The following is a 72,089-nucleotide window of genomic DNA, read 5'->3' on the forward strand; positions in this document are numbered from 1 at the left end:
AGAGTTCCTCTGTGGAAATAGGAGAACTTTACAAAAGGACAACCATCTCTGCAGCACCGCACCAATCAGGCCTTTATGGTAGAGTGGCCAGGTGGAAGCCACTCCTCAGTAAAAGACATGACAGCCCGCTTGGAGTTTACCAAAAGGCACCAAAAGGACTCTCAGATCATGAGAAATAAGATTGTCTGGTCTGATGAAACCAAGATTGAACTCTTTGGCCTGAATGCCAAGCGTCACGTCTGGAGGAAACCTGGCACCATCCCTATGGTGAAGCATGGTGGTGGCAGCATTATGCTGTGGGGATGTTTTTCAACGGCATGGGCTGGGAGACTAGTTGAAGGAAATATGAACAGAGCAAAGTACAGAGAGATCCTTGATGAAAACCTGCTCCAGAGCTGGGGAAGAGGTTCACCTTCCAACAGGACAACAACACTAAGCACACAGCAAATACAATGCAGCAGTGGTTTCGGGACAAGTCTCTGAATGTCCTGAGCGGCCCAGCCAGAGCCCGGACTTGAACCCGATCAAACATCTCTGGAGAGACCTGAAAATAGCTGTGCAGCAACGCTCCCCATCCAACCTGACAGAGCTTGAGAGGATCTGCATAGAAGAATGGGAGAAACTCCCAAAATACAGGTGTGCCAAGCTTGTAGCGTCATACCCAAGAAGATTCAAGGCTGTAATCGCTGCCAAAAGGTGCTTCAACAAGGTGCTGATTAAAGGGTCTGAATACTTAGGTAAATGTAATATTATTTATTTATTTTTTAAATTGTGCTAAAATGTCCAACTGTTTTTGCTCTGTCATTATGGGTTATTGTAAGTAGATTGATGAGAAAGAAAATTATTGAATTCATTTTAGAATAAGGCTGTAACAGTTGTATACAGTTGAATACTTTCTGAATGTACTGTATATACATATGAATATATATTTGTGTTTGTGTAGATATTTAGATGATTATATACTTTCTTATTGAAAACTTTGATGTTGACCATTTTCCTCAGTGTTTCAGAGCACTTCGACACATTTCAACAACTAGCCTGCTATCCGTCTAGGATTTGTTAGATTGAGAGATGATCCAAATTGAACTCCTTCCAAAGGGAACCCTCATCAGAACAGAATGCAATACTTTCTTCCCAATCTTCATTTCAGAAAATAGCGAGAAATAAACTTGAGGCAAATTGACCTCTTCCTAGGTTTTGGCCTTTCTAGGGAGTTTTTCCGAGCCAACGTGCTTCAACACCTGCATTGCTTGCTGTTTGGGGTTTTAGGCTGAGTTTCTGTACAGCACTTTGAGATATCAGCTGATGTATGAAGGGCTATATAAATACATTTGATTTGATTTGAAATTTGATTTGATTGACCAAAAACTAAATTTGATGTTGGCTTGAAATTTAATTTGGAGTACCTCGTCAGGTTGATTTTCTAAATGTCATATGTCCAGCTACATGGCCCACACAAATACACAATATATACAAAAGTATGTGGACAATCCTTCAATTTAGTAGATTCGGCTATTTCAGCCGCACCCGTTGCTGACAGGTGTATCAAATCAAGCACACAGCCATGCGATCTCCATAGACAAACATTGGCAGTAGAAGGGCCTTACTGAAGAGCTCAGTTACTTTCAATGTGGCACCATCATAGGATGCCATCTTTCCAACCAGTCAGTTCGTCATATTCCTGCCCTGCTAGAGCTGCCCTGGTCAACTGTAAGTGCTGTTATTGTGAAGTGGAAACGTCTAGGACCAACAACGGCTCAGCCGCTAAGTGGTAGGCCACACAAGCTCACAGAACGTGACAGCCGAGTGCTGAAGTGCGTAGTGCGCAAAAATTGTCTGTCCTCGTTTGCTACACTCACTCCCAAGTTCTAAACCTTCTCTGGAAGCAACGTCAGCACAATAATAGCTGACTATTTGTCGGGAGCTTCATGAAATGGGTTTCCATGGCCGAGCAGCTGCACACAAGCCTAAGATACGCAATGCTAAGCGACGACGGACAAATCTGGGTTTGGCGGATACCAGGAGAACGCTACCTGCCCCAATGCATAGTACCAACTGTAAAGTTTGGTGGCGGAGGAATATTGGTCTGTGGCTGTTTTTCATGGTTCTAGCTAGAACCATTAGTTCCAGTGAAGGGAAAGCTTAACGCTACAGCATACAATGATATTATTGCCGATTTTGTGCTTCCAACCTTGTGGCAACAGTTTGGGGAAGGCCCTTTCCTGTTTCAGCATGACAATGCCCCACTGTTGAGATCAGTGTGGAGGAACTTTACTGGCTTGTACAGAGCCCTGACCTCAACCCCATCGAATACCTTTGGGATGATTTGGAACGCCGTATGCGAGCCCGGCCTAATCGCCAAACATCAGTACCCAACCTCACTAATGCTCTTGTGGCTGAATGGAAGCAAGTTCCAACATCTAGTGGAAAGCATTCCCAGAATAGTGGAGGCTGTAATAGCAGCAAATGGGGGACCAACTCCATATTAATACCCATGATTTTGGAATGAGATGTTCAATGAGTAGGTGTCCACATACTTTTGGTGATGTAGTGTACATATTTAAGTTTTGACATTTCATTTAATTGGAAAATATTGTATCTTTAAAATCCCCACCACGTTAATAAAACGCCCTATGGACAGAAAGTGCTTGCCATACTGGTCCTATATAGGCCATTGAATCACCACGGATCACTGTATTCTGGATGTAAATGATTGTGTCTGCACTACTACTAGTCGTGTGTATCAATGTTTTTTTGTATCTTAGGCAGACAGATGGGAACGTGATGTAAATGGTTACTTCGGGTGCTGCAAACTGTCACAATCTAGCTAGCTGTGTGTGGGTCTTTGGTGGAAGAAAAACAGACAGAAAAGGGCACACATGGTTTGTTTTGTGTTTTTATTTTTTATTTCTAGTTATTTTTGTTCTATTTACATCTAATGACTATAAAAATCATTTTTTAACTTAGTTTTTGGTATATGGTAAATACTAGTAAGATTTTATATTTTTACATATGTTTGTTGTACTTTGCGTTTATTCTTTTCTATTTATATGCCACTTAGTTTGGATGTCTTTTTCGGTTTTGTGTGAATTCCTATGTGTTGAGAATGTAGAGACAAAATGCATTTCAGTATTTTTGAATTGTTAAAATCTAGTTTCATAGATACATTTATCTATAGGGGAAATTATCTGATGTTATAAATTATATTTTAATTCATGTAAATAGACTATGGCTTCCTTTTAAACTGAATACATTTCTCTTCAGAGATTGTTTACATTATTAAACTGTAGAAATGTTCCTCATATACTGTAAAAAGTACATATTCATTGATTTGCCTCCCAAAAATAAAATCCTAATGAACAACGTCAAGTTTTGGACATGACATTACATGAGATGTGCATTCATTGATGTGTCAATGGTTGAGACGGTGTTCATGTAGTACATGGAGCGAAGGAGGTCTTAACAGGTCAACTTTCGCTGTGGCACTATGATGTGGTGTTACAGTACACCACAAGAATGAGACAACACACAACATCAGTAGTTCAACTAGTTTAATATCTTCATCTTTCTTTCTGTGGTGCATATTCAGAACGTATACATGCAGTGCCTGACTTTGTAGCAGGGCTCCATACTAGGCTGCACATTCTGACCTACAGTAGTCAGTAATGACAACACATGAAAGCAAGAAAAGGGTATTTCTCTATTGAAAGGCTTACACAGCAAAGCAATATCAACCTTTTCCCACTGCTTTTTACAAAGAGAAACATCACATCTGACGCAAGCATATTTGGTATGATTCTATAATTTGTTGTTTTGATGCAGTGGTTTGGGAGAGGGGGGGGGGGTCGCTTAGTATACAGTGTCTGTGTCCTCAGTTATCCTTGCTAAGGGGCCGTATCTAGCTAGCCTAGCGGACGGACACACTGACTGATTAGGACTGCCCCATTAATGGTGTCTCTTAAGGAGGCACTGGCCAATTTTCCACTCAGCCTGCCTGTGATTCATGTCAGTGTGACGCTCTCTAACTGGCTGTCTCTCATCCCCCTGCAGTCTCAGCCTCTATGCGGCTACGAGACAGTAGGAGCCTCACTGAGCACCACAGCCCTATAGGGCCAACCCTGACTGCAGCACTCTCCTATTGGTTAAACAGAGAGGCAGCCCGGTCAGTGCGGTGCTCAGCACATGCTCAGCACAGTGATCACCTATGTCACCTACTGTGTTGGGTAGTGGTGACGCACGGCTCTTCGCAACAGTAAAGGAAAGCCCGCCCCCTCTGATTCCATCTGCCAATCAGTTCTCATTCTCCGTGCTCAATTAGGTCGGGCATCTTTCTGTGTTTTGTAAGACTGTTATGTATGACCCCAGTGGGATAGTTATCACACACACCTTGTACACACACCGTAACACTCCCTACTCATGAGGGTGATGCTGATGCTGTGGACTTAATTCTGCAGTGAGGGAGCAATGCAGAGTACCAGTTTATTTACATAATTAATAACAATAGGATAGGGTAGCATAGGATACACATCTATATCAATTTAAATATAGGGATACACTGCTGAATTCAAGGATAGTCTACTACTGTACATATACGGTGCATTCAGAAAGTATTCAGACCCCTTGACTTTTCCCACATTTTGTCACGTTACAGCCTTATTCTTAAATGGATAAAATGTTTTTTTCCCCTCATCAATCTACATACAATAACCCATAATGACAAAGCAAAAACTGTTGAAACATTTTTGCAAATGTATTAAATTTAAAAACTGAAATATAACATTTACATAAGTTTTCAGACCCTTTACTCGGTACTTTATTGAAGCACCTTTGGCAGTGATTACAGCCTCGTGTCTTCTTTGGTATGACCCTACAGGCTTGGCACACCTGTATTTTGGGAGTTTCTCCCATTCTTCTCTACAGATCCTCTCAAGCTCTGTCAGGTTGGATGGGAAGTGTCGCTATTTTCAGCTCTCTCCAGATATGTTTGATTGGGTTCAATCCGGGCTCTGGCTGGGCCACTCAAGGACATTCAGAGACTTGTCCCAAATAGAGTGGTCTGACAGTCTTAATGTGCCTTTTGGCAAACTCCAAGCGTGTTGTCTTGTGCCTTTTACTGGGGAGTGGCTTCCGTCTGGCCACTCTACCATAAAGTCCTGTTTTGTGGAGTGCTGCAGAGATGGTTGTCCTTCTGGAAGGTTCTCCCATCTCCACAGAGGAACTCTGCAACTCTGTCAGAGTGACCATCGGGTTCTTGGTCACCTCCCTGACCAAGGCCCTTCTCCCCCAATTGCTCAGTTTGGCCGGGCAGCCACCTCTAGGAAGAGTCTTGGTGGTTCCAAACTTCTTCGATTTAAGAATTTTGGAGGCCACTGTGTTCTTGGGGACCTTCAATGCTGTAGACATTTTTGTGTAGATTAATGAGGAAAAACATGTAATTTTAAACATTTTAGAATAAGTCTGTAACATATCAACATGTGGCAAAAGTCAAGGGGTCTGAATACTTTCAGAATACAGTGTATGTTTAGCCTATGGAAATGATACCCAACCTTTTTTTGCTAACTGAATTCCGTATTTCTAAGGAAGTCAATTTCACATTGCCAAATTAATGAGTGTGTAAGTACATGGTAAATTCCAATAAAATACCTAAATATTTACATTTGTTGCACAGGAATGGGCTGTGTTTGAATTTGTCCATGAACTGCTTCATCCTGTGGATCCTCTGGCTTGGTACCATATATAGGTCAATGTACAGCACAGTGCAGTATACTGTAAGGCTATGCTAAGCTAATGCTATCCGGCTCTAGTTATGTATACTGTAATGCTAAGCTAATGCTAATTGGTACGAGTTATGTATACTGTAAGTCTATGCTAAACTAATGCTAACTGGCTCTTGTTCAGTATACTGTAAGGGTATACTAAGTTAATGCTAACCGGCTCAAGTTCAGCATACTGTAAGGCTACGCTAGGCTAATGCTAACCAGCTCTAGTACACCGATATCTGGTACAGGAACGTAATACTCCTGTCTTGGTACAGTCACTTTGGTCCAGGACTGTTATGTCTCAAGTCTAGTTGACAACACAGGTCTTTGACTGGGGCGCTGCTTCAGCTGCACTCGCTGTGTGAGAGAGGGAACAACACAGGGTTAGAGTAGAGGGCCCACAAATCGTCACATAATAGATGTGCTGATGTAGGATCAGGTCCTCACTGTCTATATAATCGTATTAATTATGATCTAAAAGGGAAAACTGATCCTAGATCAGCACTTTATAAATATAGATTCTGATCTCACATTTATGAAGTTGAATGAGCCCCAGAGCTTAAACTATACATTGTTTCAAGTAGAGACAGTCCAAGTTTATGTCAGTCTGCAGTGTTTTCCTCTAGGGTTTTGCCTGTCCCCATAGAGACATGCTCTTAGTACACTGAAGAAAAATAAAAGCAACATGTAAAGATCCCAGAAATGTTCCACAGGCACAAAAAGCTTATTTCTCTAAAATGTTGTGCTCAAATTTGTTTGCATCCCTGTTTGTGAGCATTTATCCTTTTCCAAGATAATCCATCCACCTGACAGGTGTGGCATATCAAGTAGCTGATTAAACAGCATGATCAGTACACAATAAAAGGCCACTCTAAAATGTGCAGTTTTGTCACACAACACAATGTGCCACAGATGTCTCGTATTTTGAGTGAGCTTACAATTGGCATGCTGACTGCAGGAATGTCCACCAGAGCTGTTGCCAGATAATTGAATGTTAATTTCTCTACCATAAGCCGTCTCCAACCGGCTTCACAACCGCAGACCACTTGTAACCAACCAGGCCAGCCCAGGACCTCCACATCCGACTGCTTCACCTGCAGGATCGTCTGAGACCAGCTACCCGGCCAACTGATGAAAGTGTGGGTTTGCACAACTGAGGAATTTCTGCACAAACTGTCAGAAACTGTCTCAGGTAAGCTCATTTGCGTGCTCGTCATCCTCACCAGCGTCTTGACCTGACTGCAGTTCAGCATCATAACCAACTTCACTTGACGAATGCTCACCTTCGGTTGGCCACTGGCACATAGAGAAGGTTTGCTGATGTCAATTTTGTGAACAGAGTGCCTACGGTGGCGGTGGGGTTATGGTATGGGCAGGCATAAGCTCCGGACAAAGAACACAATTGCAATTTATTGATGGCAATTTGAATGCACAGAGACACCGTGACGAGATCCTGAGGACCATTGTTGTGCCATTCATCCGTCGCCATCACCTCACGTTTCAGCATGATAATCCTGGTAGCTGAAAACGTCCCAGTTGGCCTGCATACTCATCAGACATGTCACCCATTGAGCATGTTTGGATGATCCGGATCAATGTGTATGACAGTATGTTCAAGTTCCCTTCCAATATCAATAAACTTCACACAGCCATTGAAGAGGAGTAGGACAACATTCCACAGGCCACAATCAACAACCTGATCAACGCTTTTTTAAGGTATCTGTGACTAACATATGCATATCTGTATTCCTAGTCATGTGAAATCCATAGATGAGGGTATGCTGGATTTATTTCAATTGACTGATTTCCTTATATGAACTGTAATTCAGTAAAATCTTTGAAATTGTTGCATGTTACATTTATATTTAAGTTCAGTGTAGTTTCCACCATGTATCCCGAGTGGCGCATCGGTCTAAGGGACTGCAGCTCAGTGCTAGAGGTGTCACTACAGACCCTGGTTTGATTCCAGGCTGTATCACAACTGGCCGTGATTGGGAGTCCCATAGGGCTGCGCGCAATTGGCCCAGCATCGTCCGGGTTTGGCCAGGGTAGGCCGTCATTGTAAATAACAATTTGTTCTTCACTGACTTGCCTAGTTAAATAAATGTTAAATAAAAAATCAAATGTCTAAAGAGGAAGTGTGGAGTATCTCTTAATGTGCGTTACCCTGCTTGGCTGCAGTGGCTGTAACAGCTGCCTCCTCCTTGACTGTCTTGGCCTCCTCCAGAGCAGCCAGCTTAGCTTCGTGTATCTCCTTCAGAGCATTCCACTCCTTCCTGTTGTTCAGCAGCCGGTCCAGCATGGGAGTGATCTCCACATGGAAACGGGAGAACTCCTAGAGGAGTTGGGGAGGAGGTGGAAAGTGTAAGTTCAAAATCCTAGCTAGATCTAAGTTACTTGGTATCCAGTGCCAACTACTAGTTATTTATTTATGATGGAGACACAAGGACTCACCTTGTACACAAAAGCACAGACAAAATCGATGAAACCACACTGCATCTTGGGAAGATCAGCTGACTTAGTCCTGTCCATCATGGGCTGGGGAGGGGGATTAGTAGAACAAATGTACTACAACTTGGCACTGCTTGACTCCAACTAAAGCAATCAAATGAACCTGAACTACATTTTCCCATTCTGACACAAATGATGTTATACTCCTAGGGGTCTTGCTGGGTAAAATGGTGTGTCAGTTGACTCGGCTGTAGTGACCACATCTGAATCACCACGCTACATAATAGGCATCACCACATGCCCTATGGGAACTCTCCCTTACTCTCTCTCTCTCCCTTTCTCTGTCTTCCTTTCTCCCTCTCCATCTCTCTCCGTCTCTCTCTGTCTCTCTCCGTCTCTCTCCCTTTCACTCTCTCTCCCCCTCTCGCTCTTGCTCTCTCCCCCATCTCTCTTGCGCTCTCTTTTTCTCTCTCACCCTCTCCCTCTTACCCCCTCTCCTCTCTCTGTTTCTCTTTCTCCTCCTCCTCAAGTCTCCCATTCAGTTCTTACAATAGGCTGCTGTTCCAGTACAGTCCTCTCCAGGTCACCCTGCTCCCAGAACTCTGCAGCCACAGACAGCGCCACCTGCAGGCCCACACAGGAATGGTCACACACACAACACTCACAGAACAACATTATTAAACTTACAAAATGATGACGTCCATAGCAACAAGAGTACATTTGCACTGATGTGAGTTTGTGCTCACTTGCCTCAACGGAAATATTCTGTTACGATTTAATAGATACTGTAGTATGAAAGGTCTGCTTCTGATGCAATCCAGAGTTTACAAGAAAAATAGCATTACAGAAATGGTACTCCATACTAATTGCTATTCCTCTCACATCCTCTTCTGTTTTCAATGTGGACTGCTGAAAGCCACATGTTCTAAGATGCTGTGTCTTTATGAGAAAAGCAGCACAACTTAATCCTTCAAACATCTGTGTTACCTTGCTCTGGATGTCCCATGGTTTGGCAATAGCAGACAGATCGCAGGCCGTCATCATCATAGCCCTGTGTATGTAGAGGACAGATTGATTTGATTTATACTCATACTCTATCACATTTATTTATAAAACCCTTTTTACATCAGCAGATGTCACAAAGTGACAAAAAGCCCAAAGAGCAAGCAACGGACATGTAGAAACTCCTTAGAAAGGCATGAACTTAGGAAGAATCCTTGATAGGAACCAGGCTCTGAGGGGTGGCCAGTCCTCTTCTGGCTGTGCCTGGTGGAGATTATAAGAGTACATGGCCATTAAGGCCGTTTGAAGGTCAGCGAGAAAATCAGTTGTGACAGGAGTATAATTATTTTCTCCACACCTTAGTGAACCCATATCTTTTTACGGATTGTGTTGAAGTCTAATATAGTCTTGGACCTGTAAAGACCTCCATAGATTATATTTGTCTTAGTGTCTGTCCTGTCTTGTCTTAGTTTTGTCTTCGTTTCTGCCCTGTTACGTTTGAAAAGTGAAATCTTACAAAGACCTCCATAGTTTCCTCCACAGGGCAATTACTACCCTCATATGCCTAGACCTACAACTCTCCTATGGAATTCACCTACATGACTATCTCCTTGCGAGTGGTCTGCTGCGTCATGTACTTGGTCCACTCATCCCAGGTCTCGTAGGTCTTCGATTGGTCCACGATCTTCTGGAACATGGTTCTTTTCCTACAGACAGGTGGAAATCATCCTCAGTTACCGTGACACAGTATGCTTCCCATATGGCACACTATTCCCTATATAGGGCACTACTTTTGACCAGGCTGATCACAAGTAGTGCACAATGTAGGAAATAGGGTGCCATTGGTATTTGGGATTGGCATTTTATTAGGATCCCCATCAGCTGTTGCGAAAGCAGCAGCTACTTTTCCTGGGGTCTACACAAAACATGAAACATTACATACAGTTGAAGTCAGAAGTTTACATACAATTAGGTTGGAGTTCTTAAAACCTTGTTTTTCAACCACACGACAAATGTCTTGTTAACAAACTATAGTTTTGGCAAGTCAGTTAGGACATCTACTTTGTGCATGACACAAGTAATGTTCCCAACAATTGTTTACAGACAGATTACTTCACTTCTAATTCACTGTATCACAATTCCAGTGGGTCAGAAATTTACATACACTAAGTTGACTGTGCCTTTAAACAGCTTGGAAAATTCCAGAAAATTGTGTCATGGCTTTAGAAGCTTCTGATAGTCTAATTGACATCATTTGAGTCAGTTGGAATTGTACCTGTGGATGTATTTCAAGGCCTACCTTCAAACTCAGTGCCTCTTTGCTTGACATCATTGGAAAAGGAAAATAAATCAGCCAAGACCTCAGAAAAAAATGTGTAGACCTCCACAAGTCTGGTTCATCCTTGGGAGCAATTTCCAAACGCCTGAAGGTACCACGTTCATCTGTACAAACAATAGTACGCAAGTATAAACACCATGGGACCATGTAGCCGTCATACCGCTCAGAAAGGAGATGCGTTCTGTCTCTTAGAGATGAATGTACTTTAGTGCGAAAAGTGCAAATTAATCCCAGAACAGCAGCAAAGGACCTTGTGAAGATGCTGGAGGAAACGGGTACCAAAGTATCTACATCCACAGTAAAACGAGTCCTATATCGACATAATCTGAAAGGCCGCTCAGCAAGGAAGAAGCCACTGCTCCAAAACCGCCATAAAAAAGCCAGACTACGGTTTGCAGCTGCACATGGGGACAAAGATCGTTCTTTTTGGAGAAATGTCCTCTGGTCTGATGAAACAAAAATAGAACTGTTTGGTCATAATAACCATCATTATGTTTGGAGGAAAAAGGGGGAGGCTTGCAAGCCGAAGAACACCATCCCAACTGTGCAGCACGGGGGTGGCAGCATCATGTTGTGGGGGTGCTTTGCTGCAGGAGGGACTGGTGTACTTCACAAAATAGAAAATGATGTGGATATATTGAAGCAATATCTCAAGACATCAGTTAAGTTAAAGCTTGGTCACAAATGGGTCTTCCAAATGGACAATGACACCAAGCATACTTCCAAAGTTGTGGCAAAATGGCTTAAGGACAACAAAGTCAAGGTATTGGAGTGGCCATCACAAAGCCCTGACCTCAATTCTACTAAAAATGTGTCTACAGAACTGAAAAAGCGTGTGTGAGCAAGGAGGCCTACAAACCAGACTCAGTTCCACCAGCTCTGTCAGGAGGAATGAGCCAAAATTCACCCAACTTATTGTGGGACGCTTGAAAGGCTACCCAGAACGTAAAACAATTTAAAGGCAATGCTACCAACAACTAATTGAGTGTATGTAAACTTCTGACCCACTGGGAATGTGATGAAAGTAATAAAAGTAAATAATTATCTTTACTATTATTCTGACATTTCACATTCTTAAAATAATGTGGTGATCCTAACTGACCTAAGACAGATAATGTCAGGAATTGTGAAAAACTGAGCTTCAACGTATTTGGCTGAGGTGAATGTAAACTTCCGACTTCAACTGTAATAGTTAAGAACAGCTCAAACCCAGAACTACATACATTTAAAACAATCACTTCACAATCTCTATGCTCTCATGTACTCATGTGCCTTTTCATAAGTATTAACACCCCTGGATTTCTTCACTTTTTATTGTGTTACAAAGTGGGATTAACATTTAAAATACTCTGTCAAAGTAGAAGATACATATATTTGTCTTCATGTATGAAAAATAAAACACTACTGTATCTTAATTAGATAAGTATTAATCCCGCTGAGTCAAAACATGTTAGGAACACCTTTGGCAGTGATTCATTTCTGGGTAAGTCTCTAAGACCTTTACACAACTGGATTGTGCAATATTTCCTCATTATTCTTTTTAAAAATGTTCTAGCTCTGTCAAGCTGATTGTTGATCATTGCTAGACAGCCATTTTCAAGCCTTGCCATAGGTACAGAGGCTTGCGAAAGTACACCCCATTGGCACTTTTCCTATTGTGTTGCCTTACAACCTGAAATTAAAATAGATTTTTGGGGGGTTTATATAATTTGATTTACACAACATGCCTACCACTTTGTTTCACAATCAAAAATATTTTGCATCTTCAAACAAGAAATAAGACAAAAAAACAGAAAACTTCAGCGTGCATAACTATTCACCCCCCCCCCCCCCTCCCCAAAGTCAATACGTTGTAGCGACACCTTTTGCAGCAATTACAGCTTCAAGTCTCTTGGGGTATGTCTCTATAAGCTTGACACATCTTGCCACTGGGATTGCCCTGCTGGAAGGTGAACCTCTGTCCCAGTCTCAAATCTCTGGAAGACTGAAACAGGTTTTCCTCAAGAATTTCCCTGTGTTTAGCGCCATCCATCATTCCTTCAACTCTGACCAGTTTCCCAGTCCCTGCTGATGAAAAACATCCCCACAGCATGGGGATGGTGTTCTCGGGGTGATGAGAGGTGTTGGGTTTGCGCCAGTATTTTCCTTGGTGGCCAAAAAGCTCAATTTTAGTCTCATCTGACCAGAATACCTTCTTCCTTATGTTTGGGGAGTCTCCCTCATGCCTTTTGGTGAACATCAAACGTGTTTGCTTTATTTTTTCTTTAAGCAATGGCTTTTTTTCTGACCACTCTTCTGTAAAGCCCAGCTCTGTGGAGTGTACGGCTTAAAGTGGTCCTATGGACAAATATTCTAATCTCCACTGTGGAGCTTTACAGCTTCTTCAGGGTTATCTTTGGTCTCTTTGTTGCCTCTCTGATTAATGCCCTCCTTGCCTGGTCCGTGAGTTTTGGTGGGCAGCCCTCTCTTGGCAGGTTTGTTGTGGTGCCATATTTTTTCTATTTTTTAATAATAGATAAAATGGTGCTCCGTAGGATGTTCAAAGTTTCTGATATTTTTTTTAACATGAAATCCAAATAAAAATCCATTTAAATTACAGGTTGTAATGCAACAAAGTAGGAAAAATGCCAAGGGGGATGGATACTTTTGCAAGGCACTGTATTTTTCCTCAAGGATTTTGCCAGTGTTCAGCTCCATTATATGTATATTTTTTTACCCTGAAAAACTTCCCAGTACCTGCCAATAACAAGCATACCCATAACATGATGCAGCCACCACCATGCTTGGAAATATGGAGAGTGGTACTCAGTGATGTGTTGTGTTAGATTGAACCCAAACATTAAGTTAATTTTGCCACATTTTCTGCAGTATTGATTTTGTGCCTTTTTTGCAAACAGGATGCATATTTTGGAATATATTTTATTCTGTACAGGCTTCCTCCATTTTAAATTCAGGCTGTAACAACGAAATGTGTAAAATGTCAAGGGGTGTGAATACTTTCTGAAGGCACTGTACAACAGTTGGAGAGTAGCTACTCACTTAAAGTAGAGAGCGAGGTCAGTGGCGATGATGGCGATGTCCATCAGATGAATGACATGCTCGTGCTGAGCACGACTGAGATTCTGATAAATATTTAAGGCCTGAAACAGATAAACAGATATCAACATAGATATATTTGAATGTGATAACATATTCATATTTAACATGTACTGTTGAATCAGCAAATACCAACAAAGATGTCTAGTAAATCAAATGTATGATTAACAAATAACAAACATGTGAAGCTGCTGCCTGCCACAGTTCATGGTTAGTGATAATGTGAACATTGAAAGGTTGCCTAATTATGGGATTGCTGGTGGGCAGATTCTCCCAGGCACTTTCTGTGCCATCAGAACTGCATCATTCACAGTATGACTTCTCCAAGAGAGAAACCAACCCCTCTCAGGTCAGAACTTCTAGAACAGGGATCATCAACTACATTTGGCCGAGGGCATGGTCCGGGGCCGGAACATAATTACAAATAATTGTAGACTGAAAATTGACTGCAAGAAGCCCAAACCGATGTCATATTTGACTAAAATATAACAATGTCAAACCTTGCTTTACATTTATATACGATCACATACACTGAGTACATCAAACATTAGGAACATCTTCCTAATATTGAATTGCACCCCTTTTTGCCCACAGAACAGTCTCAAATTATTGGCGCATGGACTCTACAAGGTGTCAAACGCATTCAACAGGGATGGTGGCCCATGTTGACTTCAATGCTTCCCACAGTTGTGTCAAGTTGGCTGGATGTCCTTTGGGTGGTGGACCATTATTGATACACACAGGAAACTGTTGAGTGTGAAAAACCCTGCAGCATTGCAGTTCTTGACACAAACCGGTGCACCTACTACCATACCCCGTTCAAAGACACTTACATTTTCTGTCCCAATCTTTCCCAATCACCCTCTGAATGGCACACTTACACAATTCATGTTTCAATTGACTCAAGGCTTAAAAATCCGTCTTTAACCTGTCTCCTCCCCTTCATCTACACGGATTGAAGTTACATCAATAAAGGATCATAGCTTTCACCTGGATTCACCTGGTCAGTCTATGTCATGGAAAGAGCGGCTGTTCTTATTGCTTTGTATACTCAGTGTAGATCTCTACATTATGCGTTGTAATACTTGGGAACAGATTTCCAAAATTAAAATCACTTGGAGCTGATGTCCGGGTGTTTTTCCATGTCAGAAAATTGTTATTATTTTAATTGTATTTATTGCTCAGAAACCTTTTTTGGGGGGGGACTAAATAAAACCACCCACTGGCCAATTTCAGCCCATGGTGACTATGTATTGAATAGGGTGCCATTTGGGAAGAAACCTCACTCACAGGGTCTCTCAGCAGGGTCTTCCCAGTCTCCAGATGGTGTCTCTCCAGGATGGAGGAACCGTGGAGCTTTGCGAGAGGGTTTCCAGACCTGACAAACACAGAAGATTGTGTTAAAAAAATTGATTAGCCATTGGTAGGTAATGAGTCATTGCTTTCTCTGTTGATGTTTCTACAACTTTCCAGGTATCACTGTTGGCAGCATATCTGGGTTATAATAGTCTTTGTTTACCTTCAAACACATAAGCTATTATTGATTGAGCTTACCTGGCATATACCCCACCCTTTTGGTACTTTAGACAGGCTCAAATCAAACAGTCAAACTATTTGAAAGAAAAGCTCAAAAATGTAAACCCAGTCATTCCCTTACTTCATCTGGTAGAGGTTGTTGGTGCCTCTGTGGTCGACATCGTGGCATAAGCCGGCTGTTACCATGGCCATGGTCTCTAGCTCTGTGTAGTAACGCTTCAGGTCACCTGTCTAATGCAAAGATACAGGAAGTTACGTTTGGCCACATGTCTAATGATACAGGAAGTTAGGTTTGGCCACATGTCTAATGATACAGGAAGTAAGGTTTGGCCACATGTCTAATGATACAGGAAGTTAGGTTTGGTCACATGTCTAATGATACAGGAAGTTAGGTTTGGCCACATGTCTAATGATACAGGAAGTTAGGTTTGGTCACATGTCTAATGATACAGGAAGTTAGGTTTGGCCACATGTCTAATGATACAGGAAGTTAGGTTAGGGTCCAGGATTCATGGGGCTACCACCAGGGGCTATATGGAGCCACACATGGGCCTCTTACTAAGTCCCCTCTCCCCTCCTGCTCCTATGGAGATGGCTGGCTCTGGAGGCCTCATTAGAAGCAATAAAGCCTGGACCGAGCTGAGCCACACAGCCACGCAGAAGAGGACTGCTGATAATGAGCCTGACCCCCCTCCCTTATCCTCCTTCCGCTGTGAGTGAAGTTACTGTATGTCTGAAGAGTTCACTGTGGTTATAGGAAAGAAGCGGTGGAAAAAGTACCCAATTGTCATACTTTTGTAAAAGTAAAGATACCTTAATAGAAAATGACTCAAGTAAAAGGGAAAGTCACCCAGTAAAATACAACTTGAGAAAAAGTCTTCAAAGTATTTGGTTTTAAAAACACTTATGTATCAAAAGTAAATGTAATTGCTAACATATACTTAAGTATCAAAAGTAAAAGTATTAATGATTTCAAATTACTTATTAAGCAAACCATTTTCTTGTTTATTTATTTCCGTATAGCCAGGGGCACACTCCAACACTCAGACATCATTTACAAACAAAGCATGTATGTTTGGTGAGTCTGCCAGATCAGAGCTATTCAGGATGACCAGGGATAAGTGCATGAATTGGACCATTTTCCTGTCCTGCTAAGCATTCAAAATGTACTTTTGGGTGTCAGGGAAAATGTATGGAGTAAAAAGTACATTATTTTCTTTAGGAATGTAGTTGAGTAAAAATAAAACTAGTCAAAAATACAGATACCCCAAAAAATGACTTAAGTAGTATTTGAATGTATTTTTACTTCAGTACTTTACACCACTGTAGGAAGGAACAATGCAGAAAGGAAGGGTCACATTTGGAGGACTCATTACATGACAGGGGAGGAGGGTATCAGTGTAAGGGGTTCAGTAAAGATAGATCACCTGGCCACCACAGCTTGAAGATATATTACATGTATCAGCTGTCATGGTATCATCCATGGTGTCAGTGCAAGGTATTGTAGGTGAAGTGTTTATTCCTGAGGGTTTGTGTAATAGAAGTATGTATGCATCCCAAAGGGCGCCCTATTCCCTATATAGTGTACTAATTTTGATCGGGGCTCATAGGGCTCTGGTCAAAAGTAATGCACTATATAGGGAATAGGGTGACATTTGAGGTACTCACCATCAGCAGAGTGAACATGGTCTGGCCCACGTTGAAGCCATGACTCCAGTTGTGGTAGGTGATCTGCCTGTAGCCCTTACTGAGGGAGTAACAGAACCTGGTGAGGGTCTGAGAGACACATATAGGACAGGCATTGTTACAGGCCAAATAGCTCTCAACAGCTAGATGGTTTTTGCACACTATGTTAAATACATGTTGTACATTAGGAGAGAATATAATCATTATCTATATTAACATAAACTGTCATGATGTAGTTATTAAATGTTACTCATGCAATTGTTAAGCCTTGCTTTATAACCCACTGCTGTATGTGTTCTCTAAATGGAACACATGACGTGGCAATAGTGTGGGCCATATGTCTCTTGCCAAGATGCTTCTTCATCAGTGATGTCTCACCTCACGGGGGACGTGGAACTTGTCCACCACTCCCAACTCATAGTACATCTTAATGCCTAACTTGACCAGGTCGAGATGACTGTGCTCAAAGTCACAGAAGTGAAACTCAAAGAGCTCCGACTTGGAAGAGGGTGGTAGAACTTCCGACTGTATGGAGACAGGGAAACAAAATGCATTATGGGTTCTACCAAGGCAGCTAGCCAGCCAATCAGTCAGCCAGTCAGTCAGTCACTCCACCAGCCAGCCAGACAGTCAGCCAGTCACTCAACCAGCCAGCCAGTCAGCCAGTCACTCCACCAGCCAGCCTGCCAGTCAACCAGTCACTCCACCAGCCAGCCAGCCAGTCAGCCAGTCACTCCAGCAGCCAGCCAGACAGTCAGCCAGTCACTCAACCAGCCAGCAAGTCAGCCAGTCACTCCACCAGCCAGCCTGCCAGTCAACCAGTCACTCCACCAGCCAGCCAGTCAACCAGTCACTCCACCAGCAAGCCAGCCAGTCAGCCAGTCACTCCACCAGCCAGCCTGCCAGTCAACCAGTCACTCCACCAGCCAGCCTGCCAGTCAACCAGTCACTCCACCAGCAAGCCAGCCAGTCAGCTGACACAAGAAGCAAGTAGAAAATAAATGTTAGTTAGAATAGTTGTTTACCAGGATTGCTTCCAGTTCCACCTCCTCACACTCATGTGGTTCCTTTCCATACCTATCCCTGGTATTCTAAAAGCAAAGCACACCATCAGTGTTCACCTTAGATGAAACAGCATTATATCAATCAATTTCTGAATTTCATGGAAAACCTTGGTTATTTCTCAGTAAATAGTTCTCAGTCTAAATCTCACAGATGGTAACTAGCGTTCCACTATTGACTGACTACCTAATATCCAGTATGACAGGCTTTTTTCCATGTTATAAATGCACTTTTCATCTGGTGTCTATGAATAATGTTACTTTACCCACCAATACATTCTGGGTCTCATCCGTCCTGCACTTGATGTGGTACAGCACCATGTCCTGGAAGATGTCCTTCCTGTTCTCCAGCTTGTTCCACTTGTCATAGGTGTCTGTGTTGAGCACAGACCAGCCAAGGAACTGGGTGAGAGACTGCCATGACCAGAGAAAGAGTTAGACTATTGAATTTCAGTCCTTGGTCAACATAATAAGTATACACTCAGTATACACTCAGTACACACAGACACAATCAAATGGAATTGAGAGGGGGATGTGGTACAAGCTATCATTTAGAATGGATTACTATAACTGACAATGTTATTGATAAGTATCTGAAATGGCCCTATGAAGTAGTATTATGTGTTAACTGGCACTATCTCAAATGCAAGAGTGGATGAGAGTACAGATGTAGGATCTTAATTTGATCACTATTTTGTTGCTGAGATTTTCTATTTTGTTGCTGAGAAATGAAAACTTGGAGTATATTTGAGTTTTCAATAGCTTCTAATGTTTGTAATTTCCAAAAAGTTGACAAACCCTTCCAAAATGTCCATTAATTATAATCCACATAACAATTCACACTTCCTGTTGCTGCAGCAAGAAGGGGCCTTAACTCTCAGTCTGCATCCAGAAGACGCTTTAACTCTCAGCCTTCATCCAAAAGTAGCTTTCTCCCAGCCCTCATCTAGAAGGAGCCTTAACTCTCAGTCTGCATCCAGAATAAGCTTTAACTCTCATCCCTCATCTAGAAGGAGCCTTAACTCTCAGCCCTCATCCAGAAGGAGCTTTAACACTCAGCCCTCATCTAGAAGGAGCCTTAACTCTCAGCCCTCATCCAGAAGGAGCTTTAACACTCAGCCCTCATCCAGAAGGAGCCTTAACTCTCAGCCTTCATCCAGAAGGAGCTTTGACACTCAGCCCTCATCCAGAAGGAGCTTTAACTCTCATCCCTCATCCAAAGGGAACTTTAACTCTCAGCCCTCATCCAAAGGAGCTTTAACTTTCAGCCATTATCTAGAAGGAGCTTTATCTCTCAGCCCTCATCCAAAGCAGCTTTAACTTTCATGCCATCTTCCAAAAGGAGCTTTAACTCGAACCAATAAACAATGCAGATACTGCCAATGGCCTGTGTTTATTTATACAGCAGTTACACAGTGCTGTTGCTCTCTACCTCCCCCTCAGCAGCAGCATCTCTGAACTTAGTGGTGTCCTCTCTCTACCTCCCCCTCAGCAGCAGCATCTCTGAACTCAGTGCTGTCCTCTCTCTACCTCCCCCTCAGTAGCAGCATCTCTGAACTCAGTGATGTCCACTCTCTACCTCCCCCTCAGCAGCAGCATCTCTGAACTCAGTGCTGTCCTCTCTCTACCTCCCCCTCAGCAGCAGCATCTCTGAACTCAGTGCTGTCCTCTCTCTACCTCCCCCTCAGCAGCAGCATCTCTGAACTCAGTGCTGTCCTCTCTCTACCTCCCCCTCAGCAGCAGCATCACTGAACTTAGTGGTGTCCACTCTCTACCTCCCCCTCAGTAGCAGCATCTCTGAACTTAGTGGTGTCCTCTCTCTACCTCCCCCTCAGCAGCAGCATCTCTGAACTTAGTGGTGTCCACTCTCTACCTCCCCCTCAGTAGCAGCATCTCTGAACTTAGTGATGTCTTCTCTCTACCTCCCCCTCAGCAGCAGCATCTCTGAACTCAGTGCTGTCCTCTCTCTACCTCCCCCTCAGCAGCAGCATCACTGAACTTAGTGGTGTCCACTCTCTACCTCCCCCTCAGTAGCAGCATCTCTGAACTTAGTGGTGTCCTCTCTCTACCTCCCCCTCAGCAGCAGCATCTCTGAACTCAGTGCTGTCCTCTCTCTACCTCCCCCTCAGTAGCAGCATCTCTGAACTCAGTGCTGTCCTCTCTCTACCTCCCCCTCAGCAGCAGCATCTCTGAACTCAGTGGTGTCCTCTCTCTACCTCCTCCTCAGCAGCAGCATCTCTGAACTCAGTGGTGTCCTCTCTCTACCTCCCCCTCAGCAACAGCATCACTGAACTCAGTGCTGTCCTCTCTCTACCTCCCCCTCAGCAGCAGCATCTCTGAACTCAGTGGTGTCCTCTCTCTACCTCCCCCTCAGCAGCAGCATCACTGAACTCAGTGCTGTCCTCTCTCTACCTCCCCCTCAGCAGCAGCATCTCTGAACTCAGTGCTGTCCTCTCTCTACCCCCCCCCCTCAGCAGCAGCATCACTGAACTTAGTGGTGTCCTCTCTCTACCTCCCCCTCAGCAGCAGCATCTCTGAACTTAGTGATGTCTTCTCTCTACCTCCCCCTCAGCAGCAGCATCTCTGAACTTAGTGGTGTCCTCTCTCTACCTCCCCCTCAGCAGCAGCATCACTGAACTTAGTGGTGTCCTCTCTCTACCTCCCCCTCAGCAGCAGCATCTCTGAACTTAGTGGTGTCTTCTCTCTACCTCCCCCTCAGCAGCAGCATCACTGAACTTAGTGGTGTCCTCTCTCTACCTCCCCCTCAGCAGCAGCATCTCTGAACTTAGTGATGTCTTCTCTCTACCTCCCCCTCAGCAGCAGCATCACTGAACTTAGTGGTGTCCTCTCTCTACCTCCCCCTCAGCAGCAGCATCTCTGAACTTAGTGGTGTCCTCTCTCTACCTCCCCCTCAGCAGCAGCATCTCTGAACTTAGTGATGTCTTCTCTCTACCTCCCCCTCAGCAGCAGCATCACTGAACTTAGTGGTGTCCTCTCTCTACCTCCCCCTCAGCAGCAGCATCTCTGAACTTAGTGGTGTCCTCTCTCTACCTCCCCTCAGCAGCAGCATCTCTGAACTTAGTGATGTCTTCTCTCTACCTCCCCCTCAGCAGCAGCATCACTGAACTTAGTGGTGTCCTCTCTCTACCTCCCCCTCAGCAGCAGCATCTCTGAACTTAGTGATGTCTTCTCTCTACCTCCCCCTCAGCAGCAGCATCTCTGAACTTAGTGATGTCTTCTCTCTACCTCCCCCTCAGCAGCAGCATCACTGAACTTAGTGGTGTCCTCTCTCTACCTCCCCCTCAGCAGCAGCATCTCTGAACTTAGTGGTGTCCTCTCTCTACCTCCCCCTCAGCAGCAGCATCTCTGAACTTAGTGATGTCTTCTCTCTACCTCCCCCTCAGCAGCAGCATCACTGAACTTAGTGGTGTCCTCTCTCTACCTCCCCCTCAGCAGCAGCATCTCTGAACTTAGTGATGTCTTCTCTCTACCTCCCCCTCAGCAGCAGCATCTCTGAACTTAGTGATGTCTTCTCTCTACCTCCCCCTCAGCAGCAGCATCACTGAACTTAGTGGTGTCCTCTCTCTACCTCCCCCAGCAGCAGCAGCATCACTGAACTTAGTGGTGTCCTCTCTCTACCTCCCCCTCAGCAGCAGCATCACTGAACTTAGTGGTGTCCTCTCTCTACCTCCCCCTCAGCAGCAGCATCTCTGAACTTAGTGGTGTCCTCTCTCTACCTCCCCCTCAGCAGCAGCATCTCTGAACTTAGTGATGTCTTCTCTCTACCTCCTCCTCAGCAGCAGCAGCAGCTCTGGACTTTACAGTAGCATACCTCCATCAGAGTTTCATCCTGCTCGTCAAAGGGTTTCCCATCTTTCCTGTTGTAGAAGGTGGCTACTGCAACTATTTCCTCTTTCTTATTCACGATGGGGAGGGACAGGACGTTCTTAATGATCCAGCCGGAGCTATCCACGGGCCCTTTCTGAACAGGACAAGGAAACAGGAACCACCTGACGTCAATGACTTCGCAATAGGTTCATAACATTACATAAACAATATTTGTTGACTTAAACCTGCCATACATACCTTTGAATGTGTTAATTCACAGCAGTGCATGCCTTGACTACTAATATTTACAGTACTTTGTATGGGTAAGTCTTTGCCTCAGTGTTGGAAATAGCAGGATTAATCTATTTGAATTGTGTCTAGGCCTGTCTACCATAATGGAAGTCCACTTGGCCACAGGACACTAACCCCTTCAGTAGCAGAGATGAGATTTGTTTAATTTGTGCGTTCAACAGCACTGAACTAATCATGGAGAACGGATCTTACTTGGAAGCTGAAGAAGTCATCTTGTGCCGCGTTCATAATGTTACAGATCTGGAGGGGAGAAGAGGAAAGAGGGAAGAGAGGAGAGGGGAAGAGAGGAGAGGATGATCATGCTCGCTCAGATGGAAAAGCACTGCATGATTAGTTACAATGTCCACAAAATAGCAATTATCCATCATTTCAGTGCAAGAGCACATTTCATTTCCAGGCTGTGTGTGTTTGACAGCTGCATAACAAACTGTAATGACTTTCTGGTTGTGTGATGCCCATGAATACCGCGTACAGGGAAGGGAAGATATGGGCTGCATACAAAATGGCACCCTATAGTCCCTATAGGCCCTGGTCAAAAGTAGTGTGTTATGTAGTGAAAAGGGTGCAATTTCGGACTCATTCATTCTTCATTTAGGAAGGGAAGGATTCCCAGCTCACCAGTCCCTCCTTAGCCACGTAGGTGGGCAGGCCACTGACCAGAGCCCAGTGGTCCGGAGCAGGGTTGCTGACAAGGACAGGGTGAGATGGAGATTTTATACTATTACTATTTTAAAAAGTACCAAATCAAATGCAGTAATATATGCACCTAAAAGGGTGTAAAAGCAGCACATACATGGTAAGGTGATATATATAATTCCATTTTCCACGTCATTGATGAAATGACTCACGGTAAAACTTTGATCTCCTCTTTTCCATGTAAAATGTAGTCAATCACTTTGTAGAAGTTTATTTCCTGGAGAAAAATGAGTTACATGTAGTTGGAATGAGATTGAATACTGATAACGTATCAAATGACATATATTAGCATTATTCATGTTTGAGTTGGCTCAGATCTGTCCGGGTCATTTGACTGTTGCCCGTTAAGTCACCAGTCACTCACTCTGCCATCAGGAGTCTTGGGTCCATCGTATTGAGGCACTTCTCCCATTAGCACAGGCCAAAGGTCATAGAATTCCTGCAACACACAGGGTTATTTCATTGAATCCTTCTCAAATACAAGGGGAACATATTAACCCACATCAATTCAACATATTGAATTAAACATAACAAAAGGTCAACTGAACATGACTAGATAATGGTGAGTGGTTCCTGAGTATTAGCATGTTTTTAGCAGGTTGAGATTCATGTCCGACCTCACCTTAGTCTTGGTCATGTCCAGGAGGCCAACAGAGTAACGTTCACAGTTAAGGAACTCCCTGATGGTATAGAGGGCCTTGTGGAACTGTCTCTCAATATCTGTCATCTCCTCAAACACTTTGCTGGCAGACCAGAGCAGGACCTAGAGGGTGGGAGATGTCAGAGACAGCACAGTCGTAGCAGGGAAAAATATGTAATTTCTGAAATATAAGCAGGCCTCATCGTCAATAAACTCATCAATAAAATCAAGAGAGGTCTTACCTGTCCTCTTCTGGTCTCACAGTTGTGAAGGTAGCTCAAATGGAACACTCTTAGGATCAGGTTGGCAAAGTTGAGATACTTCAACAGAGTCTGTTGAAGAAACATCTACGTTCAGTATATCTGAAGGGAGAGGTTAGGGTTGGAGATTAGAGGTTAGAGGTTAGGGATAGGTTACCTCCTCATCCTGCTTAGTGAAGTGTGGAGCTCCAATCTTGTTCACAGCCATCATAACAGCCACCATGTCCTTGCCGTTCATGATGGGGGTAGCCAAGACACTCTTGGTCTGGTATTCTTGGATCTGGTCCACAAAGTCACTGTAGTGGCTGCTCTGGAGGAAGAACCACAGGAAAGTATTTGGAATTTATAAAAAAAAAACATCTATCAATGTGCTGTAGCTTGATACATTCAATTGACACTTTTGACCACAAATACATTGATGAGATCATCCAACTTGCACATCACAGTGAAACCCTACACAACAAAAGGTGCTATATGGAACCAAAAAGGGTTCTTCGGTTCTCCCCATAGGAGAACCCTTTGAATAACCCCTTTTGGTTCCATGTAGAACCCTTTTGGGTTCCATGTAAGAACCCTTTCCTGAGAGGATTGTACCTGGAACCAAAAACGATTATCCTATAGGGGACAGCAGAAGTGTAGTCCCCAAAGGTAATAAAAGGTCAATTATTATTTGATTATGTAAAAACTCTCTTTCAGAACACTACTAAGGGGAGGGGAACTTGCTCAATGTTAAAAACAGAATATGCTTTTGTTATATTCTATTAATCCAGGAATAGATTAATTCACTGCCTAACATCATCTAATGCTAAGAATGGTTTGATCTCTGTGTCATTGTGGGCTATTCTTGACTGGGGAATATATATCATGATTAAAACATGTGGATTAAAGGAGAAAGGACATTACAGGTCAACACTAAATAGAATAAAGGTGAGTTCTCTTGTTATTCTGCTGACTTGAGGAAAATGGCTTTGTGCTATGACCTTTAGAAATAATCCAGGATCGCTCTAATTCAGCTGAGATTAAAGGCTTTATCCCTTGCAGGCCGAGTAACACCCAGCAGCCCTGCCTGCCTGCATGACCGACCGGCAGGGGAGGGGACTGCCTTGCCGTAATCCCACACCACACTTACATATCGCAGTAATGGTGGCTCTGCCTTTCACTAGGGAAAAGAAAGACCCAGAGCTCGGTCCATCCTCTCCCTAATTACCATTAAAAGAAATCCAGGCAACTAGAGTGATCTGACAGTCTCCGTCAGTGGTTGGACTCTGTAATCCTTGATATGAGTCATATGTCTCCCTTTACCACACACTGATACATATGAGCATAACTATGAGCAGGACTATGATAGGAAACATTTTCTAATCATGATGATACTTTGGCTGTACTACTCTGTATTATTTTGGTAAAGGATATCGTATCAGTGAGCTTTTATGGTATTTGGTAAAGGATATTGTATCAGTGAGCTTTTATGGTATTTGGTAAAGGATATTGTATCAGTGAGCTTTTATGGTATTTGGTAAAGGATATTGTATCAGTGAGCTTTTATGGTATTTGGTAAAGGATATTGTATCAGTGAGCTTTTATGGTATTTGGTAAAGGATATTTTATCAGTGAGCTTTTATGGTATTTGGTAAAGGATATTTTATCAGTGAGAGTTTGTAATATTTGGTCAAATGAATAACAAAATTAAAGATGTGTCTGTATCACAAGAAAGTCTACTATAGTAGGAATGTAGGAAATGTAGGAATGATAATAGGAATGTGACTATAATAAAAATATGTAAATGGTTTTATATGAAAGCAGAATAAATGTATTTGTTTTAGGTCAAATCATTTAATACAGGTATTGACAATGATGGCCAATCCACTGTGTTCAAATTCAAGTCTAATTTGTCACATTGCCAAGTACAGTGAAATGCTTACCTTGCAAGCCCTACCCAACAGTGAGGATACGGAGTAGAGTGACAAACATGTTAAGTATGAAAATAAGCTTGGCAATCACTTCCAAATGTCAAATGAATTGGCTCTAGTAAGATTGCCCTTGGCAGTAGTATCACAAATAGGATGGTCTTATGCTGCCCTCTAGAGGCAGTAGGACACTAGGCCCATGCGTCTGAATCTGGAGCGCTACAGTCAGTTCTCATTTCTTCACTGGAAAGGAATTTCTTGGAATAAACATGACCACTTGATAAGGTAACACAAACGGGCAGGTAAACTGTAGTTGCCAGACCGCCTTTGGGAATGTGAACCTTTAAGTGCAAGATTTCTCCACAATGATCTATAGCTTTGTATGTTTACCTCTGAGACATCTGGGATGTTGACAGTCTTCTTTGTGGTGGCCACATGGCCCACAATGCCGATGTCCATAGGAAAGACTATCTCACTGTCTGGCTGGACCAGGCACTCCTCCAAGGTGGCGTCCTTGTGCACGTTGAAGAGTCTCGTGGCCAGCTCGGCCGTGCCGTTACGCATCCGGTACATGAACAGGCTCATCTTCTCTGACCGTATCATGAAGCTGAGATGTTTCATGAAGTTGAAGATAGCCTTCTCCATTTGGATGTTGTCCTGCAGGTCTCTGACCATGTCAAATATGATCTCACTCTCCTCCACTGTGCTCAGCTCGTGGAAGCTGCTGGTGTTCACCTGGGAAGTCTTGTTGTCTTTGAAAAGGTCCGAGATGACCTTCGGGCGGAACTTGGTATCGTAGTACTGCTTGGCAAAGTCAGGGTTGCTGTCCAGAAACTTCTCAGCCACGTCTTTGTCCACGGCTGCCATTTTTCAGCTGATGTGTGTCTATATGCTATAGCTCCTCAAAGAGCTGGAAGTGTCTCTCCTCAGCTCACTGTGCTGGTTAGCCCTGTGCTGTGTGGCTACACTGTCTGCAGGTGGCTGAGAAGAATAGGGATTAGCAGGATTGTTTTAAATGGTCATGTGTGTTGATAAGCCTGAATCCAATTACACACAGATTACGATAAGTTATTCTCACACGTTGTAATGAATTATAGACCTACATGGAGTGTCTCCTCACTCAACAACCTTTTGTAGGCCTACAGTACTTGTGGACTACAAAATAAATAAGTATTTTGACTTTTTTGTGTATTGAACATTTTGGTATACGTATCTGTTGCCTAGTGTAACATTTTATTTATTTTGAATTTTCAAATCAAATCAAAATTAAATACAAAATACCTTACAGTAAATATTACGGGAATAACCTATAGCCTACTGTGCTTTCTGATAAATATTTCATTTAAAAAAATTGTCATGGTATTAAAACAATAACAGAGTGTGGGTAATATGATGTGAACTGGTTTAGTGTATCAGCCTCCTGCAGTTGAGCTAAAAAATACACAGAGGAGGGGTACAGTAATATGATGTGAACTGGTTTAGTGTATCAGCCTCCTGCAGTTGAGCTAATAAATAGTGTTATTAATGAGATGGAGTGTGACTTACCAAGCTCTTATGTACAACTATTTCCCAGAGTGTGAGCTTACATTGTGTGATGTGCTTGCCTGATGAAAAGCTTACAGTAAGCCTTGAGTTTTGACAATATTTGTATCAAATCCTCCTAACCCATATTCTACAATAGTGCTTGTCGTGTGCTGTGTATCAATGTACCAGCCTATCAGGAGGAACTAGTCCATGTACCAGCCTATCAGAAGGAACTAGTCCATGTACCAGCCTATCAGGAGGAACTAGTCCATGTACCAGCCTATCAGGAGGAACTAGTCCATGTACCAGCCTATCAGGAGGAACTAGTCTATGTACCAGCCTATCAGGAGGAACTAGTCCATGTACCAGCCTATCAGGAGGAACTAGTCCATGTACCAGCCTATCAGGAGGAACTAGCCCATGTACCAGCCTATCAGGAGGAACTAGTCCATGTACCAGCCTATCAGGAGGAACTAGTCCATGTACCAGCCTATCAGAAGGAACTAGTCCATGTACCAGCCTATCAGGAGGAACTAGTCCATGTACCAGCCTATCAGGAGGAACTAGTCCATGTACCAGCCTATCAGGAGGAACTAGTCCATGTACCAGCCTATCAGGAGGAACTAGTCCATGTACCAGCCTATCAGGAGGAACTAGTCCATGTACCAGCCTATCAGGAGGAACTAGTCCATGTACCAGCCTATCAGGAGGAACTAGTCCATGTACCAGCCTATCAGGAGGAACTAGTCCATGTACCAGCCTATCAGGAGGAACTAGTCCATGTACCAGCCTATCAGGAGGAACTGGTTCATGTATAAAAAATAAAGAAAAACCCTTGAAGGAATACGTGTTTCCAATCTTTTGACTGGTACTGTAAGTACAAGTGGTACCAAAGAGCCTGCTGAAGTTCCATTGTTAAAGACAGTCACTATTTTGTTATTGGTTTCAGAATTGGGATGGCTATAAATGAGACCTATATGAGATGGATAACACTGTGAAGCAGCTGGACGTGGGGGAAGTAGGATGAACGTCACCTGGGAGGAACAGGCAAGTCGGCCGTTGATCTTGGAGGGCACATACTAGGATAGCTTGCTCCTAGCCAGTGGAGGGTTCTCTCTTCACCAGACCACACAGTGCAACCTGGAGGAAGGTGCGGTGCCTTGTCGTCCTACACCGCGGCATGGAGACGGATGTGGACCAGATGGTAGTGGTCAAAGGAATGAGGTACCTACCCAGACAATGAAGGTTGCCCGCTACAGAGGAGTGGAGCTCTGGGAACCCTACCTAGCCCAGTTTCAGCTAGCTGCGTGGCAAAATAGATGGACTGAAGAGGATATGGCTGAACTGGACCTGGAGGGGAGTGACTTACAGGCCCTACTAGATCTTAGCTCTGACCAGGGGAGGGACTACATTTCCATAACTACCTGTCACAGGCCGGCTCATAGCCTGTGGCAAAAATGAGCGGACGCGAACAACAGGAGAATCAAAAAGGTTCTTTATTGTAAACCAAAACGATTAACTTTAAACAAAGAAAAAGGAATGAGGTGTGAAAGTATCATAATGTAAGGTGTATGTAAAGTGCAGGGATGCATGAATCTGTGTGTGTGTGAATGACTGAGTGAAAACTATGCAAAACTATAAAGGAACAAGCAAAACAGTATCATACCTGGAGGAGGAGGAGGAGGAGGAGGAGGAAGAGGAAGAGGAGAGAGAGAGAGAGAGAGAGAGAGAGAGAGAGAGAGAGAGAGAGAGAGAGAGAGAGAGAGAGAGAGAGAGAGAGAGGAGTGATTAGTGAAGCCGTTTAAATACCCTGAGCCCAGGTGACTCCAATCACTAACGACCCTCCTCTGCCTGCAGGAGGAACTGCCCCTACACTGCAGAGGAGGGGCCGTGACAACCACCCCGAGGGACTACACTGCCCTAACTACCACCTTGAGGGACTACACTCCCCTAACTACCACCTTAAGGGAATGCACTGCCTTACAATAACTACTACCCTGAGGGACTACACTTCCCTAACTACCACCTTGAGGGAATACACCGCCCTACAGTAAATAACATTGTGAGGGACTACACTGACCTAACTACCCCCCTGAGGGACTACACTTCCCTAACTACCACACTGAGGGACCCTTCCTCCTGGACTTGACATAGCATGTTCTTCCTGCCACACTAAGGCCCTGGAAAAGAGCCGAGTTACCCCAAGGGCATGGCGGGTAGAAATGGAGTTGGAGACTAAGATCTCAGAAGAGGTGGTCTGTTAAGCCAAAGTGGAACACCGGCAGTGGACTCCACGAAGGTCCACTTCAAGAGGTCAACACCAGCCTGCCTGTGTGCAGAAATGTCACTTCGCTAGCTATTGTGAAGCCCCACCTCAGCCCTTGCCTGCCCCTGAGTTGACGGGAAAAACCAGGGGGATGATGAAGTGAGGGGAACACCATTTCAGTCCCCTGATGACCCCATAGAGCCGGAACATCAAGTTGGTTGTTTGGGCCAGATGCATGGACTCTACCTTCCATGCAGCATCAGTGGTGAGGCCTGCCAGGCGTTGATTGACATCCTTGTTCAGCCTGGTGTTCTTCCAGATACAGTGGGCCCTTCCCCTCCCGGCAACGTCTCATTGGAGCACGAGTTCTGGTTGGCCATTATCCAAGATGATGTTGCATTTGTCCGTTAGCCCAGGGTTTTGAAATGTGAATTTTTTTTTAGCCCAGGGTTTTGAAGTGTGAATCCTTAGCCCAGTTGGATTTCCTGAGGGCTGGATTTCCTGAGTCAAGCAGGGTCATGCCTAGATGTTGGAACACGGAAACACCAGATGAAACACTCCGTCATGGGACTTTGGGGCAATGGAAGAAGACAATGGCAGCCACAGGTGGCAGACAGTCCCACAAAGATCCTTCCTCCAGATGAGGAGCAGCTTAAGCCTCCCAATGTTAGTTGAATCACTTATATTAATTTGGGGACAGGTTGAAATGCACATGAGCATTAGGCCTTTGCACACTGCATTGTTCTTAACCCCAGGCTATCTTGGTCCCATGCTAGACTAGCCCTGAGCTAGCTTAGCTTGTGTTCACACAAGCATTTGTTAACCCTGGGATAAGGAATCACACTTGTATTTCAAAGCTCTGGGCTAACGGACAACCAACATTCTATCTCTGACACGCGACCAATGTATACGCAATAAGACATTAACACATAATTTCCTCCTGCTTCTGGCCTAGCATTTGATTTCCAGCAGTGATGGTTTGTATAAACCTTCCTTGTCTGTCTGTCGACATCGGAATTGTTCTTATATTTTATTTTATGTAACCTTTATTTAACTAGGCAAGTCAGTTAAGAACAAATTCTTATTTACGATGATGGCCTACCCCGGCCAAACCCTCCCTTAACCCAGATGACACTGGGGCAATTGTGCGCCATCCTATGGGACTCCCACAACAGCATGTTGTGATGACGCTGTGATCGGGTCTGCACTGCGATGCAATGACTTAGACTGCTGTGCCACTCAGGATCCCAAAATACCTCAAGAAATAATGTTTCACCAAAGAGTTTTATCTGTGGTTTCAGTTTTAAAAGTCGATATCACCCCTTTACAGATGCTGTGAACTGAAATCTTTTCCAGGCATTTTGCCTGATCCAGGCAAAATCATGCAACAATATTATTATCATGGATATATGCAATTAACTGTCAATAGAAAACCTATGAAAACTGAGGGAAATGTAACGTTTTCTGCGCTTCCAGATGTAAAGTTTGTAGCTTTAGTTGACTAAGTGAGAAGAAGTGAGCCAGCCTGCATAGCACCCGTCTTTGTTAGACATAGCACCCGTTTTTGTTAGACATAGCAACCAATGTTTTTGTTAGACATAGCAACCAATGTTTTTGTTAGACATAGCACCCGTTTTTGTTAGACATAGCAACCAATGTTTTTGTTAGACATAGCAACCAATGTTTTTGTTAGACATAGCAACCAATGTTTTTGTTAGACATAGCAACCAATGTTTTTGTTAGACATAGCAACCAATGTTTTTGTTAGACATAGCAACCAATGTTTTTGTTAGACATAGCAACCAATGTTTTTGTTAGACATAGCAACCAATGTTTTTGTTAGACATAGCAACCAATGTTTTTGTTAGACATAGCAACCAATGTTTTTGCACGGCTGAAAGTATTTTGTTTCTTGTCCTCAGATGGAAGGATTAATAGTATGAATTTCCTTGTCAAAACAAGGTGCAGAACGCATTACAGGCATCACAAGCATATGTAAATCAAGTAAACATGCAGCTTTTGTGATTGGACAGTGAGCATTGTTCTTGACCTCATTTGTCACATATACTCCCTCTCCGGCCTCGAGGACATCAGGCTGCTGATTATCCCACACATCTGTCACCATGGTCTTGCACACTTGCGCCTCATGACACTCACCTGGACTCCATCACCTCCTTGATTATCTTCCCTATATCTGTCACTCCCCATGGTTCTTTCCTCAGGTGTTATTGACTCTGTTTTCATGTCAGTGCGCTGTTTGCGTTTCGTGTTCATTGTTTCTTTTATTTATTAAAACACTCACTCTCTGAACTTGCTTCCCGACTCTCAGCGCACTTGTTACATAATTTCACACTAGCTATTTTGGCACAGAGTTTCTGGGGCTAACCCCGTAAAGTCGGTGCTAACCCTGCTCTGGAGCAGCACAAGCTAGCCCGGGGCTAAGAGTGGTGCTAGGCTAGCCCACTTCAGTATGTGCAAGTGTGAACAGACGCATAGCCCTGAGCTAAAATCTCCCTTAGTCCAAGGAGGGTCTTAGCCCTGGGCTAAGGTGCAGTATGAAGGTGTCTATTCATGGACAGTTAGTTAGATAGCTGTTACCCACTCATTTGTCCTGGGAAATTAACATTGCTGATTGGGATCTTATTTTCCCTGAAATGCATATGGTCCTTGTGTTAGCTGTAGGTTTTGTAGGTTTTTGACCAGGAGTCATACAAAATCATGTGTCTCTACTCCGATGAATGACTATTGTTAATTTACAGTATAATTTTTGTTTAAAAGTTATTTTAAAATATCTTGTGTTAGGGTACAGATGTCCAGCTTAATTTGATCACACTGTTTCAGGAGAAATGTTCCTGCACTGCAGGAAATGCCAACATTTAATGTATTTGAGGGTTAAAATGGCTTCTAAAGATTGTAATTTCCACATTAAAATGTCATACTTGATTTACCCTAATGAAAATGTATCAACCCCTACAAAAATGTCCATGAATTATAATCCACATAATATTAATTTCCTGTTGCTGCACATTTCCAGCTGTCGGAAAATGGTCGAACGATCAGACATCTGTCTGTGGGTGTGTCTTATAACAAACAAATGATTATGATTATTTTAATTTGTTTGTAAATTTGTTTACCAATTTGATTATATTAAATATGAATATGTTTCATTTGGATGATTTGTTTGTAATTAAAGTATTATGATTTATAACATGTTTTCTTGTGATTGTTATGCACATTAGTAGCCTAACTTTTGTCGTCCTCCAAACTACAGTATTCAGACCCATTCCCTTCTTTCAAATGTTGTTACGTTGCAGCCTTATTCTAAAATGGATTAAATAAAATGTTTTCCTCACCAATCTACACACAATAACCCATAATGACAAAGCGAAAAAGGGTTTTACATTTCTTTAGCAAATATATATATATTTTTAACAGAAATACCTTATTTACATAAGTATTCAGACCCTTTGCTATGAGACTCGAAATTGAGCTCAGGTGCATCCTGTTTCCATTGATCATCCTTGAGATGTTTCTACAACTTGATTGTAGTCCACTTGTGGTAAATTGATTGGCCATGATTTGGAAAGGCACACATCAGTCTATATAAGGTTCCACAGTTGACAGTGCATGCCAAAAATGAAACCATGAGGTCGTAGGAATTGTCCATAGAGCACTGAGACAGGATTGTGTCCAGGTACAGATCTGGGGAAGGCTACGAAAACATTATTGAATGAAAGAAGCTTAGAACCACCAAGACTCTTCCTAGCCGCCCGTCAAACTGAGCAAATAGGGGAGAAGGGCCTTGATCAGGGAGATGATTAAGAACCCCATGGTCACTCTGACAGAGCTCCAGAGATCCTCTGTGGAAATAGGAGAATCTTCCAGAAGGACAACCATTTCTGCAGCACTCCACCAATCAGGACTTTATAGTAGAGTGGCCAAATGGAAACCACTCCTCAGAAAAAGGTACATGACAGGCCACTTGGAGTTTGTCAAAGGCACCTAAAGGACTCTCATATCATCAGAAACAACATTCTCTGGTCTTATGAAACCAAAATTGAACTCTTCGGCCTGAATGCTAAGTATCACATCTGGAGGAATCCAGGCACCACTCATCACCTGGCCAATAACATACTTATGGTGAAACATGGTGGTGGCAGCATCATGCAGTGGGAATGTTTTTCAGTGGTAGGGACTGGGAGACTAGTCAGGATTGAGGCAAAGATGAACGGAGCTACATACAGAGAGATCCTTGATAAAAACTTTCTCCAGAGCGCTCCGGACCTCAGACTGGGGCAAAGGTTCATCTTCCAACAAGACAACGACCCTAAGCACACAGACAAGACAATGCAGGAGTGGCTTTGGGACAAGTCTCTGAATGTCCTTGAGTGGCCCAGCCTGTGCCTGGACTTGCACCCGATCAAACCTCCCTGGAGAGACCTGAAAATAGCTGTGCAGCAATGCTCCACATCCAACCTGACAGAACTTGAGAGGATCTGCAGAGAAGAAACCTAGTTAAATTGCCTGGTTAAATAAAGGTTAAATTAAAAATATAAAAAGAATGAGAAAAACTCCCCAAATATAGGTGTGCCAAGCTTGTAGCGTCATACCCAAGAAGACTCAATGCTGTAATCGCTGCCAAAGGTGCTTCAACAAAGTGAAGGGTCTGATATTTCAGGTTTTTATTTGTCATAAATTTGCAAACATTTCTAAAAACCTTTTTTCCCTTTGTCATTATGGGTGAGAATTGATGTAATCAATTTTAGAATAAGTCTGTAATGTAACAAATGTGGAAAATGTCAAGGGGTCTGAATTCTTTTTGAAGTCACTGTACAGTATATCTACAGAAACATATCTTTATACACAACATAAACATATATAGAATATCTCAAACAGCATAAATCACAACCAATATTGTTATTGTGCCGAACGGAAACATATGTAAATGTATCCAAAAAGCTGTGTTTATTGCACGATTACAATTCTTTGGTCTGAAAGTTGAATGTCATGTTTACAGTATAGCTATGTAATCTTAATCTTGATCTTGTCAGACTGTGAACCAACATGAACTTTCTGTTACAATCTCATCTAAGACAGAATGCATTGTCAAGTTTTAGGACTCTTTTTTTAAGCAATGTTCGGTCCTCTGGCTGTGGCACCATGATTTAGCACCCATTTTTTCCCTCTATGTTTGTTTCTTGTTTAAACGGTGGGAATGTTACTTTTGTTGACATTTTCGATCCTTTGTTACCACAGTGAAAGTAGAGCTGGTGTCAACAAGATGAATGGTTATAGAGTAAGAGGGTGTTATCTGTTTTGAATGCAGTATGAGAATGTGTCAGTTATAAATTATACATGATTGTTTTTCAGTTGCAACTTGTGGTGAAGTAGTGATTGATAAATGTGTTGTCTTAGCTTTCTGGAATGTAGAACTTTATTAACAGTAGAAAGTCATTTTTTTAGGTAGAAAAACACCTCTATTGATCTTTACACTTACAGCCTTCCAGACTGCTGCTCAGAGACACACCCAGAATATTTCACTCCAGCCAGAAGTTTTCAATCACTCAAAGTTTCAGTTTATATCAGAAAGATTTGGTCACATCAGTCCAAAATTGCAAAATTGTATTAACATTTTGAATCAAACCTCCTTTGTGCTTTCAGGGGTTTTGATACCTTAATGCTGTATGTTTCTTTTGTATTTATGTTCTTATGCTCCTTTAGCCATAGCAGTATATATTTATGGCTACATTTGACTAAAGTTATGCTAGAGTCAGTAATCAGTGCTGGGGAAGAGTGTTACCGTTTGCTTTAGTTTATTGCAGTTGTAAAACTGTTATATTTGCATGTAGAATATAGAGACAATCAATGTTGAGATCATACGAGATCATCAGATGGGAAATATTTATTACTGGAAATTGTAAATGTTCTCCTGTACTTTCAAGTGCCTCTGAAATGATATAATATCATGTTTAATGAAGTGCCTTTCTGAATGTCCCTATATTTATATACTCTGTCAGTAAATGTATTTAGTTAAGCCAGTCTCTGCTCGTTATTTCTGATTGTTAGGTGGTCTGATATGCAACTGATTTACTCCTTGCCTCCTTCAACATTTCGATGCAAGTCATTTTTGCATTACCGTTCAACACTACTCTGACTCAGGACAGGTTTGTTGATTTAGATGAAAAAATGATAGAGAAAAATGAAATACATTTTTCCCAAAATGCCATGCTCAAATACCAGCGCCATTCAAGAATTGCCACTTCACTAACATGAATAGCTGCTCTAATAAACAATGTATTATTGCCTTTAATAAACAAGGATACTGCTTTGTGAATGCTTTAGGTCATGTTAACTACAACATAATTAAAAAGTGTTATGAAAATGGATAACTGAGAGACTAATCAGGATCGAAAGGAAGATGAATGGAGCAAGGTACAGAGAGAGCCTTGATGAAAACCTCCAGAGCACTCAGGACTCATACTGGGGCAAAGGTTCATTTTCCAACAAGACAACAACCCTGCGAACACAGCCAAAACAACACAGGAGGGGCTTCGGGACAAGTCTCTGAATGTCCTTGAGTGGCCAAGCCAGAGCATGGCCTTGAGCCCTATCTAACAATTCTGGAGAGGCCTGGAAATAGCTGTGCAGCGACTCTCCCCATCCAACCTGACAGAGCTTATGAGGATCTGTAGAGAAGAATGGGAGAAATTCCCCTAAATACTGTATATATACAGTACCAGTTCAAAGTTTGGACACAACTACTCATTCAAGGGAATCATGTAGTAACCAAAAAAGTGTTAAACATATCAAAATAGATTTTATATTTGAGATTCTTCAAAGTAGCCACCATTTGCCTTGATGAAAGCTTTGCACACACTTGGCATTCTCTCAACCAGCTTCGTGAGGTAGTCACCTGGAATGCATTTCAATTAACAGGTGTGCCTTGTTTTAAGTTAATTTGTGGAATTTCTTCCTTCTTAATGCATTTGAGACAATCAGTTTTGTTGGGACAAGGTAGGGGTGGTATACAGAAGATAGCCTTATTTGGTAAAAGACCAAGTCCATATTATGGCTAGAACAGCTCAAATAAGTAAAGATAAATTACAGTCCATCAATACTTTAAGACATGAAGGTCAGTCAATCCGGAAAAGTGCAGTCGCAAAAACCATCAAGCACTATGATGAAACTGGCTCTCATGAGGACCGCCATAGGAAAGGAAGACACAGAGTTACCTCTGCTGCAGAGGAAAAGTTCATTAGAGTTACCATCCTCAGAAATTTCCGCCCAAATAAATTACTCACAGAGTTCAAGTAACAGACACATCTCAACATGAACTGTTCAGAGGAGACTGTGTGAATCAGGACTTCATGGTCAAATTTCTGCAAAGAAACCACTACTAAAGGGAACAAATAAGAAGAAGAGACTTGCTTGGTCCAGGAAACACAAGCATTGGACATTAGACCGGTGGAAATCTGTCCTTTGGTCTGATGAGTCCAAATTTTAGGATTTTGTTCCCAACCGCCGTTTCTTTGTGTGACGCAGAGTAGGTGAACGGGAATCTCTGCATGTGTGGTTCCCACCGTGAAGCATGGAGGAAGAGGCGTGATGGTGTGGGGGTGTTTCGCTGGTGACACTGTAGGTGATTTATTTAGAATGCAAGGCACACTTAACCAGCATGGCTACCACAGCATTCTGCAGCGATACGCCATCCCATCTGGTTTGCGCTGAGTGGGACATTCATTTGTTTTTCAACATGACAATGACCCAACACGACTAAGGTTGTGTAAGGGCTATTTGACCAAGAAAGAGAGTGATGCAGTGCTGCATCATATGACCTAGCCTCCACAATCACCTGACCTCAACCCATTTGGGATGGTTCGGGATGAGTTGAACCACAGAGTGAAGGAAAAACAGCCAACAAGTGCTCAGCATATGTGGGAACTCCTTCAAGACTGTTGGAAAAGCATTCCATGTGAAGCTGGTTGAGAGAGTGTCAAGAGTTTGCAAAGCTGTCAGAGGAAAATGGTGGCTACTTTGAAGATATAATCAGGAATATTTTCAGGAATCAAGGTAAGACCCAGATGCAGACTGTCGAAGTAACACTGTTTATTGTAACAACAGGGACAGACAAAGACAGGTCAAGGCAGGCAGGGGTCGAAAATCCAGGGAAAGGCAAAGGTACAGGACGGTAGGCAGACTCAGAGTCAGGGACAGGCAGGGTTCAGTAATCCAGAGGTGGAGCAAAGGTACAGGATGCCAGGAAGGTTCAGGGTCAGGCAGAGAGGTCAGGCAGGCAAAGGTCAATTACATTTAAGTCATTTGGCAGACGCTCTTATCCAGAGCGACTTACAAATTGGTGAATTCACCTTATGACATCCAGTGGAACAGCCACTTTACAATAGTGCATCTAAATCATTTAAGGGGGGGGGTGAGAAGGATTACTTTATCCTATCCTAGGTATTCTTTAAAGAGGTGGGGTTTCAGGTGTCTCCGGAAGGTGGTGATTGACTCCGCTGTCCTGGCGTCATGAGGGAGTTTGTTCCACCATTGGGGGGCCAGAGCAGCGAACAGTTTTGACTGGGCTGAGCGGGAACTGTACTTCCTCAGTGGTAGGGAGGCGAGCAGGCCAGAGGTGGATGAACGCAGTGCCCTTGTTTGGGTGTAGGGCCTGATCAGAGCCTGGAGGTACTGCGGTGCCGTTCCCCTCACAGCTCCGTAGGCAAGCACCATGGTCTTGTAGCGGATGCGAGCTTCAACTGGAAGCCAGTGGAGAGAGCGGAGGAGCGGGGTGACGTGAGAGAACTTGGGAAGGTTGAACACCAGACGGGCTGCGGCGTTCTGGATGAGTTGTAGGGGTTTAATGGCACAGGCAGGGAGCCCAGCCAACAGCGAGTTGCAGTAATCCAGACGGGCAAGCGGGCAGGTTGTTGGGCGGCCGGCCGTCACAAGAAGCGAGATTTCATCTGGAGAGAGAGGGGAGAAAGAGGTCAGAGCACAGGGTAGGGCAGTGTGAGCAGAACCAGCGGTGTCGTTTGACTTAGCAAACGAGGATCGGATGTCGTCGACCTTCTTTTCAAAATGGTTGACGAAGTCATCTGCAGAGAGGGAGGAGGGGGGAGGGGGAGGAGGATTCAGGAGGGAGGAGAAGGTGGCAAAGAGCTTCCTAGGGTTAGAGGCAGATGCTTGGAATTTAGAGTGGTAGAAAGTGGCTTTAGCAGCAGAGACAGAGGAGGAAAATGTAGAGAGGAGGGAGTGAAAGGATGCCAGGTCCGCAGGGAGGCGAGTTTTCCTCCATATCCGCTCGGCTGCCCGGAGCCCTGTTCTGTGAGCTCGCAATGAGTCGTCGAGCCACGGAGCGGGAGGGGAGGACCGAGCCGGCCTGGAGGATAGGGGACATAGAGAGTCAAAGGATGCAGAAAGGGAAGAGAGGAGGGTTGAGGAGGCAGAATCAGGAGATAGGTTGGAGAAGGTTTGAGCAGAGGGAAGAGATGATAGGATGGAAGAGGAGAGAGTAGCGGGGGAGAGAGAGCGAAGGTTGGGACGGCGCGATACCATCCGAGTAGGGGCAGTGTGGGAAGTGTTGGATGAGAGCGAGAGGGAAAAGGATACAAGGTAGTGGTCGGAGACTTGGAGGGGAGTTGCAATGAGGTTAGTGGAAGAACAGCATCTAGTAAAGATGAGGTCGAGCGTATTGCCTGCCTTGTGAGTAGGGGGGGAAGGTGAGAGGGTGAGGTCAAAAGAGGAGAGGAGTGGAAAGGAGGCAGAGAGGAATGTGTCAAAGGTAGACGTGGGGAGGTTAAAGTCGCCCAGGACTGTGAGAGGTGAGCCGTCCTCAGGAAAGGAGCTTATCAAGGCATCAAGCTCATTGATGAACTGGGAGGACTAGCAAAGAGAGGCTGGGAAACATAAGGCGCTGACAGGAAAACTGCTGGTAAGCTTGAACGAACAAGACGGACTGGCAACAAACAGACAGAGAACACAGGTATAAATACCAAAGGGCATAATTGGGAAGATGGGCGACACATGGAGGGGGGAGGAGACAGGCACAAGAACAGGTGAAACAGATCAGGGTGTGACCAAAATATAATCTGTTTTGATTTGTTTAACACTTTTTTGGTTACTACATGATTCCATATGTGTTATTTCATAGTTTTGATGTCTTCACTATTATTCTACAATGTAGAAAATAGTAAAAATAAAGAAAAACCCTGGAATGAGTAGGTGTGTCCAAACTAATGACTGGTCCAGTATATATATATATATATATATATATATATATATATATATATGTTATGTTTTCCTTTCTTATTTTCACCTAACCGTACAATCCTCCCCTAATTGGATTAAACTAATGGACAACAACAGTTCTACTTCCAGCTTATGTATACTATATACATTTTACGGACACAGTATATTTACATGTGTTATCTTTTGTTTGTTTTTAGTCCCATCCTTCAGCTACCCTCAATCCCTCCCATCTATTTATGAAGACCATTCGGGTTTTTATTTCTATTTGTCATATATTTCTCAAAAGCGCTGTGATGTTTCACAAAAGTTCTGAACCTATATACATTTTACGGATATAGTATATTTTACATTAGTTATCTTGTTTTTGTTGTTGTTTATAGTCCCACCCTTCAGCTGACAGTGGCATAAGAATATTTACTATCATCACTCATCATTATCAAGACAAAACGGATGTAAGGAGGAAGGGCAGGCAGGCAGGTGTCTAGAAAAGCTGTTGTACATAGGATATAAAGACAGGCTATTTCAGTTTAAGGTCTAATCTTTATTCCTCCATAAAAACATTACATGCAAATAAAACATAGAATAAAAAATAACATACATTACATATTGGCCCACAATCTAACTCATTAGTGGGTGAAATGTAAACCCTGAACAAAGTTATTTGGATTGTTGTGTAAATCTCACCATGCATTGTTATATTAAATTCGTCATAGATGAACAGGTGAAGCAATATTGATTCGGTCAAAGCATTTACGGGTGCATTCAAAACATTGGATACTGTACGACCAATCTGTTGTTGAAAATGTATGATATTGTCCAACCATTATACCAGTATCTGAAAGTAAGATATCATACCAAACCGGTAAAGGCATACTGGTGCAATCAAGACGTAGGATACTATACATCCTACTATTTGTACAACAACTATTCCATTGGGATTCTAATGTAATATAACACAATTTAACATAACCTCGTAAATAATCATACTATTTATTGGTGTGGAATAAAGATTAAACCTTAAACTGAAATAGCCTATTTCTTCCTTATGGCATTATCCTATAATACTAAATGGTGATCATGCGTATTTACGTACAGAATAATCCGAAATGCTCTGATACCAGGTTGCACCCAACTGTGGCATGTCAAAGTTACACTTCATGCCATTTGGTTGCACTAAAGAGAAGTCGTTGCATCACTATATAGTTTCTCAACTCGACACATCATCAGTGATATATGGTGTGATGTTTTCTGACTGTTTTCTTCCTAGATTCAGAAGAGAATGCTACTCTTTTTAGAGAATTTGAGAACTTGTGTGCGTGTGCTGTCACGTGAAAGGGGTTTCCTGTAGCATATCATGTGATATGGGCGTTCGGGTTGGGCTTCAAACGTCATTACGTACACGCGCCGAGCGCTACAAATCTCCGGCTGAACTATACAAAAAGTATCCAATGATTTTGTTACTAATAACTTGATAAATGGAGAGCATTAACAGTCTCAGGTGAGTAATGTTATGCAATTGAATAGACCGAATTAATAGTAACCGAAGAGAATGATTTGTTAGATATGTGCGTGCATGTTGTCTAAACTGCTGTCAACAAAGTACTGTACAGTAGGCAACCTGGTGATGTACACGTTGACAACCTGTTCACAATGGTCCTCATTCATAACCTAATGTAACCTAAATTTGCCGTTGTATAAGTTATTGACAAATATTTTAGGCTATTTCATATTTAACGATAACAACTTTATAACAAATACTTTCTTGACTTCATCGATTAGGCCTACATATATTTTTTTTGTATGAGGTTAATGTCGTTTAAACCATTATGTACAGGGTTAAAAAGAGTAACGTTAGGTCTAATTATATCTGAAGACAGTAGGACTATCAAAAAAGATGGCATATGCACAGTAGTGGAAAAAGTACCAAGTTGTCATACTTGAGTAAGAGTATAGATACCTTAATAGAAAGGTAGTAAGTAAAAGTTAGCCATTAAAATACTACTTGAGTAAAAGTCTAAAAGGTTTGAAATATACTTAAGTTTCAAAATTACATGTAATTGCTCAAATATACTTAAGTATCAAAATTAAAAGTAAAAGTATAAATTCACTTAAAATTCCTTATATTAATCAAAGCAGATGGAACCATTTTCTTGTTTTTAAAATGTAGGATAGCCAGGGGAACACTCAAAGATTATTTACAAAAGATGAATTTGTGTTTAGTTAGTCTGCCAGGCCAGAGGCAGTAAGGGTGACCACGTGTTCGCTTGGTAAGTGCATGAATTTGACAGTTTTCCTGTCCTGCTAAGCATTCAAAATGTAACGAGTACTATTGGTTGTCAGGGAAAATGTATGGAGTAAAAAGTACAATATTTTCTTTAGGAATGTAGTGAGGTAAAGTAGTCAAACATAAATAGTAAAGTAAAGTACAGATACCATAAAAAACGACTTAAGTAGTACTTTAAAGTATTTATACTTAAGTACTTTACATCACTGCATATGCATGACATGCACTTTTGCCTTGCTATAGCTATGTAGACTAGCTACTATAGGCAATACCACATATTACTTTCTCTCAGTCGGTCTGTTGCATGACGCATTAATCCTATAGATCGGTGCTTTATGTATGCCCTATATGCACAGTGACAGTCATTACCGTTACTGTATGCATTAGTGATGAGTGGGTTGACTCATAACCGGGGGGCGAGCGGGTTTAGGGTCATGAAATAGTCTATTGTGTTGCATGACGCATTAATCCTATAGGTCGGTGCTTTATGTATGCCCTATATGCACAGTGACCGTCATTACCGTTACTATATGCATTAGTGATGAGTGGGTTGACTCATAACCGGGGGGCGAGCGAGCGGGTTTAGGGTCATGAAATAGTCTATTGTGTTGCATGACGCATTAATCCTATAGATCGGTGCTTTATGTATGCCCTATATGCATACTGACAGTCATTACCGTGGGCAGGTGGGTGGTGGGCTGGTTGAATGAAGATAAAATAATAAGTAAAAAATCCATAACAATTATAATTCTTGTGCAATTTATATCTATATCGTCTACGTGCGCCATCGCGCTCATGTTGATTTTGTCCACCCACATCAGACGCGATCAGGACATGCAGAATGAAGTATCAAAATAAACTGAACCAACTCTATTCATTTGCAGATAGGTCAAAAACTATGAAACATTTATGACAATAGCTGGCTAGCTTGCTGTTGCTAGCTAATTTATCCCGGGACATAAACATTGAGTTGTTATTTTACCTGAAATGCACATGGTCCTCTACTCCGACAATTAATCCACAGATAAAAGGGTAACGTTAAACAGAGTTAGTTTCTAGTAATCTCCTCATTCAGGCTTCTTCATCTTCTTTGGACTTCATATGGCGGTTGGCAACCAACTGGAGTGTGGACCTCAGTTCATCTTTCAATCACCCACGTGGGTATGTGCTCCTAAAAACCAATGAGGAGATGGGAGAGGCGGGACTTGCAGCGCGTCAAGCATCACAAGCAGAACCAATTTCTATTTTAGCAACTGGTAACGCAGACGCTCGTTGACGTGCACGAGCAGCGTGGGTGCAATGATTGAATAACATGTATGTGCAAATTTATCTTGCAACGCTAGTGCACGTGACGCAAGCGGTGTAGTCAGCATGTAACATGGAACCCAAACCAGCTGCGCGTGTGCTATCGTGCATAATTCTTTTTTGCTTCCCCACACCAAACGTGATCACGACACGCAGGTTAAAATATCAAAACAGACTGAACCAATTACATTAATTTGGGGACAGGTCGAAAAGCATTAAACATGTATGGCAATTTAGCTAGTTAGCTTGCACTTGCTAGCTAACGTTAATTTGTCCTATTTCGCTAGCTTGCTGTTGCTAGCTAATTTGTCCCGGGATATAAACATTGAGTTGTTATTTTACCTGAAATGCACAAGGACCTCTACTCCGACAATTAATCCACACATAAAACGGCCAACCGAATCGTTTCTAGTCATCTCTCCTCCTTCCAGGCTTTTTTATTGTTTAATTTATATGGTGATCCATCTAAACTTTCATTGTATTACCATGACTACCGGCAAAACAGTTCGTCTTTCAATCACCCACGTGGGTACAACCAAAGAGGAGATGCACGTGGGTACCTACTTCTATAAACCAATGAGGAGATAGGAGAGGTAGGACTTTCAGCGCAATCCGGGTCAGAAATAGGAAGGAGTTCTATTTTAGCCCTTGGCGTTGCAGACGCTCGTTGGCGCACGTGGGCACTGTAGGTGCAATAATTGAATAACATGGATTTCTAAATGTATTTTGCGAATCTCGCGCAAGCGACGTGTCCGGTCTGGTCAGCATGTAAGGCTACGCTTTACGGCCTAAAATGTACACGCCCCAAATAGCCTACACAGCCATCACCAAATGCTTTTAGGACGTGGCAGAAAGTGAACATCGAACCACGAAGGCTAAAAGGACAATGTCGGAGTTTAATTCAATAAGATAAAAGCTGCAAAATGGAGAGTTGAAAATAAGAGAAGGGAGGGCAAGAAAAGTAATGTTTGGAAAAGATTTAGATGAAGTAGTAAAAGAGGATGATAGCTTGTTATGTGTGATGATTGTGAGGCTCTATATGACCCCCCTACGGAAATATGAAACTCACGTGTTCACCATTTTTCTATTTTAGGATCCCCACGTGTCACGCGTCTGAAGGTAGCCTGGTAATGGGGCCGAAAAATGTATGGAAGTGAATAGGGCATTTCCACGTCAAGATATACGGGTAATTCTTGAGCTTTCTTAATATCTCTCAAGTATAGGGACAGACATTTCAAAACATTCTTCCTTTTGATTACATTTCAGTTTTTCCATGTATGAATCTGTTATTCATTGTGTTTCTATGGGCTAATAGCAGTAAAGCCAAATTCAATGTTTCATCAATATATAGTACAAATAAAGAAAAACCCTTGAATGAGTAGGTGTGTCCAAACTTTGACTGGTACTGTGTACACACCTACTCATTCAATGTTTTTTCTTTATTTGTACTATTTTCTACATTGTAGAGTAATAGTGAAGACATAAAACTATGAAATAAGACATACTGTATGGAAACATGTTGTAACCAAAAATGTGTTAAACAAATGAAAACATTTTAGATTCTTCAAAGTAGCCATCCCTTTCCTTGATGACAACTTTGCACACTCTTGGCATTCTCTCAACCAGCTTCACCTGGAATGCTTTTCCAACAGTCTTGAAGGAGTTCCCACATATGCTGAGCACTTGTTGGCTTATTTCCTTCACTATGTGGTCCAACTCATCCCGAACCATCCCAAATGGGTTGAGGTCAGGTGATTGTGGAGGCCAGGTCATATGATGCAGCACTGCATCACTCTCTTTCTTGATAAAATAGCCCTTACACAGCCTTAGGTGTGTTGGGTCATTGTCCTGTTGAAAAACAAATGATTGTCCCACTCAGGGGAAACCAGATGGGATGGCGTATCGCTGCAGAATGCTGTGGTAGCCATGCTGGTTAAGTGTGCCTTGCATTCTAAATAAATCACCTACAGTGTCACCAGCGAAGCACCATCACACCTCATCCTCCAGGCTTCACGGTGGGAACCACACATGCAGAGATTCCCGTTCACCTACTCTGCATCTCACCAGCTTCACATGGAATGCTTTTCCAACAGTCTTGAAGGAGTTCCCACATATGCTGAGCACTTGTTGGCTGTTTTTCCTTCACTCTGTGGTCCAACTCATCCCAAACCAATCACTCTCCTTGGTCAAATAGCCCTTACACAGCCTAGAGGTGTGTTTTGGGTCATAGTCCTGTTGAAAAACAAATGATAGTCCCGCTAAGTCCAAACCAGATGGGATGGCGTATCGCTGCAAAATGCTGTGGTAGCCATGCTGATTCAGTTGCCTTGAATTATAAGTAAATCACAGACAGTGTTCCCAGCAAAGCACCCCCACACAATCACACCTCCTCCTCCATGCTTCACAGTGGGAACCACACATACGAAGATCAACCATTCATCTACTCTGCGTCTCACAAAGGCACGGTGGTTGGACCAAAAAATCACCCCATCACACCTCCTCCAGGCTTGACGGTGGGAACCACACATGCGGAGATCATCTGTTCACCTACTCTGCATCTCACAAAGAAACGTCGGTTGGAACTAGAAATCTAACATTTGGACTCATCAGACCAAAGGACAGATTTCCACCGGTATAATGTCCATTGCTCGTGTTTCTTGGCCCAAGCAAGTCTCTTCTTCTTATTAGTGTCCTTAGTGTCCTTGCAGAAATTTGACCATGAAGGCCTGATTCATAGTCTCTGAAGAGTTGATGTTGAGATGTGTCTGTTACCTGAACTCTATGAAGCATTTATTTGGGCTGAAATCTGAGGTGCAGTTAACTCTAATGAACTTATCCTCTGCAGCAGAGGTAACTCTGAGTCTTCCTTTCCTGTGACGGTCCTCACGAGAGCCAGTTTCATCATAGCGCTTGATGGTTTTTGCGACTGCACTTGAAGAAACTCTCAACGTTTTTGAAATTTTCCGGATTGACTGACCTTCATGTCTTAAAGTAATGATGGACTGTCATTTCTCTGGACTGTTGTTTCAGCTCATTTGAGCTGTTCTTGCCATAATATGGACTTGGTCTTTTACCAAATAAGGCTATCTTCTGTATACCACCCTACCTTGTCCCAACACAACTGATTGGCTCAAACGCATTAAGAAGGAAAGAAATTCCACAAATTTACTTTTAACAAGGCACACCTGTTAATTGAAATGCATTCCAGGTGTTTACCTCATGGAGATGGTTGAGAGAATGCCAAGAGTGTGCAAAGCTGTCATCAAGGCAAATGGTAGCTACTGTGAAGAATCTCAAATATAAAATCTATTTTCATATGTTTAACACTTTTTTTGGTTACTAAATGATTCAATATTTGTTATTTAATAGATTTGAAGTCTTCACTATTATTCTACAATGTAGAAAATAGTAAAAATAAAGAAAAAACCTTGAATGCGTAGGTGTGTCCAAACCTTTGACTGATAATGTATATATATATTTTTATACCTGCAGGGGTTCTAAAATTCAAAATAAATAGCGAACGTATCCTTGGTATGACCTTCTTAAAACAAATCCATATGTAAGCTTAGTAGTAGTTACCATACCTCCAAAATCACATTGCTGTCACGCCTGGAGAATTTTGTATTGCATAAATGGTTTGAATGGTCCGCTGGCTCCCAATGGCAAGATTTTGAATGGATGTTACATTTCAAGAACCCTCCCCCACATGCCCGTTGGTGCTACGTGTTATGTTCGTCACTGTTTTTAGACCGGGAAGGACACATTTTGCAGAGTTGTTCTGCATTTTAGTTTTGCAACATTGGAGAAAATGGAAGAACCTGGAGGTAAAACGTAATTCTGTTTTGTCAGAAATGTACTCTATACACAAAATCGACATATTGTACATCACACAGGAGGCTGCTAAGGGGAGGACAACTCATAATAATTGCCGGAATGCAGCAAATGGAATGGCATCAAACACATTGAAGCCATGTATTTGATACCATTCCACCTAGTCTTTACCACAAGCCTGTTCTCCCCAATTAAGGTGCCACCAACCTCCTGTGGTACATCAACATATTTTGATGGGGTTTTCATCTGCGATTTCCTGGCCATCCTCACCATAGACTGTAAAAGTAAGGCATTTGATGGGTTTGACGTGGAGTGAGGCGTCGCTGATTTACACATGGTCTCCACCCCTATTTAGCTATTTTTATGAACTTCCCTAGGCTTACCCGTATTAGGGAAGCCTGGTTCTCAACGAGGCTAGCTTAGTAGAAACCCAGCCCAGATCTTTAGACTCTAGGCGGGGGGATACAGGTGCTGATAAGAGGCTCAGACTGGTCTCTGCCTGGGGCCTCCAAATCACGAAGTCCGCCCCTGTTGACAGTCACAACACAGGGACTTCAAATAGGCCCCAACAGCAACTGCTTCCTGGGCGCCGATGACGTGGATGTCCATTAAGGCAGCCCCTCACACCTCTCTGATTCAGAGGGGTTGGGATACATGCGCAAGACACATTTCAGTTGAATAACAGGTCAAGGGAACTGTAGCCAACTGTTCAGATGGGTTAAATGGAAACTGAAATGTGCACACTGACTGTAGGTCTATAACCTCTCACAGAGCCTTAATATTAACTCCTGAAGGATGCACTAAATGTGGGATAAATCTGCACTTGGGAACAAGGGTGGAGAAATATAATTTCTTTCAGCATCTTGAGAGAATATGAATGTGCAGTTAGAGTGCACCTCTACACATGCTATCTTTATCAGCATCATTAAACCTGATAGTGAGATTCAACCACATTAAATATGCATCCAAGCCGAACTGAAATCTTATCAGAAACGTGTTGGGTCATTTTCACAGCTTTCTATTTCCTTACAAACTGATGTCATTTGGATATTTTGCACAGAATATATATATATATATATATATATATATATATATATATATATATATATATTTAAAACCGATAAACATCTCTCCCCTCGATAGTAGCAGAGTTAACTGAGAAACGTTACCCATGTCAACTAGATTGAAGCATTCATTATATCGATTTATGACATTCTGTCAGCAAGGGTTAGCAAGGGTTTATTTAGTCTCCTAGGGCAACATATAATGACAAAAGAGAAGCTGCATGTATCTAATTACAGATCAATTGACTAACAAATAGCCCACAAAAATGTTGAAAATTATAAGCAGGAACATATCTAAATCAGGCACTCAAACAATTCTGCACCCCCTGTCAAACAATCGTTCCACTGTAACCTACATGCTAATTTTCTATATTTCGGTGAGGACCTCAGATTTTCACTTAAACACAGTTAGGCGGTTGTGGATGGGTTATTAGCATTTGCGGGCAGGTGTGGGTCAACAAACAGCTGACCCGAGCACCGCTAGTATGTCTTTATGGCTACAGCCTAACATCCTCGTTATCTCCAGGAAGTGGAACTCCAATATTTGCACAGTCAATTTTCCAAATTGTTATGGCAAACACTCCCGCACTCAACCATTGCCTTTGACACAAAAAGGCACACACCAGAGAGATTTTAGGTTGTGAAAGAAATTATAACTTATGTTATAACGTTCCTGTTACTGTGCAATGTAATGCAACTAAACCTACATCATTAACACTCAAAGTATAGTAGGGTAACAATGAATACTTAGAATACTTGTTACACTGTACTGTACTTACAGAGTTATTACACAAGCAACTTGTTCCATTTTCTGGATATGACATGTCAAGATTATATTGAGAACACTGGTAAGTAAATGAGTAGTCAATAACCCTGTGACGCCAAACATCTTGGCCCTTTCTGTTTTCTCTGTAGTTATTGATCGTTGGAGTCAGTTGATTATAACTGTCAAGCTTGGTGACATGATGTCAATGACTGATTAGGTAGCCTAGAAGTTGCCGGCCGATAGCCTAGCGGTTAGAGCAGGGTTCCCCAAATGAATCATATTGTCAGGTAGCCTAGCGGTGGGCGGCCGATAGCCTAGCGATTAGAGCAGGGTTCCCCAACTGAAACAGGGCAAATAAAGCACCCACTATTTGACATTAGGATTAAATATCAGTTTGGTTAACAGTTGCCATCTTTCATCTTAAGAGTAATCTAAGTAACATAATAAAAAGATAAATCTTTCAGTTTAAGCTAGAGATATCACCTTAAACTGGGCTGTGTCTCAATCCACCACATCCGCCTCTGTCGGCCTACAGCGGTCGAGCTACAGCGGTGTTTGTCTGACCATGAGACATCAAAAAATCGGACCCCTACAAGTGTCATGGGACTAATCTGAAGTCGGTGACGCTGATGTGCCAACTTCTGTCTGTCGGGTCCAAACTATTTGAGCTACAAACTAACCCCACTATGGAAAGGTTAGAATGTCACGAAAATTATGGTGTTTAACGTTTTGCTCTACAACCCCCACAAGTGTCACAGGATTGGTCTGGAGGTAACTCATACAAACGAATAGAAGTATGGAGGTAGTTTTGTGCCAAAAAATACATAAAAAATGTGACCACCTGCATTTTTTCCCATATGTTAGATTAGTACCGCCGCTCCCAACGACGGACTTTTTTAACTGTCTTTTTTTCTGTGTAAAGTGAAGGGGGGCCTGCTATGATGGCTGAAGAGTACTGCTGTGCCTCAGCAGATGAGGGAGCAGAGAGCGGCCCACACGTCCCATTCGTGCTGGAGAGAAGGGAGAAGGAGGAGGAAAACTGGAGGACAGCCGTTTCTCACCAACTGAAAAAGCAGTGCACATGCAGCTCAGAGCGAGCCAAAGCCCTGGTTCTAGGGTTTGTCCCCATCCTAAAATGGCTGCCACGCTACCAGCTCAAAGACTGGATCCTGGGTGACGTCATGTCAGGGTTGATAGTGGGCATCCTGCTGGTGCCCCAGTCCATTGCCTATTCTCTGCTGGCAGGCCAGGACCCTATCTATGGCCTCTACACCTCCTTCTTCTCCAGCATCATCTACACCCTGCTGGGCACCTCACGCCACATATCTGTGGGCATCTTCGGGGTGCTGTGCCTGCTGGTGGGCCAGGTGGTGGACAGGGAGTTGGCACTGGCAGGGTACATCACAGAGAGTAACAGGAACAACGCTACCCTGGGACTGGGCATGGGGAACAGCACCGGAGGGCCGGTCTGTGATAGGAGCTGCTATGCCATCATGGTGGGGACCACAGTCACATTTACAGCAGGGGTCTACCAGGTAAATGTGTGTAGAGAGGGAATGGTGCAATGTCTCGTGTTGAAAATCAATGACAAACATAATTAATTCATGTTATAACAGGTTGATTGTCATTGGCCCTGACAAGTATGACTTTTACTGTTTTTCTAGAGCTGTTACTCCTTCTCAGTTTTTCTAGAGCCGTTACTCCCTCTCAGTTTTTCTAGAGCCGTTACTCCCTCTCTGTTTTTCTAGAGCCGTTACTCCCTCTGTTTTTCTTGAGCAGTTACTCCCTGTTTTTCTAGAGCCGTTACTCCCTCTCTGTTTTTCTAGAGCCGTTACTCCCTCTGTTTTTCTAGAGCAGTTACTCCCTCTCTGTTTTTCTTGAGCAGTTACTCCCTCTCTGTTTTTCTAGAGCCGTTACTCCCTCTCTGTTTTTCTTGAGCAGTTACTCCCTCTGTTTTTCTAGAGCCGTTACTCCCTCTCTGTTTTTCTAGAGCCGTTACTCCCTCTCTGTTTTTCTAGAGCCGTTACTCCCTCTCTGTTTTTCTAGAGCCTTTACTCCCTTTCTGTTTTTCTAGAGCCGTTACTCCCTCTGTTTTTCTAGAGCCGTTACTCCCTCTCTGTTTTTCTAGAGCCGTTACTCCCTCTCTGTTTTCACTCTGTGGTTTTAGGTGTTGATGGGCCTCCTGCAGGTGGGCTTTGTATCCGTGTACCTGTCAGACTCCCTCCTGAGCGGCTTCGCCACGGGAGCCTCTCTCACCATCCTGACCTCCCAGGTCAAGTACCTCCTGGGACTGGAGCTGCCCCGCGCCCAGGGCTGGGGTTCCCTCGTCAAGACCTGGGTCAGCCTTTTCCAGAACCTGGGCCAGACCAACCTCTGTGACCTGGTCACCAGCACGGTGTGCCTGGCGGTGCTGGTCCCCACCAAAGAACTCAACGACCGCTTCAAGGCCAAACTCAAAGCCCCCATCCCCTTCGAGCTGTTTGTTGTCATCGTTGCCACTCTGGCCTCCCACTTCGGCCACTTCGAGGAGGAGTACGGCTCTAAAGTGGCCGGCGCCATCCCCACGGGCTTCCTGCCCCCCCAGCTCCCGTCCTGGTCTCTGATCCCCAACGTGGCGGTAGATGCCTTCTCCATAGCCATTGTGGGCTTTGCCATCACCGTCTCCCTGTCTGAGATGTTTGCCAAGAAGCACGGCTACGTGGTGGATCCCAACCAGGAGATGTACGCCATAGGCTTCTGTAACATCCTGCCCTCCTTCTTTCGCTGCTTCACCACCAGCGCTGCTCTGACCAAGACCCTGGTGAAGGAGTCTACAGGCTGCCAGACTCAGATGTCTGGCCTGGTCACAGCCCTGGTGCTGCTGCTGGTGCTGCTGGTCATTTCCCCCCTCTTCTACTCTCTGCAGAGGTAAGATCATGCTATTCTCTGTGTAACACTTAGCTTTACTATATATATTCATCTCATGAGATCTAAACCTCCACTACACATAGTTTGCTCGTATTGAAAAATGTTTGCCAGAAAATAATGTTCCACCTGATTTGATGATGACTTTATTGACTTGCTGTGTTTCCATGTCTTCTCCAGGTGTGTGCTAGCAGTGATCATCTTGGTGAATCTCCGGGGAGCATTGCTTAAGTTCACAGACGTCCCGCGGATGTGGCGTGTGAACCGCTTGGACACCGCCATCTGGCTGGTGACCATGGCAACCTCAGCGTTGATAAACACCGAGCTTGGCCTGCTGGTGGGGGTTATGGTCTCAGCCTTCTGTGTGTTGGGCCGCACCCAGAGAGCCCAGGCCTTAGAGCTGGGCCGGGCTGGCCATCGGGAGCTTTATCAGGACCTGGCCTCCTACAAGGGCCTGCAGTCCCAGCCTGGAGTGGCCATCTTCCGCTACGAGGCGCCTATCTACTACGCCAACCAGAGCCTGTTCAAGAAGGCCCTGTACCGCTGCCTGGGCCTGGATCCCGTCAGGGAGAAGGCCCGGCGCAGGAAGCTCGAGAAACATAGGAGAAAGCAAGAAGAAGTAGCCATGACGACAGGAGGGGAGGGCGGGACTAAGGGTAAAGAGAAAGAGTTGACCACCAAAGTCTTCCTACCAAATCAAGTCAACTTCCACTCTGTGGTGATAGACTGCAGCTCGGTGCTGTTCCTGGACACAGCAGGGGTCAATGCGTTGAAGGAGGTGTATAAGGATTATAAGGAGAATGGGGTACAGGTGTTCCTGGCCCAGTGTAATACCTCAGTACTGGAGTCACTGAACAGAGGTGGTTACTACCCAGAGAAGGGTATGGGAGAAAAGGAAAGAGTGTTTTTCACCATCAGCGATGCCGTCCTCTATGCACAGAGCCTCTCATCTCAGAATGGTGACTGTGACACGTCCTGTTAACAAGAGCTTTAAAGATTGTACAGTGCCTTCGGAAGGTATTCAGACCTCTTAACTTTAACCACATTTTGTTACATTACATCCAATTTTCTAAAATGGATTACATAAATACAAATCCTCAGCAATCTACACACAATACACCATAATGACAAAGCAAAAACTGTTTTTCAGAAATTCTAGCAAATGTATTCAAATTATTAAACAGATATACCTTATTTACATAAGTATTCAGACCCTTTGCTATGAGACTTGAAATTGAACTCAGGTGTATCCTGCTTCCATTGATTGATCCATTGATTTGGAAAGGCACACACCTGTCTATATAAGGTCCCACAGTTGACAGTGTATGTCAGAGCAAAAACCAAGCCAAGAGGTCAAGGAATTGTCCGTAGAGCTCCGATACAGGACTGTCGAGGCACAGAGCTGGTGAAGGGTACCAAAACATTTCTGCAGCATTGAAGGTACCCAAGAACACAGTGGCCTCCATCATTCTTAAATGGAAGAAGTTTAGAACCACCAAAACTCTTCCTAGAGCTGGCCAAACTGAGCAATTGGGGGAGAAGGGCCTTGGTCAGGGAGGTGATCAAGAACCTGATGGTCACTCTGTGGAGATGGGAGAAACTTCCAGAAGGACAACCATCTCGACAGCCCTCCACCAATCAGGCCTTTATGGTAGAGTGGCCAGACGGAAGCCACTCCTCAGGAAAATGGCACATGACAGCCCGCTTGGAGTTTGCCAAAAGGCACCTAAAAATATTCTCTGGTCTGATGAAACCACGATTGAACACTTTGGCCTGAATGCCAAGTGACACATCTGGAGGAAACCTGGCACCATCCCTAAGGTGAAGCATGGTGGTGGCAGCATCGTGTTGTGGGGATGTTTCTCAGCGGCAGGGACTGGGAGACTAGTCAGGATCGAGGCAAAGATGAATGGAGCTATGTACAGAGATATCCTTGATGAAAACCTGCTCCAGAGCATTCAGGACCTCAGACTGGGGCAAAGGTTCATCTTCCAACAAGACAATGACCCTAAGTACACAGCCAAGACAATGCAGGAATGGAGTCTCTGAATGTCCTTGAGTTGCCCGGGCTGTGCCCGGACTTGAACCCGATCTAACATCCCTGGAGAGACCTGAAAATAGCTGTGCAGCAACTCTCCCAATCCAACCTGACAGAGCTTGAGAGGACCTGCAGAGAAGAATCCTTGTTAAATTGCCTGGTTAAATAAAGGTTAAATATTTTTTTTATATAGGTGTGACAAGCTTGTAGCGTCATACCCAAAAAGACTGCTGTAATCGCGGCCAAAGGTGCTTCAACAAAGTACTGAGTAAAGGGTCTTGTCATAAATTTGCAAACATTTCCCAAAATATTTTTGGGGGTCATTATGGGTGTTGATTGATGTGGGGGAAAAAACTATATAATACATTTTAGAATGAGGCCGTAACGTAAGAAAATGTGGACAAAGTCAAGGGATCTGAATTCTTTCCGAAGGCACTACAGAAACATATCTTTATACACAACATAAACATATATACAATATCTATCTCAGACAAATCACAACCAATATTGTTATTGTGCCTAACGGAAACATATGTAAATGTATCCAAAAAGCTGTGCTTATTGCACGATTAGAATTCTTTGATCTGAAAGTTGAATGTCATGTTTACAGTATAGATACAGTGGGGAGAACAAGTATTTGATACACTGCCGATTTTGCAGGTTTTCCTACTTACAAAGCATGTAGAGGTCTGTAATTTAAACTTCAGGTCCACTCCAACTGTGAGAGATTGAATCTAAAACAAACATCCAGAAAATCACATTGTATGATTTTTAAGTAATTAATTTGCATTTTATTACATGACATAAGTATTTGATACATCAGAAAAGCAGAACTTAATAATATTTGGTACAGAAACCTTTGTTTGCAATTACAGAGATCTTACGTTTCCTGTAGTTCTTGACCAGGTTAGCACACACTGCAGCAGGGATTTTGGCCCACTCCTGCATACAGACCTTCTCCAGATCCTTCAGGTTTCGGGGCTGTCGCTGGGCAATAAGGACTTTCAGCTCTCTCCAAAGATTTTCTATTGGGTTCCGGTCTGGAGACTGGCTAGGCCACTCCAGGACCTTGAGATGCTTCTTACAGAGCCACTCCTTAGTTGCCCTGGCTGTGTGTTTCGGGTCGTTGTCATGCTGGAAGACCCAGCCAAGACCCATCTTCAATGCTCTTACTGAAGGAAGGAGGTTGTTGGCCAAGATCTCGCGATACATGGCCCCATCCATCCTCCCCTCAATACGGTGCAGTCGTCCTGTCCTCTTTGCAGAAAAGCATCCCCAACGAATGATGTTTCCACCTCCATGCTTCACGGTTGGGATGGTGTTCTTTGGGTTGTTCTCATCCTTCTTCTTCCTCCAAACACGGCGAGTAGAGTTTAGACCAAATATCTCTATTTTTGTCTCATCAGACCACACAACTTTCTCCCATTCCTCCTCTGGATCATCCAGATGGTCATTGGCAAACTTCAGACGGGCCTGGACATGCGCTGGCTTGAGCAGGGGGACCTTGCGTGCGCTGCAGGATTTTAATCGATGGCGGCGTAGTGTGTTACTAATGGTTTTCTTTGAGACTGTGGTCCCAGCTCTCTTCAGGTCATTGACCAGGTCCTGCCGTGTAGTTCTGGGCTGATCCCTCACCTTCCTCATGATCATTGATGCCCCACGAGGTGAGATCTTCTATGGAGCCCCAGACCGAGGGTGATTGACCGTCATCTTGAACTCTTCCATTTTCTAATAATTGCGCCAACAGTTGTTGCCTTCTCACCAAGCTGCTTGCCTATTGTCCTATAGCCCATCCCAGCCTTGTGCAGGTCTACAATTTTATCCCTGATGTCCTTACACAGCTCTCTGGTATTGGTCATTGTGGAGAGGTTGGAGTGTTTGAGTGTGTGGACAGGTGTGTTTTATACAGGTAACAAGTTCAAACAGGTGCACATTACAGGTAATGAGTGGAGAACAGGAGGGCTTCTTAAAGAAAAACTAACAGGTCTGTGAGAGCCGGAATTCTTACTGGTTGGTAGGTGATCAAATACTTATGTCATGCAATAGAATGCAAATTAATTACTTAAAAATCATACAATGAGATTTTCTGGATTTTTGTTTTAGATTCTGTCTCTCACAGCTGAAGTGTACCTATGATAAAAAATTACAGACCTCCTACATGCTTTGTAAGTAGGAAAACCTGCAAAATCTGCAGTGTTTCAAATAGTTGTTCTCCCCACTGTATGTAATCTTAATCTTGATCTTGTCAGACTGTGAACCAAAATGAACTTTCTGTTACAATCTCATCTAAGACAGAATGCATTGTCAAGTTTTAGGACTCTTTTTTTTAAGCAATGTTCGGTCCTCTGGCTGTGGCACCATGATTTAGCACCCATTTTTTCCCTATATGTTTGTTTCTTGTTTAAACAGTGGGAAGGTTACTTTTGTTGACATTTTTGATCCTTTGTTACCACAGTGAAAGTAGAGCTGGTGTCAACAAGATGAATGGTTATAGAGTAAGAGGGTGTTATCTGTTTTGAATGCAGTATGAGAATGTGTCAGTTATAAATTATACATGATTGTTTTTCAGTTGCAACTTGTGGTGAAGTAGTGATTGATAAATGTGTTGTCTTAGCTTTCTGGAATGTAGAACTTTATTAACAGTAGAAAGTACATTTTTAGGTAGAAAAACACCTCTATTGATCTATTACACCTACAGCCTTCCAGACTGCTGTTCAGAGAGACTCCCAGAATCCTTCACTCCAGACAGTTTAGGCAATGCAAGAAGCTTTCAGTAAATGAGAAATTTTCAGTTTATATCAGAAAGATTTGGTCATATCAGTCTAAACGCAAAATTGTATTAACATTTTGAATCCAACCTCCTTTGTGCTTTCAGGGGTTTTGATACCTTAATGCTGTATGTTTCTTTTGTATTTATGTTCTTATGCTCCTTTAGCCATAGCAGTATATATTTCTGGCTACATTTGACTAAAGTTATGCTAGAGTCAGTAATCAGTGCTGGGGAAGAGTGTTACCGTCTGCTTTAGTTTATTGCAGTTGTAAAACTGTTATATTTGCATGTAGAATATAGAGACAATCAATGTTGAGATCATACGAGATCATCAGATGGGAAATATTTATTACTGGAAATTGTAAATGTTCTCCTGTACTTTCAAGTGCCTCTGAAATGATATAATATCATGTTTAATGAAGTGCCTTTCTGAATGTCCCTATATTTACATACTCTGTCAGTAAATGTATTTAGTTAAGCCAGTCTCTGCTCGTTATTTCTAATTGTTAGGTGGTCTGATATGCAACTGATTTACTCCTTGCCTCCTTCAACATTTGATCCAAGTCATTTTTGCATTACCGTTCAACACTACTCTGACTCAGGACAGGTTTGTTGATTTAGATTAAAAAAACGATCTAGAAAAATTGACCATAGTTCTGTTATTTTATTCTTTGTTTTAGTATGGTCAGGGCGTGAGTTGGGGTGGGCAGTCTATGTTTGTTTTTCTATGTTGGTTTTTGTGTTCGGCCTAGTATGGTTCTCAATCAGAGGCAGGTGTCGTTAGTTGTCTCTGATTGAGAATCATACTTAGGTAGCCTGGGTTTCACTTTGGGTTTGTGGGTGTTTGTTTCCGTGTGAGTGTTTTGGCCACACGGTACTGTTGCGGTTTTGTATATTCATGTTGTTACTTTCTGTTTAGTGTTCTGAGTTTTATTAAAAATCATCATGAACACTTACCACTCTACTCTTTGGTCCGATCCTTACTCCTCCTCAGACAAAGAGGAGGAAATACATTTTTCCCAAAATGCTATGCTCAAATACCAGCGCCATTCAAGAATTGCCACTTTACTAACATGAATTACTGCTCGAATAAACAATGTATCATTGCCTTTAATAAACAAGAATACTGCTTTGTGAATCCTTTAGTTCATGTTAACTACAACATAATTGAAAAGTGTTACCAAAATGGATAATCAAAAGTTAAACTAACTTAGTTTGCTCACTGCCATTTGTAAAATGTCACTTTAAATGTATTTTCTGTTGTGTCCACAGTGAGTCAGATGTACGTGCAGACGGCGGTTCTATCATCTTTCTATGTGTCTATGATCAGGAATACCTAAACAATGTGAAATCCTTACTCTACTCTATGGTTGTACTTCTGTCACCGTCAATGCATTTTAACTGTTAACATTTCCGTGTATTCAACTCGACTGTTACTCTTTGCATGTAATCACAGTAAATGAACAATTCACTCTAATGCAAGCATTAAGCATCGTTTTGTCTCAGTTGAGTATACAGTCGTCTTTAAGACAACCGTCTCTTGTTTGGAAGTCTTTTTTTGTAGTCTGTGAGATTACTCACAGAGGTATGATGGAGGCTGTTACACCTAGTGGGGTACGTTTGTAGTGGTGGTGTGACACCAACAGTGTCATCGTCATCATCATACTTAGATGAGGAGTTGTGTATCTCTGGGTTGAGCTTCTGGAAGAATGAGGAATTACTTGTGATGCAGTGTCCATTCCTCATGGCCGGTTCCTTTGAGCCTTTGACCTTTGACACAGTGTAGTGCTCTGTGTTGCAGGGCGGTGTGAGTTTGTTGTGCTTGAGTTGGCGTTGTAGCATGATATCACCTGGAGTGAGACTATTGGGCGTGGCGTGTCTGAGTGAGCCTTCATCTTTGCCTTTGTCTCTGTCGGATTGAAACATCAATTCAGCGGTTGATGTTTCTGTGGCTCTGTGTGGTTTGGAACAGTACTCATGGAGGAAAGTGTTGAGGTACTGTCTCCATGGAACAACTTGTATTCCTGCCTCACAGATGGTTTTGCCTAGAGTATCAGAACTGTTACTCAACTCTAGTCTATCAGATCTGCTATTCTAGTCTATCAGAGCTGCTACTCCACTCTAGTCTATCAGAGCTGCTACTCCACTCTAGTCTATCAGAACTGCTACTCTACTCTAGTCTATCATAGCTTCTACTCTACTCTATAAGATATTCTACTCTAGTCTGTCATAGCTTCTACTCTACTCTCAGAACTTCTACTCCAGTCTATCGGAACTGTTACTCTACTCTAGTCTATCAGAGCTTCTTCTCTACTCTATAAGATCTTCTACTCTAGTTTATCAGAACTGTTACTCTACTCTAGTCTATCATAGCTTCTACTCTACTCTATAAGATCTTCTACTCTAGTCTATCAGAACTTCTACTCCAGTCTATCAGAACTGTTACTCTACTCTATCAGAACGTTTACTCTAGTCTATCAGAACTGTTACTCTACTCTAGTCTATCATAGCTTCTACTCTACTCTATAAGATCTTCTACTCTACTCTATCAGAACTTCTACACTAGTCTATCAGAACTGTTACTGTACTCAAACAGAACTGCTACTCTACTCTAGTCTATCATAGCTTCTACTCTACTCTATAAGATCTTCTACTCTATCAGAACTTCTACTCTAGTCTATCAGAACTGTTACTCTAGTCTATCAAAACTGTTACTCTACTCTATCAGAACTGTTACTCTAGTCTATCAGAACTGTTACTCTACTCTATCAGAACTTTTACACTAGTCTATCAGAACTGTTACTCTAGTCTATCAGAACTGTTACGCTAGTCTATCAGAACTGTTACGCTAGTCTATCAGAACTGTTACTCTAGTCTATCAGAACTGTTACGCTAGTCTATCAGAACTGTTACTCTAGTCTATCAGAGCTGCTACTCTAGTCTATCAGAACTGCTACTCTAGTCTAGTCTATCAGAGCTGCTACTCCACTCTAGTCTATTAGAACTGCTTCTCTACTCTACTCTATCAGAACTTCTACACTAGTCTATCAGAACTGTTACGCTACTGCAGTGTATCAGAACTTCTTCTCTACTCTAGTCTATCATAGCTTCTACTCTACTATACTCTATCAGATCTTCTACTCTACTCTATCAGAACTTCTTCTCTACTATATCAGAACTGTTACTCTACTCTATCATAACTTTTACTCTAGTCTATCAGAACTGTTACTCTACTCTATCATAACTTCTACACTAGTCTATCAGAACTGTTACTCTAGTCTATCAGAACTGTTACGCTACTGCAGTGTATCAGAACTTCTTCTCTACTCTAGTCTATCATAGCTTCTACTCTACTATACTCTATCAGATCTTCTACTCTACTCTATCAGAACTTCTTCTCTAGTCTATCAGAACTTCTACTCTACTATATCAGAGCTGCTACTCTAGTCTATCAGAGCTGCTACTCTAGTCTATCAGAACTGCTACTCTAGTCTAGTCTATCAGAACCTCTACTCTACTCTAGTCTATCAGAGCTGCTACTCCACTCTAGTCTATTAGAACTGCTTCTCTACTCTACTCTATCAGAACTTCTACACTAGTCTATCAGAACTGTTACGCTACTGCAGTGTATCAGAACTTCTTCTCTACTCTAGTCTATCATAGCTTCTACTCTACTATACTCTATCAGATCTTCTACTCTACTCTATCAGAACTTCTCTACTATATCAGAACTGTTACTCTACTCTATCAGAACTTCTACACTAGTCTATCAGAATTGTTACTCTACTCTAGTCTATCAGAACTGTTACTCTACTCTATCAGAACTTCTACACTAGTCTATCAGAAATGTTACTCTAGTCTATCAGAACTGTTACTCTACTCTATCATAACTTTTACACTAGTCTATCAGAACTGTTACTCTACTCTATCAGAACTGTTACGCTACTGCAGTGTATCAGAACTTCTTCTCTACTCTAGTCTATCATAGCTTCTACTCTACTATACTCTATCAGATCTTCTACTCTACTCTATCAGAACTTCTTCTCTAGTCTATCAGAACTTCTACTCTACTATATCAGAACTGCTACTCTAGTCTATCAGAGCTGCTACTCTAGTCTATCAGAACTGCTACTCTAGTCTAGTCTATCAGAACCTCTACTCTACTCTAGTCTATCAGAGCTGCTACTCTAGTCTATCAGAACTGCTACTCTAGTCTAGTCTATCAGAACCTCTACTCTACTCAAGTCTATTAGAGCTGCTACTCCACTCTAGTCTATTAGAACTGCTTCTCTACTCTAGTCTATCAGAACTGCTACTCTACTCTAGTCTATCAGAACTGCTTCTCTACTCTAGTCTATCAGAACTGCTACTCCACTCTAGTCTATCAGAACTGCTACTCTACTCTAGTCTATCATAGCTTCTACTCTACTCTATCGGAACTGTTACTTTACTCTAGTCTATCAGAGCTTCTTCTCTACTCTATAAGATCTTCTACTCTAGTCTATCAGAACTGTTACTATACTCTAGTCTATCATAGCTTCTACTATACTCTATAAGATCTTCTACTCTACTCTATCAAAACTTCTACTCCAGTCTATCAGAACTGTTACTCTACTCTAGTCTATCATAGCTTCTACTCTACTCTATAAGATCTTCTACACTAGTCTATCAGAACTGTTACACTAGTCTATCAGAACTGTTACGCTACTGCAGTTTATCAGAACTTCTTCTCTACTCTAGTCTATCATAGCTTCTACTCTACTATACTCTATCAGATCTTCTACTCTACTCTATCAGAACTTCTTCTCTAGTCTATCAGAACTTCTACTCTACTATATCAGAACTGCTACTCTAGTCTATCAGAGCTGCTAGTCTAGTCTATCAGAACTGCTACTCTACTCTAGTCTATCAGAACTGCTACTCTATCAGATCTTCTACTCTACTGTATCAGAACTTCGACACTAGTGTATCAGAACTTCTACTCTACTCTGGTCTATCAGATCTGCCACACTACTATACTCTATCAGAACTTCTACTCTACTCTACTGTATCAGAACTGCTACTCTAGTTCTCTACTCTGTCAGAGCTTCCATTCTACTCTACTCTATCAGATCTGCTACTCTCCTCTATCAGAACTGCTACTCTACTCTATCAGAGGTTCTACTCTAGTCTATCAGCACTTCTACTCTAGTCTATCATTGCTGCTACTCTACTGTAGTCTATCAGAACTGCTACTCTACTGTAGTCTATCAGAACTGCTTGGTTGACTCTCTGGTGTGATCTGTCTTTAGCATTGGCCCTGGTATCCGTGTGTTGCTCCTCTGCTTTGGCTTTGAGCTGCACTGCTTTGCAAAGGGATTTTGTTTCCCACAAGCTTTGCACTCCTTTTCTCTCACGCTACAGTCTCCATAATGTGGGTATTTACCTCCACAATTCCTGCATTGGTTGTTTGATTTAGCCCTTTGTGTGCTTGTTGGCAGCTGGCTGCTTGTTGCTTTGCTGCTGATGCACTGCATTGACTGTAGTACTATTTATTCACCATGAGGTGTCGTATTAGGTTGGTGTTGTCGTAAACAATTATTGGTCTTCCTGCACGGTCGTGCCTGAACATTACAGTATCTGTGACCAACAGATGCATATCTGTATTCCCAGTCATGTGAAATCCATAGATTAGGGTCTAATGAATTTATTTCAATGAAATGCTTTCCTTATATGAACTGTAACTCAGTAAAACGGCTGCATGTTGTGTTTATATTTTTGTTCAGTGTAGATAAATGTTGAATGGAAGATAGACAATAGGAAAATAGCATGAAACAAATCAAGTGGAAGACAAATCTGTATTTCCACATCATGTAACCTAGTGTTCTGTTCTCTCTGAGGATACTTATTGTTCTGCTCCATCTCCACAGAGGAACTCTGGATCTCTGTCAGTGTCCATCTGGTTCTTAGTCACCTCCCTGACCAAGGCCCTTCTCCCCCGATTGCTCAGCTTGGGCGGGTGGCCAGCTCTAGGAAGAGTCTTGGTGGTTCCAAACTTCTTCCATTGAATTAATTATGGAGGCCACTGTGTTCTTGGGGACATTCAATGCTGCCTGATTTTTTTGGTACCCTTTACCAGATTTGTGTCTCGACACAATCCTGTCTCAGAGCTCTAGTGACAATTCCTTCGACCTCATGGCTTGGCTTTTTCTCTGACATGCACTGTCAACTGTGGGACCTTATATAGACAGGTGTGTGCCTTTCCAAATGATGTCCAATCAATTGAATTTACCACAGCTGGACTCCAATCAAGTTGTAGAAACATGTCAAGGATGATCAATGGAAACCGGATACACCTGAGCTCAATTTCAACTCTCATAGCAAAAGGTCTGAATACTTACGTAAATAAGGTATTTCGTTTTTTTATTTTTAATACATTTGCTAAAATTAAAAATAAAGCAGTTTTCACGTTGTCATTATGAGGTATTGTGTGGAGTTTGCTGAAGATAAAAAATAATCCATTTTGGAAGATGGCTGTAACGTAAAAATATTGAAAAGGTGAAGGGGGTGTGAATGCCACTGCCACTGCATACCTCATGTGTTTTTTAAATTTATTTTATTTCACCTTTATTTAACCAGGTAGGCTAGTTGAGAACAAGTTCTCATTTGCAACTGCGACCTGGCCAAGATAAAGCATAGCAGTGTGAACAGACAACACAGAGTTACACATGGAGTAAACAATAAACAAGTCAATAACACAGTAGAAAAAAAGGGGAGTCTATATACATTGTGTGCAAAAGGCATGAGGAGGTAGGCGAATAATTACAATTTTGCAGATTAACACTGGGGTGATAAATGATCAGATGGTCATGTACAGGTAGAGATATTGGTGTGCAAAAGAGCAGAAAAGTAAATAAATAAAAACAGTATGGGGATGAGGTAGGTGAAAATGGGTGGGCTATTTACCAATAGACTATGTACAGCTGCAGCGATCGGTTAGCTGCTCAGATAGCAGATGTTTGAAGTTGGTGAGGGAGATAAAAGTCTCCAACTTCAGGGATTTTTGCAATTCGTTCCAGTCACAGGCAGCAGAGTATTGGAACGAAAGGCGGCCAAATGAGGTGTTGGCTTTAGGGATGACCAGTGAGATACACCTGCTGGAGCGCGTGCTACGGATGGGTGTTGCCATCTTGACCAGTGAACTGAGATAAGGAGGAGCTTTACCTAGCATGGACTTGTAGATGACCTGGAGCCAGTGGGTCTGGCGACGAATATGTAGCGAGGGCCAGCCGACTAGAGCATACAAGTCGCAGTGGTGGGTGGTATAAGGTGCTTTAGTGCACAAACTACTCACAGTTCTACCAACATACTGTACATAGGGCGGCGCACAAACTACTCACAGTTCTACCAACATACTGCACATAGGGCGGCGCACAAACTACTCACAGTTCTACCAACATACTGCACATCGGGCGGCGCACAAACTACTCACAGTTCTACCAACATACTGCACATAGGGCGGCGCACAAACTACTCACAGTTCTACCAACATACTGCACATAGGGCGGCGCACAAACTACTCACAGTTCTACCAACATACTGCACATAGGGCGGCGCACAAACTACTCACAGTTCTACCAACATACTGCACATAGGGCGGCGCACAAACTACTCACAGTTCTACCAACATACTGCACATAGGGCGGCGCACAAACTACTCACAGTTCTACCAACATACTGCACATAGGGCGGCGCACAAAATACCCCCAGTTCTACCAACATATTGCACATAGGGCTGCGCACAAACTACTCACAGTTCTACCAACATACTGCACATAGGGCGGCGCACAAACTACTCACAGTTCTACCAACATACTGCACATAGGGCGGCGCACAAAATACTCACAGTTCTACCAACATACTGCACATCGGGCGGCGCACAAACTACTCACAGTTCTACCAACATACTGCACATAGGGCGGCGCACAAACTACTCACAGTTCTACCAACATACTGCACATAGGGCGGCGCACAAACTACTCACAGTTCTACCAACATACTGCACATAGGGCGGCGCACAAAATACTCACAGTTCTACCAACATACTGCACATAGGGCGGCGCACAAACTACTCACAGTTCTACCAACATACTGCACATAGGGCGGCGCACAAACTACTCACAGTTCTACCAACATACTGCACATAGGGCGGCGCACAAACTACTCACAGTTCTACCAACATACTGCACATCGGGCGGCGCACAAACTACTCACAGTTCTACCAACATACTGCACATCGGGCGGCGCACAAACTACTCACAGTTCTACCAACATACTGCACATAGGGCGGCGCACAAACTACTCACAGTTCTACCAACATACTGCACATAGGGCGGCGCACAAACTACTCACAGTTCTACCAACATACTGCACATAGGGCGGCGCACAAAATACTCCCAGTTCTACCAACATATTGCACATAGGGCGGCGCACAAACTACTCACAGTTCTACCAACATATTGCACATAGGGCTGCGCACAAACTACTCACAGTTCTACCAACATACTGCACATAGGGCTGCGCACAAAATACTCCCAGTTCTACCAACATATTGCACATAGGGCTGCGCACAAACTACTCCCAGTTCTACCAACATATTGCACATAGGGCTGCGCACAAACTACTCACAGTTCTACCAACATACTGCACATAGGGCGGCGCACAAACTACTCACAGTTCTACCAACATACTGCACATAGGGCGGCGCACAAAATACTCACAGTTCTACCAACATACTGCACATCGGGCGGCGCACAAACTACTCACAGTTCTACCAACATACTGCACATAGGGCGGCGCACAAACTACTCACAGTTCTACCAACATACTGCACATAGGGCGGCGTTCTACCAACATACAAACTACTCACAGTTCTACCAACATACTGCACATAGGGCGGCGCACAAAATACTCACAGTTCTACCAACATACTGCACATAGGGCGGCGCACAAACTACTCACAGTTCTACCAACATACTGCACATAGGGCGGCGCACAAACTACTCACAGTTCTACCAACATACTGCACATAGGGCGGCGCACAAACTACTCACAGTTCTACCAACATACTGCACATCGGGCGGCGCACAAACTACTCACAGTTCTACCAACATACTGCACATAGGGCGGCGCACAAACTACTCACAGTTCTACCAACATACTGCACATAGGGCGGCGCACAAACTACTCACAGTTCTACCAACATACTGCACATAGGGCGGCGCACAAAATACTCCCAGCAGTTCTACCAACATATTGCACATAGGGCTGCGCACAAACTACTCACAGTTCTACCAACATACTGCACATAGGGCTGCGCACAAAATACTCCCAGTTCTACCAACATATTGCACATAGGGCTGCGCACAAACTACTCACAGTTCTACCAACATACTGCACATAGGGCGGCGCACAAAATACTCCCAGTTCTACCAACATATTGCACATAGGGCTGCGCACAAACTACTCACAGTTCTACCAACATACTGCACATCGGGCGGCGCACACACTACTCACAGTTCTACCAACATACTGCACATAGGGCGGCGCACAAACTACTCACAGTTCTACCAACATACTGCACATCGGGCGGCGCACAAACTACTCACAGATCTACCAACATACTGCACATAGGGCTGCGCAAAAACTACTCACAGTTCTACCAACATACTGCACATAGGGCGGCGCACAAACTACTCCCAGTTCTACCAACATACTGCACATCGGGCGGCGCACAAACTACTCACAGTTCTACCAACATACTGCACATAGGGCGGCGCACAAACTACTCACAGTTCTACCAACATACTGCACATCGGGTGGCGCACAAAATACTCACAGTTCTACCAACATACTGCACATAGGGCGGCGCACAAACTACTCACAGTTCTACCAACATACTGCACATAGGGCTGCGCACAAACTACTCACAGTTCTACCAACATACTGCACATCGGGCTGCGCACAAACTACTCACAGTTCTACCAACATACTGCACATAAGGCGGCGCACACTTGGCCCAGCGTCGTCTGGGTTAGTGGAGGGTTTGGCCGGGGTAGGCCGTCATTGTAAAATAATATATTTTTCTAAACTGACTTGCCTAGTTAAATAGGTTCAATAAAATAAATAAATAAACATACTGTAGAATGTACAATCATTACTATGCAGTTATCCCTTTTCACCACCGGAGAGCAGCATAGCCATGAGGATCTTGAGTAAATATCATTGAGTTGGCTATGTTGAAATGTGGAGTCTGATGTCGGTAAAAACAATGGAAAGAGAGATACAAGAGCCAGTCGATAATTGTGCATTTGTTTACTTAATTTCCCCATGCAACAATATTAAATTACATTTTTTTTAAAAGGTCAAATCCTGAAATGAACAAGGACAGTGTATTCCAGAAGGTTCTATTGCATTCTATTGAGAAATATAGATGAAACTGACAAATGCCATGGTCAAAGATGTGGGCATACTGAATTATTGTGTGTCTGAAATAAGTTGGGGGAAATGGTTTCCTAGGTTCATTGAGTTAAGAAGGAATGAATGTCTCCCCATTGTCACAAAATGGATGGATCCCATTCTTTCCAGCAGATGTTTGCATGGATACCCAGACCCAAATTTTAACACAATTTAACCCACCAATTCTATAATTCACAGTCATCCTTATGCTTGATTTTCCATTGAGAACATAGATGTATGAAGCAAAGCAAATATCTTCCAGTAGTGCATTGGTTATCAAGATCCTAACTCTCCGTTTAGGATCATTTCTATAGTTCATCATGTCAGTTCAGATAGAGGAACCAGGATTGTACGTTTGCTGTCAATGAGCATTTTAACCTTCTCATCTTTTGGCTCTGTCTGTCTATACCCCCTATTGCTGTCTTCCAGGCATTTCACTTCTCAATGACACCAGCAACAGCAGCAGTGAGGCTATCTCTCCTCTCCTCTCCTCTCTCCCTCTCCTCCTCTCCTCTCCTCTCCTCTCCTCTCCTCTCCTCTCCTCTCCTCTCCTCTCCTCTCCTCTCCTCATTGTTGTGGTGTTTTGCACATCAGTCTCTTCTGTCTCCTGGCTGACAATGAACCCCCTCTCCTCTCCTCCCTTCTTCTCTTCTCTTTAAGGAGGACCCATAGGAAGGTTCTTTGTGCTGATTAGGGAGACTGGACTAATGTGTCTGTGCCAGCAGAGTGGCTAGGACTGAGGATTCACCATTGATTTTCCCCTACAGGTGCTGTGGGGCTTAGCCCTTTAATGAAGTGTAATTGTAATTTAAATTGATTAGTGGTCATGAGCTGTTCTGTCCACAGAGCTCTGTTCTGGATCATATTAATTAGGCACCAAACAGAAGAAATACACTTAAACAGGAAGTGACTAACTGTCCTTTTCCAATAAGAAACTCTCGCTTTTGTTTCCCATTGCGAAAAGTTAACCTACGGTGTGCTGTAATGAATACGGCCCTGATCTGACCCTCCCTCTCCTGGGTCTGTTCGGGGCTGTGTAACATGAGCTGAGGTGAGATTGAGGTGAGACTCAGTTTTTAGTCTGACAACAAAACAGCTGGTTCCTTTTCCCTTATTACTACTACAGAATCGAGAATCAAGAATCAAGAGAAATCAGCTATTCTGTGGTGTTTAAGGGAACAAAAGCATGTGATTGGTCATGGCCCAGACTGTAGAAATGTCAATCAAAGCACCGTGATTCACACTGACACTCAGAACCACCATTTTGTAGTGAGCCCTGGTTCCAAGAAACTTTCTGGTAAGAAGATAAGGAATGATTTTTTTTGTAGTTTGCCTCATATCATAGACATGGGTGACATTGAAATGTATTTCCATAAGGTATGGTTTAGGGATACTATGTATGGTCTGACAACATGTTGCACTGGGCCCACCACCTAGCAGCACATTCGCTGTGTTCTCACTGATTTCTCTCACAGCAGGGGAAACATTAAAGAGACACTGAGCACACCAATTGGCATGATTTTTCTGTTGCTTATTACAAAATTCTTATTTCAGTCTTGGAGGTGTGTCTCCTGGCCGATTCCACGTCTGGTTAATGATGTTTGTCCCCCATGTGACACTGTAGATGCGGAAGCCTATTTCACTGAAGAAATGTGATAACTCAAGAAATCTGTCATTCATTTTGAGGTGTTTGGTGCAGGTATTTCTCAAGTGCCACTTGTTTTCTTATCTAAACAAAGTCAAAGCTGCTGGACAGGTCTGTCTATTCTGGGTACAGACCAATCACCGCAGATGTTCACCCTATGTTCGTCGTCAAATTCAAAACCCAACCTTCGTTTACCCGTTGTGACTCATAGATGCTCCAAACTCCGTTTTAGACCAGACTGACTTTATGACCAACATAATACTATTTGCACGTTGTCGTCAATTCATTTTGACACTAGAATAACTCTTTCTGACTTGTATCGATGCCACATAAGCCGGTTTCAAAGGGATTCATTGCTTTTTAAAGGTAGTCGATCTTTAAGTGAGCAGACATTTGCCATAATAGCTTTCAGATGGATATTATTTCAGTTGTCTACAGGTTGAGTCTACCGAGGTTAGAAGAGCTACCATCCACCAAGGCACCAAATGAGCCCCACTGTCGTTCTGTCACCCTCCCTGTTGTCTGCGTGATAATCTCACCAAAGGAGGTAGTCTACTCAGCATTCAACTGTGCTTCATGAGCTGTCATTGGCAGTACACACCCTCATTATCAACTGAACCCCTGTCAACACTGAAGTATTGAGCTTACAGTAACATATTATGGTGTTTGTGTTCGATTTGGTCTTCGGCAGGTTTTCTTTTGGGTTGTTCGTACACACCATTGTTTCTTGAGGCAAGTCCAGGATGGATAGACAAAGTCTATGCCCCTTCTTCAGTGATTGGTCAACAGTACCAATCTTAATAGGAGAAAGAACATGAAGTGTTTATGAGAGATGACTAGTTTTAATGCAAATGTTTTCTCCAGAGAAATACTACACCAAACATCTTAGCTGTATGGAGCATTGCATGACTAAGACCTCCTCCGCACAAACCGTCAAAATGAATGACACATTTCTGGATTTGTCGTAGATTAATTCAGACTATTTTGAGCAAGTGTTTCTGGCTACGTTGTTTCTACAGTGGCTCAAGAGGGACAAATAACAGTAAGAAAGACGCATTTTTCTCAATTGTCAAGGTCTTTAGGGAAGTATGAGAGCACAGAGGGTCGCTTCAATCTGCTAAGAACAAACCAAACCTATGTATGCGAATGCCTCAATAGGCTGAGTTTGTTAACATCTTTCTGTGCTCCATTACTTGTACACCCTGTTGAGTCTTTTTGAGGGGTATTCTGACCAGATTCATTGGTTGGTAGATATCTGTGATCAATGCCTGTGCTGTTGCCGATGGTTGTTGATGAACAAGTGTTCCTGTGCCAGTGTGGGGTCACTGTCTGGCTGCCCTTTCATGCTGTTCCTGTACCAGTGTGGGGTCACTGTCTGGCTGCCCTTTCATGCTGTTCCTGTGCCAGTGTGGGGTCACTGTCTGGCTGCCCTTTCATGCTGTTCCTGTGCCAGTGTGGGGTCACTGTCTGGCTGCCCTTTCATGCTGTTCCTGTGCCAGTGTGGGGTCACTGTCTCGCTGCCCTTTCATGCTGTTCCTGTGCCAGTGTGGGGTCACTGTCTGGCTGCCCTTTCATGCTGTTCCTGTGCCAGTGTGGGGTCACTGTCTGGCTGCCCTTTCATGCTGTTCCTGTGCCAGTGTGGGGTCACTGTCTCGCTGCCCTTTCATGCTGTTCCTGTGCCAGTGTGGGGTCACTGTCTGGCTGCCCTTTCATGCTGTTCCTGTGCCAGTGTGGGGTCACTGTCTGGCTGCCCTTTCATGCTGTTCCTGTGCCAGTGTGGGGTCACTGTCTCGCTGCCCTTTCATGCTGTTCCTGTGCCAGTGTGGGGTCACTGTCTGGCTGCCCTCTCATGCTGTTCCTGTGCCAGTGTGGGGTCACTGTCTGGCTGCCCTCTCATGCTGTTCCTGTGCCAGTGTGGGGTCACTGTCTGGCTGCCCTTTCATGCTGTTCCTGTACCAGTGTGGGGTCACTGTCTGGCTGCCCTCTCATGCTGTTCCTGTGCCAGTGTGGGGTCACTGTCTGGCTGCCCTCTCATGCTGTTCCTGTGCCAGTGTGGGGTCACTGTCTGGCTGCCCTTTCATGCTGTTCCTGTACCAGTGTGGGGTCACTGTCTGGCTGCCCTCTCATGCTGTTCCTGTGCCAGTGTGGGGTCACTGTCTGGCTGCCCTTTCATGCTGTTCCTATATCAGTGTGGGGTCACTGTCTGGCTGCCCTCTCATGCTGTTCCTGTGCCAGTGTGGGGTCACTGTCTGGCTGCCCTCTCATGCTGTTCCTGTGCCAGTATGGGGCCACTGTGTGGCTGCCCTCTCCTGCTGTCCTCCACCGTCTGCTGGGGAGAGGCAGTGTTCACTCTCTGGCCCCCCAGACTCTTCTACAGGGCACATCTGAGGCACAATCCAGCCCAAACCTCCTTCCAGCTATACGCCTCAGCCTCCAAGAAGAGAAGTATGTCCGACAGCCGGACCAGACCGGGCCTGTTCCTTGTGTCTCTCAGGACCAGAGGGCTGCTCAGCTGGCATGCTGTTGGCTAGGGTGTGAATGTGAAAGCTGCAGAAGAAGGGAGAGACAGAAGGATAGAGGAGAGGGAAGTAGATGACAGCCTTGTGGTGGTAAAAAGGACAGAGAGAAGCTTCTCAGATCAGATCATTCCTGGTTCTATTACAGTCATGTCCTCCCTCTCCATAAAGCATGGAGATCAACTCCTCTCTCCATAAGGCATGGAGATCAACTCTTCTCTCCATAAGGCATGGAGATCAACTCCTCTCTCCATAAGGCATGGAGATCAACTCCTCTCTCCATAAGGCATGGAGATCAACTCCTCTCTCCATAAGGCATTGAGATCAACTCTTCTGCTTGGTCAGCTCCACTAAGTGGAAGAAGCAGAGTAGCAGACACCCCCTTCTCGAATAAGAATGACAAACTGATTTTATGAGCACGCCCATGTTCCGACTTTTCAGCGATCATCACATTTCTTCCTGGAAAAGTCATTTACATTCATCCAACACAGGCAAGTCTACAGTAGTGAGATAGTCAGTGTCTCAGGAGCTTTCAATGTTTTTTTGTCCATTATCAACACTGTGACAATTGATGACTGACAGGCATGCTTTATAACCCATACTTCAAGTATTTAATGGTACAGATGTAGGTTCTTAATTTGATCGCTCTTTTGTTTTTGAGAATTTTCCTGCACTGCAGGTAATGCAAACTTGTAGTGTAGTTAAGGTTTAAAAAGGCTTCTAAAGTTTGTAATTTCCGCTTTAAAATATCACGATTGATTTCCCCTAAAAAAAATGAATCAACCCCTACAAAAAATGTCCATTAATTATAATTCACATAATAATGCACATTTCCTGTTCGTGCAGGATTATATTCCT

At 43.2% G+C, this 72,089-nt stretch overlaps 3 protein-coding genes across 7 annotated transcripts in view; 2 read left to right on the forward strand and 1 right to left on the reverse strand.

Annotated features, from left to right (window-relative positions):
• LOC135545701 (peroxisome proliferator-activated receptor gamma coactivator 1-beta-like) overlaps positions 1–3,365 on the forward strand; it is a 115,376-nt gene extending 112,011 nt beyond the window's left edge. For both annotated transcript variants that reach the window (XM_064973502.1, XM_064973503.1), the window contains one exon: positions 1–3,365. This exon is cut by the window's left edge and continues 4,317 nt beyond it. The gene's annotated coding sequence lies outside the window, so the exon portion shown is untranslated.
• A 1,279-nt stretch (positions 3,366–4,644) lies between these two features.
• Positions 4,645–26,440, reverse strand: LOC135545702 (rod cGMP-specific 3',5'-cyclic phosphodiesterase subunit alpha-like). 2 transcript variants are annotated; one of them, XM_064973505.1, is made up of 22 exons: positions 25,964–26,440; positions 23,824–23,976; positions 23,649–23,738; positions 23,389–23,529; positions 23,131–23,205; positions 22,919–22,983; positions 22,689–22,755; positions 22,263–22,310; positions 21,763–21,912; positions 18,201–18,344; positions 17,895–17,960; positions 17,248–17,394; positions 16,852–16,959; positions 15,305–15,414; positions 14,938–15,025; positions 13,591–13,691; positions 9,812–9,919; positions 9,198–9,261; positions 8,760–8,834; positions 8,214–8,297; positions 7,926–8,094; positions 4,645–6,107 (listed from the first exon to the last, which is right to left on the reverse strand). In XM_064973505.1, the coding sequence occupies exons 1-22, from the start codon at positions 26,438–26,440 to the stop codon at positions 6,067–6,069; spliced, it is 2,571 nt and encodes an 856-aa protein (XP_064829577.1). In that variant the 3' UTR covers positions 4,645–6,066. The 2 variants fall into 2 exon arrangements, with proteins under 2 accessions (XP_064829577.1, XP_064829576.1); XM_064973504.1 differs by having other exon boundaries at positions 4,645–6,116.
• Positions 26,441–41,011: 14,571 nt separating this feature from the next.
• On the forward strand, positions 41,012–57,051 carry LOC135545703 (sulfate transporter-like). Of its 3 annotated transcripts, XM_064973508.1 has the most exons (5): positions 41,024–41,109; positions 44,294–44,386; positions 49,784–50,402; positions 51,029–51,768; positions 51,946–57,051. In XM_064973508.1, exons 3-5 carry the CDS (start codon positions 49,800–49,802, stop codon positions 52,745–52,747), a joined length of 2,145 nt encoding a protein of 714 aa, XP_064829580.1. In that variant the 5' UTR covers positions 41,024–41,109; positions 44,294–44,386; positions 49,784–49,799; the 3' UTR covers positions 52,748–57,051. The 3 variants fall into 3 exon arrangements, with proteins under 3 accessions (XP_064829578.1, XP_064829579.1, XP_064829580.1); XM_064973506.1 differs by lacking the exon at positions 44,294–44,386 and having other exon boundaries at positions 41,012–41,109; XM_064973507.1 differs by lacking the exon at positions 44,294–44,386 and having other exon boundaries at positions 41,012–41,109; positions 49,784–50,396.
• Positions 57,052–72,089: the final 15,038 nt, after the last annotated feature.

This window comes from Oncorhynchus masou, chromosome 9 (assembly GCF_036934945.1).
Source record: "Oncorhynchus masou masou isolate Uvic2021 chromosome 9, UVic_Omas_1.1, whole genome shotgun sequence".
Lineage (NCBI taxonomy): Eukaryota > Metazoa > Chordata > Actinopteri > Salmoniformes > Salmonidae > Oncorhynchus > Oncorhynchus masou.

Excerpts from the sequence above, each read along its gene's own strand:
- LOC135545703 (XM_064973506.1), top strand. The coding sequence starts at position 41,087 with ATGGAGAGCATTAACAGTCTCAG. Across the intron at positions 41,110-49,783 it reads GAGAGCATTAACAGTCTCAG|TGAAGGGGGGCCTGCTATGA; the intron begins GTGAGTAATGTT and ends TTCTGTGTAAAG. Across the intron at positions 50,403-51,028 it reads CAGGGGTCTACCAGGTAAAT|GTGTTGATGGGCCTCCTGCA; the intron begins GTGTGTAGAGAG and ends CTGTGGTTTTAG.
- LOC135545702 (XM_064973504.1), bottom strand. The coding sequence starts at position 26,440 with ATGGCAGCCGTGGACAAAGACGTGGCTGAGAAGTTTCTGGACAGCAAC. Across the intron at positions 22,756-22,918 it reads GAGGAGATCAAAGTTTTACC|CAACCCTGCTCCGGACCACT; the intron begins GTGAGTCATTTC and ends TGTCCTTGTCAG. Across the intron at positions 13,692-14,937 it reads AGACCCTGCTGAGAGACCCT|GCCTTAAATATTTATCAGAA; the intron begins GTGAGTGAGGTT and ends TATCTGTTTCAG.